The 72,089-nt window shown below is 37.8% G+C and overlaps 2 protein-coding genes and 1 long non-coding RNA gene across 3 annotated transcripts; 1 reads left to right on the plus strand and 2 right to left on the minus strand.

Moving 5' to 3' along the window:
- Nucleotides 1-3,776: 3,776 nt before the first annotated feature.
- Nucleotides 3,777-46,434, plus strand: CFAP69 (cilia and flagella associated protein 69; the record flags this gene model as incomplete). Its single annotated transcript, XM_083376837.1, has 23 exons — nucleotides 3,777-3,911; nucleotides 10,561-10,623; nucleotides 10,995-11,054; nucleotides 13,900-14,009; nucleotides 17,987-18,063; nucleotides 19,308-19,406; nucleotides 22,910-23,059; nucleotides 23,544-23,721; nucleotides 24,234-24,357; nucleotides 25,678-25,726; nucleotides 25,808-25,929; nucleotides 26,665-26,881; nucleotides 27,966-28,130; nucleotides 33,293-33,405; nucleotides 33,546-33,664; nucleotides 35,205-35,286; nucleotides 38,747-38,939; nucleotides 40,705-40,842; nucleotides 42,526-42,602; nucleotides 43,277-43,474; nucleotides 43,733-43,819; nucleotides 44,251-44,355; nucleotides 46,258-46,434. 23 exons carry the CDS (start codon nucleotides 3,777-3,779, stop codon nucleotides 46,432-46,434), a joined length of 2,838 nt encoding a protein of 945 aa, XP_083232963.1.
- Nucleotides 46,435-48,481: 2,047 nt separating this feature from the next.
- On the minus strand, nucleotides 48,482-49,828 carry LOC310648795 (uncharacterized protein). The gene is made up of 2 exons (XM_083376844.1): nucleotides 48,623-49,828; nucleotides 48,482-48,546 (listed from the first exon to the last, which is right to left on the minus strand). The coding sequence occupies exon 1, from the start codon at nucleotides 49,769-49,771 to the stop codon at nucleotides 49,127-49,129; it is 645 nt and encodes a 214-aa protein (XP_083232970.1). The 5' UTR covers nucleotides 49,772-49,828; the 3' UTR covers nucleotides 48,482-48,546; nucleotides 48,623-49,126.
- A 14,945-nt stretch (nucleotides 49,829-64,773) lies between these two features.
- On the minus strand, nucleotides 64,774-71,718 carry LOC310648595. Its single transcript, XR_014494114.1, has 3 exons — nucleotides 71,569-71,718; nucleotides 68,280-68,654; nucleotides 64,774-65,547 (listed from the first exon to the last, which is right to left on the minus strand). It is a non-coding gene; the product is annotated as an uncharacterized lncRNA (long non-coding RNA).
- Nucleotides 71,719-72,089: the final 371 nt, after the last annotated feature.

The raw sequence follows: 72,089 nt of genomic DNA on the forward strand, positions 1-72,089 counted from the left end.
GCAGGGCGACAGTATACAGCCTTGCCGGACTCCTTTCCCAATTTTGAACCAATCAGTGGTTCCGTGTCCAGTTCTCACTGTTGCTTCTTGACCCGCATATAGGTTTCTCAAGAGACCAATAAGATGGTCTGGTACTCCCATCTCTTTAAGAACTTGCCACAGTTTGTTATGATCCACACAATCAAAGGCTTTAGCATAGTCAATGAAGCAGAAGTAGATGTTTTTCTGGAACTCCCTAGCTTTCTCCATGATCCAGCGTATGTTGGCAATTTGATCTCTAGTTCCTCTGCCTCTTCGAAATCCTGCCTGCACTTCTGGTAGTTCTCGATCCACATACTGCTGAAGTCTAGCTTGTAGGATTTTAAGCATGACTTTACTAGCATGAGAAATGAGTGCAATGGTGCGATAGTTTGAACATTCTTTGGCACTGCCTTTCTTAGGAATTGGAATGTAAACTGATCTTTTCCAATCCTGTGGCCACTGTTGAGTTTTCCAAATTTGCTGGCAAATTGAGTGTAGCACTTTTACTGCATTGTCTTTTAAGATTTTGAATAGCTCAGCTGGAATACTGTCACCTCCACTAGCTTTGTTGTTGCTCAGCTTTTCTAAGGCCCACTTCACTTCACATTCTAGGATGTCTGGCTCGAGGTCAGTGACCACCTCATTGTGATTATCAGGGACGTTAAGCTCATTCTTGTATAGTTCTTCTGTGTAATTTTGCCACCTCTTCTTAATCTCTTCTGCCTCTGTTAGGTCCCTGCCATTTTGGTCCTTTATCATGCCCATTTTTGCATTAAACGTTCCCTTCATTTCTCCAATTTTCTTGAAAAGATCTCTGGTCCTCCCTATTCTATTGTTTTCTTCTATTTCTTTGCACTGTTCATTTAAGAAGGCATTCTTATCTCTTCTAGCTATTCTCTGGAATTCTGCATTCAATTGGGTGTATCTTTCTTTTTCTCCCTTGCCTTTCGCTTCCCTCCTTTCCTCAGCTATTTGCAAAGCTTCCTCAGACAGCCATTTTGCTTTCTTGCATTTCTTTTTCTTTGGGATGGTTTTGGTTGCTACCTGTTGTACAATGTCACGAACCTCTGTCCATAGTTCTTCAGGCACTCTGTCTATCAGATCTAATTCCTTAAATCTATTTGTCACCTCTACTGTATATTCAACAGGGATATGATTTAATTCATACCTGACTGGCCTAGTGCTTTTCCCTACTTTCTTCAGTTTAAGCCTAAACTTTGCAAGGAGAAGCTCATGGTCTGAGCCACAGTCAGCTCCTGGTCTTGTTTTTACTGACTGTATAGAGCTTCTCCATCTTTGGCTGCAGAGCATATAGTCAATCTGATTTCTGTGTTGACCATCTGGTGATGTCCATGTGTAGAGCCGTCTCTTGGGTTGTTGGAAAAGAGTGTTTGCTATGACCATCGTATTCTCTTGACAGAATTCTATCAGCCTGTGCCCTGCTTCATTTTGCACTCCAAGGCCAAACTTGCCTGTTATTCCAGTTATCTTTTGGCTTCCATTTTGGTAATGATCTAATAATTATTCTATTGGTCTCTACTCAAGCCTGGGCTAATGAGTTGCTGTTATCTAATACATATTCTATTTGCTGCAAGCCATCTCTATTTCTAACTTTTAGCTGAGGGCTGCAGGATGCCTAACTCTTTATCAGTTTTCTAACCACCAAGAATTGTTACAAGCTTTACACCTGCATATTCCCTGTGAATAAGCATTCTTTGTTCTTGCCAGACAAACTCCACAATTACAGGCTTCCCAATCTCCTTTCAAGTATATGCCATAACCTTGCTTTGTTTTGGCATCCTGCACACCATACCCCTTCTTTAAATCTGAAAATGATTTAATTTTCCAAGATTCACCCAACACCAAGATCTGTGTACTGAGACCCCATAGTTTCCTTACAGGTGGAAAGGCAAAGTGGAAGGCACTGTAATCACAACAGGTGATTAAGAGAACAATGACTATACCCACCTGTGTCATTACTAACCAGCTGAATTCAGGTAACCAGCCAATGCCACCAGCCTTCTCATTCTTTCATGGGGGTGTGGGGGGGGTGTGCAGCTATCTTTGCTATGTGTGCAGCTCAGTTTTGGATTTCCTCTGATTTGTCTGTAATATACACACAGCATTGTTGTCCAATTAACACACACACACCTCTTTTGGATGCCAATACCATTTCTAGAGCCAGTCCATTCTGAATTATTTGTCATGTAGCTTCTTATTGCTTTGTTTTTCATCTAGCTCATCATTCCATCTCTCTTTTTTCACTCAGATTATCAGAAAGTTTTCATGGTGCATAAGATTTGCATGACTGAATGAACATGAGATAAAATAAATATACTAAAGTTACACTTCTAAATTCACCTGGTATTGTTGAGTGATGTTCGCTTTGTTCTAGTTTTGCATTTAAAAATTTCTAACTATGTTGCAATGAGCAAACCTCGTGTAACAAAAATTTGTAGCAAGATCTTTTGGAAGACTGTTTTTATGGCACATTTTCTAGGTCCTGTAAATTCTTAGATTTAAAAGAAGGAAATTGGAGGGTGCCCTTTACTCCTAAATTGTGGTTAGGAATGGATCTCTATTCTTCTGATTATTTGTGATCCGATGGAGGCTGTTCCATAGGGATTATCTGTCAGATTCCATTTGTTTTGTTGTATCTTTAATCATTTTTGTCGGCTTATTTTTATGATTTTGCTTTTTTTCCTTTTTATTGTGTGTTTATATTGTGTACTCTACAGAGTCACACTGTTTGAGTTAGATGGTCTTATAAATTCTGAAAATAAATAAAGCCAAAATGACAAAGTATGGATTCACATTGCAAATCCCACCAATGCCACATAGAAGTGGAGGTAGAAACTGTGTTATGGCCCCCTACACAGATTTATGGCCAAAAGCAACAGGATACCTGAAGAATAACTACAGAAAGGAAATACATATGCAGCATTTCTGAATAAGCCCGATGGTGTTGCAGACATGTCATGAACTAATTCAGGAAAATGACTTAATAGCATTTAGGGCAAAATAATCACTGCCAGGGAAAATGATTCTCTTCAGGACTGAGAATCTTCAGATTACCTTAAGTCACTTTCCACAGTCAGAATCAGAGATTTTGAGACTTCTACAGAAAGTTTTGCTTTTCTTCAGCAGGGAAGAAAAAAATGGCAAATTCTTTTAAAAATTACGATGATTTCTCACGTTTGTATGCGTGTATTTCTGACCGCAGTGAGCTGGGAGAACCTTTCCTCTCCTTTAAAGTTCTCCATAACACTGCTAAAGTCGCTAAGGTCCCTAGCCAATTTCGCGGTATTATTAGTGCAGCAATGTCGTTTTGGCGCCATTCCCTTAAGGTGCCTTTCTTATGGGCAATAAGCATTCTTTGCCTCGAGGGGAGACTGGATCCTTTGGGCTTTTCCCTTCCGCAAAACACCTTAACCTAGCGGCGTCCTGGTAGGGCACATGATAAATAACCAAGCAGCTGAGGTGGCGGCAAGGACCAATAATTTCGGGGTTGCAGGCCGAGGCCTCTTTCCTGACTTTCTTGCAGTGGACCCATCGCCATAGCTGAGGGCTTTGATCGAAGGCCTTGTTCCTCCCTCCCTTCGCTGAGTTCGGTTTTCCTTCGCCTTCCGCCCGCTCCTCCCATGGGGCTGCTAGAACCAGCCGGCTTCTCTCGCTGCCATGGCAACGGCGCCCTCTTTGTGTTTTCCTCAGTGTGAAGCAGCACTGAAGCCTGAGTTGCCGAGCCTTTCGGAGCCATGGCTTCCCCGGCCCTTCCGGAGGTTTCGCCGATTCTCCCGGTTCCCTCGTTCGGCGAGAAACAAAGGCATTATTCCTCTTCCTCCAGGCTGGAGCGCCCTTCGGACAGCAAGCTCAGCAACGTAGTCGAGCAGGTGAGAGAAAGTGGCAGCCATAGAGATTGAATTCCATCTGCTTCTGCCCAGCTCTGGGACCTCTTTTTTAATTGCTTGGGCTGTTAGCCGAGGCTGCCGGGGCCCAGGCGAAACGTCCTGTCAAATGCAAAAGGTGGCAGTCAAAAGTGCTCTTTTGTGAGTTTTCTACTGCACCTATCAAAGCAGCGTTTGTTGCGTTAGAAACTGCCTGAGAGGTATTAAAATTTCCTGACAGTTGGAATAATTAATCAGTGGAACGACTTGCCTCCAGAAGTTGTGGGTGCTCCCCACACCTGGAGGTTTTTAAGAAGAGGTTGGACAGCCATTTGTCTGGAATGATATAGTTTTCTGCCTCATCGGGGTTGCACTAGAAGACCTCCAAGATCCCTTCCAACTCTGTTATTCTGTTATTAACAATGGCTACCTCTTTCTTTCTCTCTCTCCTGGGATTGGTTCTGGTGAAAATACTATCCACGTTCTTCTCTGAAGAGACCCAAAGCAGACAATAGATAGTGGGGGAAAACTTAGGCAAGGGTAAATAAAAGTGTACTTTTATTTTGTTGGGTATGATTGTACTTATGCAGGGTACAATAACACAAAGGGGGCTTTAAAAACATGAACTAAAAGTAACAAGTCAGAATGGGCAGGATGATACACAAGCAGATTGAGGAGCAATACTGATTTATTTGTGAGACAGAAACAACTACAGGTAATCCTTGATTTATAACTACAATTGAGCCCAAAATTTATGTTGCTAAGTGAAACAGTTGTTTAGTTTTAGTTCATTTTACAACTTTTCTCGCCACTGTTGTCAAGTGAATCATTGCAGTTGTTATGTTAGTAACATGGTTATTAAATGAATCTGACTTCCCCATTGATTTTGTTTATTTGAAGGTCACATGACCCCTGAATAACTGCAATTGTCATAAATATGAACCAGTTGTCAAGCATTTGAATTTTGATCATGTGAGCATCAGGATGCTGCATTGGTCATAAGTGTGAAAAACATAAGTCACTTTTTCAGTGCCATTGTAACTTTGAATGGTCACTTGTAGGTCAAGGATATATATATTCACATAGTCAGCCATATGCTTCTGAGATTCGAACCTGGGCCGACTGCATCTTAAGCAGTTGTTTTAACCCCTAGGCCACAGGCTCACTCTCTCTCTTAGTCAGCCATATAAGAACAAATAAGTTTGAGATGATCATATCTGTCTCCCTTTATTCTTTGTTAGCAAGCCAAAAAATTTACACACATATGTATATGTATATGTATATATTTACAAATCCTCACAGGACTTCATTCTAAGCAAAGAAGCTTTTTATTTTTTAAACACTGAGGCCATATCTTAAGGTATTATAGCATTAAATCTAAGAAAAACCTTTATATAATCTGAAAGTGCTACTTTCAGGGAAATGCACATGAATATAGCTGTTTAGTTATTCTGGGCCCAAGTGATGAATACCTGAACCTTAAAAATGGCTTTCCAAGTTGGGTTGGAAAAATGAATAGGAGCCAATCCAGTTAATAACAAGGTAACAGAAGGGACCTTGAAGATTTTCTAGTAGTCCAACACCCTGCTCAGTGATGAGGTGTCATTTATAACATATATTTAAACTACACATAACTGGGGTTACTTTAACATTGTACAAAACTAAGTCATTGGTTGTTCTTAATCAGTTAAGACAATTTATTTTTTTGCAAAGATAAATGTATTAGAATAGAACAGACCAGAATAGAATAGAGCTGGAAGGGAACTTAGAGTCTTCTAGACCAGCCCCCTGCTCAAGCAGGAGGGCCTATACCAGTGATGGCGAACCTTTTAGAAACCGAGTGCCCAAACTGCAACCCGAAACCCACTTATGTATCATCGGGTACCAGGTGGGCATGCCCCTTTGGGTAGGTGTGGCCCATTAGGTGGACATGGCCCATTGGGTGGGCGTGGCTGTGGTGGCAACAGCAGACTGGGTGGGACTAAAAAGTTCAATCAATCAATTCCAACTTTGCAAGATCTTTTTTTTTCCTGCGAGAAGTTGAAATTGATTGATTGATTGAACCTTTTTTTTTGCACATGGCGGCGGAGGCCTAAAGTGAAAAGGTTTTATAAAACCCAGCTGAAGGCCTAGGACTGCAGCGATGGTGTGCGTGCCCACAAAGAGGTCTTTGTGTGCCACAGGTTCGCCACCACGGACCTACACCATCTCCAACAAGTGACTGTCTAGTCTCTTCTTAAAAATCTCCAGTGATGAAGCACCCACAATTTCTGGAAGCAAGTTGTTCCACTGGTTAATTGTCCTCACTGTTAGGAAGTTTCTCCTTAATTCCAGGTTGCTTCTCTTATTTGATCAGTTTCCAACCATTGTTTTTTGTCTTGCCCTCTGGTGCTTTGGAGAATAGTTTGACACCCTCTTCTTTGTAGTAAAAATAGATTAAAATGTTTTAGTTACTAGAATTATTTACTAAGAACTTTTGAAAACCTTTATTTTTTTAAGATTAAGTACAACAGAAAAAAATCAAATTAAATTCAAGAAAGAAAGAAAATAGAAAAAGAGGTTTGAAACATATTTACTCACATTATTTTGTGCTAAAATATGGCAGAGAGATTTGCCTTTGATTACATAGAGATCAAAATATTTCAGTGTTACTATGCTAGTATAAGTCTTCTGACAGCATGAATGAAGAATTTGTTGTTGTTGTTAGTTGCGAAGTCGTGTCCGACCCATCGCGACCCTATGGACAATGTTCCTCCAGGCCTTCCTGTCTTCTACCATCTTCTGGAGTCCATTTAAGCTCACACCTACTGCTTCAGTGACTCCATCCAGCCACCTCATTCTCTGTCATCCCCTTCTTCTATTGCCCTCAATCTTTCCCAGCATTAGGCTCTTCTCCAGTGAGTCCTTCCTTCTCATTAGGTGGCCAAAGTATTTGAGTTTGAGCTTCAGGATCTGGCCTTCTAAAGAGCACTCAGGGTTGATCTCCTCTAGGACTGACCGGTTTGATCGCCTTGCAGTCCAAGGGACTCGCAGGAGTCTTCTCCAGCACCATAGTTCAAAGGCCTCAATTCTTTGGCGCTCAGTCTTTCTTATGGTCCAGCTTTCACTGCCATACATTGCAACTGGGAAGACCATAGCCTTGACTATACGCACTTTTGTTGACAGGGTGATGTCTCTGCTTTTTAGTGTGCTGTCTAGATTTGCCATGGCTTTCCTCCCCAGGAGCAAGCGTCTTTTAATTTCTTGGCTACAGTCCCCATCTGCAGTGATCTTGGAGCCCAGGAAAATAAAATCTGTCACTACCTCCATTTCTTCCCCATCTATTTGCCAGGAATTGAGAGGGCCGGATGCCATGATCTTGGTTTTCTTAATGTTAAGTTTCAACCCAACTTTTGCACTCTCCTTCTTCACTCGCAACAAGAGGCTCTTTAGTTCCTCTTCACTTTTTGCCATTAGAGTGGTATCATCTGCATATCTTAGGTTGTTGATGTTTCTTCCGGCAATCTTAATTCCAACTTTTGATTCATCTAGCCCTGCCTTTCTCATGATGTGCTCTGCATATAAATTAAATAGGCAAGGCGACAGTATACAGCCTTGCCGGACTCCTTTCCCAATTTTGAACCAATCAGTGGTTCCATGTCCAGTTCTCACTGTTGCTTCTTGGCCCGCATATAGGTTTCTCAAGAGACAAATAAGATGGTCTGGTATGCCCATCTCTTTAAGGACTTGCCACAGTTTGTTATGATCCACACAATCAAAGGCTTTAGCATAGTCAATGAAGCAGAAGTAGATGTTTTTCTGGAACTCTCTAGCTTTTTCCATGATCCAGCGTATGTTAGCAATTTGATGTCTAGTTCCTCTGCCTCTTCGAAATCCTGCCTGTACTTCTGGTAGTTCTCGATCCACATACTGCTGGAGTCTAGCTTGTAGAATTTTAAGCATAACTTTACTAGCATGAGAAATGAGTGCAATGGTGCGATAGTTTGAACATTCTTTGGCACTCCCTTTCTTTGGAATTGGAATGTAAACTGATCTTTTCCAATCCTGTGGCCACTGTTGAGTTTTCCAAATTTGCTGGCAAATTGAGTGTAGCACTTTTACTGCATCGTCTTTTAAGATTTTGAATAGCTCAGCTGGAATACTGTCACCTCCACTAGCTTTGTTGTTGCTCAGCTTTTCTAAGGCCCACTTCACTTCACATTCTAGGACGTCTGGCTCGAGGTCAGTGACCACCTCATTGTGATTGTCAGGGATGTTAAGCTCATTCCTGTATAGTTCTTCTGTGTAATTTTGCCACCTCTTCTTAATCTCTTCTGCCTCTGATAGGTCCCTGCCATTTTGGTCCTTTATCATGCCCATTTTTGCATGAAACATTCCTTTCATCTCTCCAATTTTCTTGAAAAGATCTCTGGTCCTCCCTATTCTATTGTTTTCTTCTATTTCTTTGCATTGTTCATTTAAGAAGGCATTCTTATCTCTTCTAGCTATTCTTTGGAATTCTGCATTTAATTGGGCATATCTTTCTTTTTCTCCCTTGCCTTTCGCTTCCCTCCTTTCCTCAGCTATTTGCAAAGCTTCCTCAGACAGCCATTTTGCTTTCCTGCATTTCTTTTTCTTTGGGATGGTTTTGGTTGCTACCTGTTGTACAATGTTGCGAACCTCTGTCCATAGTTCTTCAGGCACTCTGTCTATCAGATCTAATTCCTTAAATCTATTTGTCACCTCTACTGTATATTGAACAGGGATATGATTTAACTCATACCTGACTGGCCTAGCGCTTTTCCCTACTTTCTTTAATTTAAGCCTAAACTTTGCAACAAGAAGCTCATGGTCAGAGCCACAGTCAGCTCCTGGTCTTGTTTTTACTGACTGTATAGAGCTTCTCCATCTTTGGCTGCAGAGCATATAGTCAATCTGATTTCTGTGTTGACCGTCTGGTGATGTCCATGTGTAAAGCCATCTCTTGGGTTGTTGGAAAAGAGTGTTTGCTATGACCATCGTATTCTCTTGACAAAATTCTATCAGCCTGTGCCCTGCTTCATTTTGTACTCCAAGGCCAAACTTGCCTGTTATTCCGGTTATCTTTTGGCTTCCTACTTTAGCATTCCAATCCTCCATGATGATAAGGACATCATTTTTGGGTGTTAGTTCTATAAGGTGCTGTAGGGCTTCATCGAACCGGTCAATTTCATCCTCTTCAGCACCAGTGGTTGGGGCATAGACTTGGACTACTGTGATATTGAATGGTTTGCCTTGGATTCGAACTGAGATCATTCTGTCATTTTGAGGATTGTATCACAGTATTGCTTTTCCTACTTTTTTATTGACTATGAAGGCTACTCCATTTCTTCTGAGGGATTCTTGCCCGCAGTAGTATACCTGATGGTCATCTGAATTAAATTCACCCATTCCTGTCCATTTTAGTTCGCTGATACCTAAGATGTCGATGTTTAGTCTTGTCATCTCTTGTTTGACCACGTCCAGCTTTCCTTGATTCATGGATCTTACATTCCAGGTTCCTATGGAGAAAAAGTCTTTACAGCATCGGACTTTCCTTTCACCACCAGACATATCCACAGCTGAGCGTCCTTTCGGCTTTGGCCCAGTCGCTTCATTCTTTCTGTCGCTACTAGTACTAGCCCTCTGCTCTTCCCCAGTAGCATATTGGACGCCTTCCGACCTGAGGGGCTCATCTTCCAGCGTCATATCGTTTTGCCTTTTGGTACTGTCCATAGGGTTTCCATGGCAAAGATACTGGAGTGGGTTGCCATTTCCTTCTCCAGTGGATCACGTTTTGTCAGAACTCTCTGCTATGACCTTTCCGTCTTGGGTGGCCCTGCACGGCATAGCTCATAGCTTCATTGAATTACGCAAGCCCCTTCGCCACGACAAGGCAGTAATCCATGAAGGGGATGAAGAATTTAACCATACGTAAACAATATAGTTTGGTCATTCTCATTGAAGTACAAAATCCAGCTGTTAGAGATGACATCAGTCTTGCTCAAGTACAGGTAGTCTTTGAGTTATGTCTGAAATTTGGACCAGGATTGCTTTTGCTAAGAAGTGCATTCATAAAGTGCAATGTCTTGTGACCACATCATTTTGGTGTATGAACAGTCTGGGTATATGCAAGCATGGGAAGGCCAAAGAAAAGTGCATGCTATTGCAAGAGGGCTGTAGAAAGAGGTTGGAGGGGGGCATGCTTGTGTGCACAAGAACACTAGATACATCTGTAGTTATATCACGGGCTTTTTATAGTTTTACCTCAAAATAAATTCTGATATAATTCTTGATAAATGAAAAAAATACAGTTCAATTTATAGAATATTAAAATCAGTTTCTGCCATTAATAATAAAGAGCAATTCAATATTTTAGCCCCATGCTTGGATTATTGTAGATCTTCAAGTGTTTACTTTCTCAGCTTAACTTCTAAGATTTTACCTAGAATTGCTTCACAATTATCTCTAAAAGCAAAAACCATTTTCTTTGAATTTTGCACTGAAACAATATGTAAAATTTACAAATACAATTTATTGAAAGTAAAAGAAACAACTTTCTTTTCAGAATTTATAGGTAAACAGGCTAGGAATGGAAGAGTTGTTACATTCAACAAAGTTACTAACCGTTACAATCTTATTTAAATTAATGTTTAAGGGAAATCACTTCATATATGTGGATCTTAATCACGTGATCAAATTGCTTGAAGAAACCGACTCAGTAAGTATATTAGACATTATAATAAGCATAAATCTTATTTCTATTTATTCAAATAGAATTTAGAGCTAATAATATATTCTGTATATATTATACAGAGTGCTTAAAGAAATCCAGAGACTCTTATTAGTGTAGCATGATTGCAAATGCATATAGCAAATGCTGTAGTTATAGGATTATGCTGGCATGGTACCTTTGTCTTTCTTACTGCTTAAAGCTGGTTGACATATTTTCCTCACAGCTAAACAGAAAGCCACAACACATACAAAGCAATGCCAGTAACACATTAAATCTTCTGTCTCTTTGAAGAGCAAAGTGTTTGCAAATATTAAATTCTGAACATGTTATTCTCATTCACTCTACTTTTTTTTAAGATTATAGAAGAACAAATCCAAGCATGTCAGAAGGTTGCAAAGCACTATGAATATGGAATTGTATCCTTTTTGCTTGTTTTGTTACATGCAAAATTAGAAGCCAAAAACACTTCTATTCCATGAACAGAAAAAGACAAAATAATATTTTGCTATTTTACATTAATACAGTGTGCTTATTTACTAAATTACATTGTAATATAATCTCAATAATTATATTAATTAATATTACACTATAATCATTATATAAAATAAAGAATATATGAATGAAAATTGGACTACTATTTTCAATTTTTTTATCTATACTACACCGATCTGGCTGGAAAGGGTCCAAGCTAGTAGGATGTGTTAAATCTTCAAACCAAAGCTGATCCATACAGTTCATAATCTTAGTACTCTCAATATTAATGTATAGGCCACAAAAGAGCATCAGCTTTCTAAGCTAATGTTCTTTATGAATGTTTCAATGGGCTCCATGTCAACAATGCTCCCAGTATCTTGTACAGTACACAAATCTTCCTCAGAGATCTATTTCAGGAATTTCTCATATGCAATCTCATATGAAGAATTTCATTTAAATTCAAACTCTCCATTCTTTGCCTAAATGTCCAGCATTCAGTAGAAAGTCACTGAAATTAAATTTCTTCCACTGACAATATTGTAATTGTATCAATTCACTTGTAATATAATATTGCATATTCTCTCTTGTTTGAGTACATTTCTGTGAAGTGGAAAGATTACTGATAAAGCCAAGTTTTTCAACTTCCTTGCTACATCTTAAAAATCCGTTGTGATATGACTATAACATTATTTGCCATTTTACTTGTCCTGATCTATATTAGCAATAAAGCAATAAAGGATTGTGGACTGGATACATCTGGACAGTTGCTATGTCACATTTCTAACCTATATTTCTAAGCAGCAAATTTCACAGGCTGGTAAGTCCAGTCAGCAGATGTTTATTTCAGTTCTTCATTCTAATGAATTTGTCAAGTACTGCAAATCTTTTTATATGTTGAAGGACACAGCTGCGTCTTCTCTGCTCTTCAGGGTTTCTCCTTCCTATCTTCTGTTCTGCAGTTGTGTTTGTGAATATATATATATATATATATATATATATATATATATATTTGTTTTCTGAGGTTTTCGCGGGTGTTTGTATGTGGATCTTTGGTTATTCGGGTTTTTCCCCACGTAGAATTGAAGGTGTAAAAGCAACGTTTCGACGGAATCCCATCCGTCATCCTCAGGCTGGTGGCTTTAGCTTCCTTCTTCTGGGAGAAGCATGTGGTAGAGGAACAAACAGCCACTACAACATGCTTCTCCCAGAAGAAGGAAGCTGAAGCCACCAGCCTGAGGATGACGGATGGGATTCTGTCAAAACGTTGCTTTTACACCTTCAATTCTACGTGGGGAAAAACCTGAATGACCAAAGATCCATATCCATGCTAAAATAATTTGGCAGTGCATGATAGGAACTGATAAAGAAAACAATTGTCCATGAAAAAAGGAATCATACAAAGAAAAATGCTCAGTGGATAAAGGTCACAAAAAATAAGATATATAAAATATTCTAGGGCCAAAATGAAACAGACTCAAAGCCGAAGGCTAGAATATTTTATATATCTTATTTTTTGTAACCTTTAACCACTGAGCTTTTTTCTTTGTATGATTGTTTTTTCATGGGCAATTGTTTTCTTTATCAGTTCCTATCATGCACTGCCAAATTATTTTAGCATGCTCCTGTTGTCTTACTTACTATCTTTATGTAGGCTGTAAATCACTCTGATCCACAGTTGGCGTTTTCAGGTACACCACTGCAATTAGCAGTTGCTATGGATGTTACCTTTTCAGCTCTCATTGTGAAGCTTAACACCAGACCATGATAGTCATAGCTCTCCATACATTTAACTCTTCTAATTGACCTAACCTGGCAGAAGATTACCAGATATGAATAGTTTAATTTTTTTTATTGCTGTCAAGAAAGAATTCTTATATACAAGAAATGATCTGCCCTGCATAGTGCAGTCAGTGCTTTATGGTTCAGGGTTCTTATCCAAATTAACAGTTATCTGGTCATAACCATGAGAGGCAGCTGAATTATTTTATAAAACTCTTCTTATGAATCTGAGTGATGTTGCTTACTGACTCCCCAGATTTATCCTTTATATTCAGCTGAACACACAGTTTCATAAAACTTCCAGTTCTGTGATCATTTCCTTCTTTTCATTGTGTTACTCCTGTTTATTGGCAAACTCCTACTTGCTTTCTCTGTTCAGCTGCTTGCATTATCTGTTAGATTGTGATATAGTTTTGATATATAATAGTAATTTTAAATTCTTATGTGTTATAAAATCTACTTCTATATATTGTGTATGTATAGTGCAGAATAGAATAGGATCTACTTCTGCATATTTTATGTAGGACACACACTCATATATGTATTGGCATATTGGCAATGGGGGAACATCTTACAATCTAAGTTTATTTTGCTATTATATAACCAATATGACTAGTTTGAATGGCTGATATAACCATTAGAGCTATCTTTTGCAATCTGGCACACCCCAAATATATTACGGTTTGTGCAATTCTCAGTGAGTTTAATAGGCTGTTGTCTGGGAGTGATGAGAATTGTTCCTAAATTATTTGGAAAGCACTAAAGATATTTTAGAGTTCAGATTCTGCTCAGCTATTTCCATTATTTTCTAAAATATTATTTGGAGAAAAGGAATCGGAAATTACCGGTAAGTAACTATTACTATTAGAATTCTGCCACAATTGCCAAAATGAAAATTGTTAATTTTACAACTAAAGTTTTGAGTTTGAGTTTCTTTGTTTTTTAATTTAAAAGGTTATGCAAAATTTTGCTTTCTGTAACCATTTTCCTTGATTGTTACATTATAAGCCTTTGAACGATTTAGCACACATCTCTAAAATTCTAAACTTATGTGTGGAGAAAATTCAGCTGGACAATGTTTTTATAGAAACTACATGTGAAATTCTTAAATTATATGGGTAAGTACTTAATTAATGCTTCTGTTTTATTCTAATATTAACCAGTCTTCTATTTTTAGTGGCCAGAAATAATATGCACTTATTTTCATTTTAGCAAAAGCATAAGCCTCTAAGATTTAGAATGTTGTAATTATAACTTAGATATCGGGAAACATATATCCCACAAATCTATGATTGTGTTAAATAAACTGAGCAAAGATTATAATGTTACATTTCATTCAAAATTAATTTGAAAAAGAAAACCCTCAGTGATTTTAATATTTCAATTACAAAATTAAGATTTATATATATAAAACCTTTATCTAAATTTGTGGGTACAACCTTCATATAAAATTAATTAAAATATAAGTAACATATAAATCAATAGAAAATGTTTCTCTTATATTAGACCCCATACTTTTATTAACAGTTGCAAGTATTTTAATAGGTTAAATAAATTCAATTAGCCCAACATCAAATATCTAGGAACTAAGTCAGTTATTTCTGTTTGTGGTCCTACATATCCCACTTAAACAATTGTGTGTTGGTTTTCCTGGAACATATCCAATCATTCTTAGTAAATATTATGGATCTTAGTATATCCACTTATTAAAAGTGCTAAAGGCATTCTCAGTCTTGAATTTTTCAGATGTATTACGATTTTCCTTAAGTACATTTAAGATTATGTCTATGCTTTCTCCTCCACTTATATTTTTTAACTTTGCTGCCACATAGTGGGCATATACACATTCACTTTTATAATAATGTGATTGCAAAATCTAAATATTTCATTGCTATTTCCTGAAGAGGAATGAACCAAAGCTTATTACTGTATGTTTGAAACATTTTAGTAACATCAAAATATCTTTTGATATTTTTCTTTAATGCTTTTCATTCAGATTGTCCTCAGAAGAAGAGGTCTGTACTATTTTAGAACATTAGGCTAAGATTGGAAAAGCTCAGGGTCAAATTTATACTTCTCTAAATCTCAAGCTACTCAATAATATTGGGCAGTTGCAATTGGTCAGCCTAGTCTATTTTATAAGATGGTTGCAAAAGATGAAGAGAAAGCAGACAGTGGAGTTCTTTGTATGTTGCCTCACCTTAGGGAGGACAAACAATATATATATGAAATAAACAAGCAAATATATAGACAATGCTAATTGCATTACTTTCCAGATGGACAACCCCTTATCCTGTAAAATGATTACTGAGAACCTGCTGCCGGCGTCAACTTCCCTCCATCCAGTGCGCTCCCACAGAGTGGGCTTCCTCAGGGTGCCTCCGATCAGAGGAGGCCCACTCGATTGGTGGCCCCCAAGGGGGAGGGCGTTCTCTGTGGGCGCGCCAGACCTATGGAACCGCTTGCCGGTTGAGCTCCGGATCGCCCCCGACCTTTGCTCCTTCTGACGCGATCTAAAACCTATCTATTTGAACAATCCGGCCTGGTCTGATGGGGTTTGGGTTTGGGTTTTGGTTTTAGCATAGTTTTAATTACTGTATTATATTGGGCATATTTATTTAATCTTTTTTAACTTTTGTATTTTGTATTTCGATATTTATTGCCCTGTACACCGCCCTGAGTCCTTCGGGAGAAGGGCGGTATAAAAATTTAATAAATAAATAAATAAATAGATTATCTCTAGACTTCTCCATTGGCAGAGTTACTTCATATTGGGATCTTTCTATAGGATCTGGTCAGCAGAGTCATTGCTGGCATACAAGACCATCTTGGGCAGAATTGTGCTTAGTATCCCACAAACACAATCTTTTTAATATTAAAAATTATTAAATGTAATTATGATTATGCAAGGGCCTCCTTGATCATCGATTTTGGTGGACAGTATAAATAAAGTTGGTGAGTCTGTTCTTGACACTGTATTTCCTCTTTTTTAACTTGCCATTGACGTATCCCTCTTATGTTGCATTCTTCTATGGCACACAGTTTGTACACCAGATGATCTTGCTGATAGGCTTAATTTCCACTTATTTCAGTGTATGGAATAGCTAATTTTCATTGTTAGAAAAAGTAATGATATGAAGTTCATTTGAGAAAATGATATTTATTTCTTAAAGGAAAACTTGACAATACTTCAAACCTTAATTTTGTTTGCTCTAGGATTTCTGAAAATTAGTATTCAGCAGTTTTATAGATAGTCCTCAATTTACAATCATTTAATATTTAAAAACCATTTGAAATTGCAGTTGGTTTGAAAAAAATGATTTACAGCCATTTCTCGCACTTATAACCATTGTAGCACCAAAATGGGCATGTGATCAAAATTCAGACACTTAGCAACCAGTGTGTATTTACAACAGTTGCGCTGTTGTGAGATTACATGATTATCAACTACTGCCTTCCCAGTAGGATTGAAAAGGAAAAGCAGTATGTTGAGGGGGGTGTCTGTATTTGTTTAATGACCACATAATTTGTTTAACAATTGTGGCAAAAATATTGTAAAAACAGGTGTGCCTCACTTAATGACCATATTGCTTAGCAGTGTAAGTTCTGGTCCCAATTGTAGTCACAAATTGAAAATTATATAATGATTCCATACGTGTGGTGCTTCTGATGTTATAAAATTTCAACTTGCAGAAGCTTAAACCAATGTGACCAATAATGAGAAATGCTGAAAATTGTTTTGCCCATCTCTTTCCCAATTCCCTTCAATCAGATCATTTATGATAGAGAAAAAGAACTGTTGCATTTCAGTTGATTTTGTTGGCATTGTTTATTCTCAATAATAATTCAACTTTATTGACATTACTGTTGCTTTTTAATATTGAAACAACAAAAAAGAAACAGTAGCAAAAAAGAACTGAAAGGACAATGGACTTTCAAGTAACAAATCAAAATATCTTTGTCACTCAAAGTCATCAGAAATTAGAACTGTCTAGAATAGCATATAAGCTCAGTAAAAAATGAATATTATTCATGTGAGTATATAAACAATTGTTTTTGTTAGATTAAGATCACAGAAATGAAAGTTGAATATATAATGCATTGTAATTTGCTGTATATTACTTTCAATGGGGCTTACTATATAGCATAGACCAGAGGTAGGCAACCTCGGCTCTTTTATGACTCATGGACTTCAACTCCCAGAATTCCTGAGCCAGCCAAGAGCCAAGGTTGCCTACCCCTGGCATAGACAGTCTAAGCCAGGCTTGTAAATGTATTGAGGGGAGAGGGGCACATTAATACATTAAAAATCAGCTGTTTCTTGCCCTCATCTTTTGGAGCAATCACGGTAGTGAATTTTCTTTTTGATAAATGCCAACAGCTGCACAAGGGTGCTTTACAGACTGGATGCATCCACAATCTATATGCTGTATGTATATTTCTAGATTTTGCTGTACTTGCAGAATCAGATTCATTTCCCTTTTATATTAATTATTGAATATTGTGAATAGCACTTCTTTCAATAGTAAATAGAATGGCAAATAGTCACTATTTATTGGCAAACACCCAGTGAGGCAGTAGGAAGATTGCAAGTGCAGTCTTTGCACAATTGTAAGAAGTCCAGAAGTGACCCTCTCCCCACATTAAGCTCTATATAACCTTAGGTATACGTTCCCAGATTCAGGTTGGCAATCTGGGATGATTTCTGTGTAATAGGCAAAATAGTGAGTGTGAACCTTACACATATAGGTCTGGTTACTTGAGCCTGATCCTATTTAAAGTATCCATCTGTTACATCTCAGGTATTAATAACAATGCACAATCTAGACTGGTACATTATTTAAGTTTATTTGTTTAGACAAAATAATTTATTTCTATTTTACTTTTCTATTTAATACACATTAATAGGATATTCAAGTTTGTAATATATAGTTGGAAGATCTACAAAATGTTAAAGTAAAATCAGTAATCAGAAATAACATGCTTTTTTTACCTTTTCATGAAAATTGTATTTATCATTATTCAAGTATTTATCATTATTTCTCTCATGCTTTTTAAAATGCATCTGTAATAATTGATACATTTAATTCTGCAGGTTACCATTTTACAAAAAGAAGTTATCTGATGAAGGAAAGTATGCTAAAGAAGTTCAAGAATCAATTGCACAATTGGGTAATATTAGATGTAGACATACTTTCTTTATATAGCTTATGACCACAATTTGAAACAGTTATAACTCATTGCATTTATAAATTGAGGCCATGGGGTGATTGGACCCAATTTTATGAGATTTTTTTGAAGGAATCATGAGTGAATCATTGCAATGTTAAGCAAATCCATATTCATTAAAAAAATGCAGTGGTTTTAGTACAAATCCATTCTTCTGAATTATGCTTTTCACCAGAAACTGACAAAATATGCTAGAAACTGGCAAAAAAACCCATCATAAATTGTGTTCATGAGGTGAGCTAGTTGTCATTCACCTGAACGGAGAGGCAGGTGATGGCATTTTACAATAGCCATAAATGCTTTAAAGGAGGTACTGCACCTATTTGGGACCCATCATATTTGGAATGATGTTAAGTGATCATAAATTGAGGATTGTACATCTTTCTGTACAAGAACTCTCTTGATATATTGCATAATTGACTAATTATTTTGAACTTACAGCACATTGTATTACAGCACATTGTAATAGAAGGAAATTTGTTGAGACATGCATTTCAAAGAAGATTGCCCAAAGGAAATAAACTGCATCCCACAAATTATTAAGTAAGGCTGTGAGCTATGCTAACTGGGTATCAAGGAAGCAGTAATCCAGCTCATCTAGGAAGCACCAAATTGGAAATGCCAGTTGTAAGAGAATTTGCTTCTATTTAGGATTTTCCTAAATATTTTCCAATATTTTCCTATCAGTACTGATGATAAAAAGTGCCCTATTTTATGACCTTTTTGCCATGGTTATTAAACAGATCATAACAGTTGTAATTTAATAATGCAGTTGTTAAGCATATCTGACTTCCCCCATTAACTTTGCTTGTCAGAAATTCCCTAGGGAGATTGCAAATGACAATCCCAGAACATGGGATGCTGCAATCCTTGTAAATACATACCAGTTGCCAAGCACCTGAATTTTGATCATATGACTGTGGGGAATGCTATAATGGTCATACATGTGAGAAATGGCCATATGTTACTTGTTTAGTGCCATTGTAATAACCCAGTGATTGTAATTTGAGGAAGGGAAGAAGGCGGGGGGGGGAGAGAAAGAATAATATAATTTCTTCCTCCTTAGAGCTGGAAACAAAACATTGTAACAAAATACTGAAGAAATGAATATAACATTCATATAATAAATAAAATTCGTGCAACAGAATCAGTCATAAAAGTGTATTACAGTTTGCCTGTTGTTTCAGGTTACTTGATCAGAGTGCCATGTTCTCAAATAAGAATACAAATATGTAAGTGTATTATTAGCTTTTACCATGCTGATCTATCAGTAAAAGAATTTGAAGGTAAGAGTTGTTTTATATTTTGATATAAAATTGATATAAAATTAATCAGTTTATACAATGTTAAAAATATGAACAGTCTATACAGTGAATAAGAGAGCAACAAGCTGATTGAGGGAAATCTGTAACATCATGTATAATACAGATGTTTCATATGAAATCTTATATGGTTGTCCCATTCTGAAAATGCAAGTAGATAAATAGATACCACTTTGGTGGGAAGGTAGCAGCTTTCCATGCATCTTAGCATATAGTCATGCTGGCCAATGACTACAGAAATTGTCTTCGGATAACACTAGCTCCCTCGTCTAATAAATGGAGATGAGCTAGCCCCCTAGAATCGGACATGACTGGACAGAGGAAATATTTATCTCTACAATATATTTCAATCATTAGGCTTCAGATGGTTGAATGAAATGTCATACAATATACTGGATGTGTGATGAAGAAAGATAAATGCAACCACTATTTCTTTGCTATGGAGAAATAGCTTATTTTGAATAAAACTCTGAATTAGATCAGAAATACGTTTACTTTTGTTTATAATAAAGTAATAAATTTAGTTTTACTTTATTGCACTACTTATCTTTCTCATATCTTGTTAAATCTAATTATTTTTAAAGAAATTATTGTGTGCATTTTAAATGTAATAGATCAGCCCCATTGAAAATCCATGTATTTCCAGCATTGATGCATTGTTGTTGTTGTTGTTAGCTGTGAAGTTGTGTCTGACCCATCGCAATCCCATGGACAATGTTCCTCCAGGCCTTCCTGTCCTCTACCATCTTCTGGACTCCATTTAAGCTCATGCCTACTGCTTCAGTGACTCCATCCAGCCACCTCATTCTCTGCCGTCCCATTCTTCTCTTGCCCTCAAACTTTCCCAGCATTAGGCTCTTCTCCAGTGAGTCCTTCCTTCTCATTAGGTGGCCAAAGTATTTCAACTTCAGGATCTGGCCTTCTAAAGAGCAGTCAGCATTGATCTCCTCTAGGACTGACCGGTTTGATTGTCTTGCAGTCCAGGGGACTTGCAGGAGTCTTCTCCAGCACCATAATTCAAAGGCCTCAATTCTTTGGTGCTCAGCCTTTCTCATGGTCCAACTTTCACTGCCATACATTGCAACTGGGAAGACCATAGCCTTGACTATACGCACTTTTGTTGACAGGGTGATGTCTCTGCTTTTTAGTGTGCTGTCTAGATTTGCCATTGCTTTCCTTCCCAGGAGCAAACATCTTTTAATTTCTTGGCTACAGTCACCATCTGCAATGATCTTGGAGCCCAGGAAAATAAAATCTGTCACTACCTCCATTTCTCTTTAGTTCTTCTTCACTTTCTGCCATTAGAGTGGTATCATCTCCATATCTTAGCTTGTTGATATTTCTCCCAGCAATCTTAATTCCAACTTTTGATTCATCTAGTCCTGCCTTTCTCATGATGTGCTCTGCATATAAGTTAAATAGGCAGGGTGACAGTATATCTTTTGGCTTCCTACTTTAACATTCCAATCCCCCATGATGATAAGGACATCATTTTTGGGTGTTAGTTCTATAAGGTGCTGTAGGGCTTCATAGAACTGGTCAATTTCATCCTCTTCAGCACCGGTGGTTGGGGCATAGACGTGGACTATTGTGATATTGAATGGTTTGCCTTGGATTCGAACTGAGATCATTCTGTCATTTTGGGGATTGTATCCCAGTATTGCTTTTCCTACTCTTTTATTGACTATGAAGGCTACTCCATTTCTTCTGAGGGCTTCTTGACCGCAGTAGTATACCTGATGGTCATCTGAATTAAATTCACCCATTCCTGTCCATTTTAGTTCGCTGATTCCTAAGATGTTGATGTTCAGTCTTGTCATCTCTTGTTTGACCACGTCCAGCTTTCCTTGATTCATGGATCTTACATTCCATATTCCTATGGAGAAAAAATCTTTACAGCATTGGACTTTCCTTTCACCACCAGACATATCCACAGCTGAGCCTCCTTTCGGCTTTGGCCCAGTTGCTTCATTCTTTCTGGCACTACTAGTACTAGCCCGCTGCTCTTCCCCAGTAGCATATTGGACACCTTCCAACCTGAGGGGCTCATCTTCCAGCGTCATAACTTTTTGCCTTTTGGTACTGTCCATGGGGTTTTCATGGCAAAGATACTGGAATGGGTTGCCATTTCCTTCTCCAGTGGATCAGATTTTGTCAGAACTCTCTGCTATGACCTGTCTTGGGTGGCCCTGCACAGCATAGCTCATAGCTTCATTGAATTACGCAAGCCCCTTCACCACGACAAGGCAGTAATCCATGAAGGGGATTGATGCATTGGATATTCATAAATATTTATAATTTTATCCTTCTGCAAATATGCAGCTCATCTACAAAATGGCACTCCTTGATTTCTAGTATCACTAATGTTTTTGATTATTAGTTCTAATATAAAACAATTAATTGTCATGCTGCTTAATCTTAATAATAAGGTTTCTCCTATGGCTACTATTTCTGCATAGAAAACAATTATCTGCACATTATTTGTACATAGGAGGGCTACATTCTTGTAGTAGCACTGTGCCCTCTTTCTGGGGTTAAATCCAGAAAGCTGAAAGAAATCCAATTTTTCATAAATTGGATTTCATATAATTTAAACATTTAGTGGTGTATGTGTCTGGAATAACAACTCTTATCCCTAAGCATTAGTTATTCTCTCTCAGTATAAAAAATCTGAGTATCATAGAAGCATAACTCCATATTTAGTGCTAATCTAACAAATCATGGAATATGGTATTCATGGAGAAGGAATTTTAATAACTGTTCCATAAATGCCAGTTTAGCCTTGAAAGGGAAGAAGGAATAAGAAATAACATTGCCTTGCCTTCACTCTCATTTGTATAAGAGGAAATAGAGAGAATATCAGGCTTTCAAGGTTGTGTTATATCTTTCAATGATAAAATAGAGTTCTAATAATTTCTCTCTGAAAGGGCTAATAGCTGTATAAATGAATCATATATATAGGACTGCTGAATTAACCATGGTTTACTTTCAGCATTATGTTTACATATATCCCCCTGTCGATTAGTATCCTTCATTCTATAGGAATAAACAAGCTTAATATACTACTTCATGTTTAATCAAAACTAGTAATACAATCAGAAATAATAGCCTAATTAAGTAAAATACACATTTGTTTATTCTGACAATATTTAATTATCAATTCTAAAATTCTATAAAATATTTATAAATTTGTTTATTTGAAAACTAAGTTAATTGTTATTGTCAGTGATGTTGATGCTTGGGAGTGCAATATGGTAGTTAAGGTGTTAAACTATGTGTAGTCCTCGACTTACAACAGTTCATTTAGTGACTGTTCAAGGTTACAACGGCACTTTAAAAAACGGCTTAGTTTACCATAAATTCTAGGAGGACAGCAGGATATAAATGTAATGAATAAATAAAATCAGAAACATTTTAGTTTGCCTTAAAGTAATTTGATGGACTTCTTCCCATTTTTCTTAATACAGGTTATCAACCTACAACTGTAAATTATAAAAAGCAGATTGTAGAATTTGGAGGTTTAGCAGAGACTTTGGTTTTATCACTAACACTTGTTGAAAATCAACTTTCTGAGAAATTATGGATCATTAAAACTTTACAACATCTTTCTATTTCTGGTTAGTATGATTTATATTTTTAAAATATTGTAGCTAATCCTTGTCCATTTTACTCTCTTTTTCAGTAAGGTAAGGTAAAAGTAAAGGTTCCCCCGCACATGCGTGCTAGTCGTTTCCGACTCTAGGGGCCGGTGCTCATCTCCATTTCAAAGCCGAAGAGCCAGCGCTTGTCCAAGGATGTCTCCGTGGTCATGTGGCCGGCATGACTAGACGCCAAAGGTGCACGGAACGCTGTTACCTTCCCACTGTAGTGGTCCCTATTTTTCTACCTGCATTTTTACGTGCTTTCGAACTGCTAGGTTGGCAGAAGCTGGGACGAGTAACAGGCGCTCACTCTGTTATGCGGCACTCGGGATTCGACCCGCCAAACTGCCGGCCGTCTGATCGACAAGCCCAGCGTCCTAACCCACTGAGCCACCCTGCCTTTTTCAGTAAAATACTGGCAATTCAAAGGGAGCTAATTATGAGTATTTTTGTATTTCAGAAGCAAATTGTAAACTTATGATGAAAGCTCAAGCACCAAGAATACTATGTTCTCATCTGAATGACACTGACCCCTCTGGGCAATTATTATTCCGTTCCTCAGAAATCCTTTGGAATTTATTAGAAAAAACCTCCAAGGACCAAATTATTGACCAGCTCAGTAACTTGGAATGTGTACAGTTAAGCATATATATAAAATACTATATATAAACCTAGATTTTTACATGCTAGTTTATAAATTAGAAGCTGACATTTTTATCTTGTATTTTTCAATACTTTAAAAATAAAGTAGAAGAAGCATGTTTGTAGAAGAAGCATGTTTCATTCTATTTGAATTATTGATGTAAAATAAATTATTTTATTATTAAAATAATGAAATCAATAGATTATGGACTAACTGCTACCTGCCTTCTAAACCTTTGCTGTGTAACATTTATTGGTTTGGTGTGTATTAAACCAAAGAACAAAAAAAAAACCATGACATGACATGGAGATGCTGCAGTGACCACAAGTTAGAGGACCAGCTGTAGCTGCCATTCATCCAACACTGTCTTAACTTTGAACAGACACTGAATAAATATCTTTAAGTGAGGACTTAAGTGTTTAGAATTTTAATATCTAGGAATTATATTATATTTTCAATTAGAAAAAGCATAGATATTAAAATATAGAATTATGTTGTTTTCCTTAGTGCTCTGAAGGAAGCATTTACTAATCTACTTATACATGGTTTCCGCCATTATGATCGTCAGTTAAGAAATGACATTTTGGTGATAGCTACCCTTGTTGCTCAGAATCCAGGAGCTCCAATGATCGTATGTATTCTTGGTTTTGAATTTTGGACACTTAAAAGTAAATATTGAGAATTAGATACATCTGTTAACATCATAGTGCCAGCTGTTTTAGTATAGCATAGCCTTTCTTCCCTAAAACACATTTATGTTAACTTGATGTTTTTCTAAATAATTATTTCTTGTCTTGCAATTCTATACTATAAAGAAAAACATGCATTATATTTTCACTGATGGCAGTAAAATATGGCAGGCATAATAAAGTTATAAAAAAGGTTTATTAAATGATAGTGTTTCAGAAGTTGTGACACAGAAGTAAGAAATTAACTGCTGTGAAAACAGAATCAATACTGAAAAACTTATAGAAGAGATAGGAATCTTCTAATCTTGACTTTTCCTCTTACGTTAAAGTGAGTTTCAAATTTTATACCTGATAGATGTTGCAAAATATTATTGGATCAAATATAATGTTTTTCTTTTTTTCCCTTTTGTCTGTGTGTGCTTTTACCTTAGTACTTTTATCCTGTATTAAAAATATACTTTCCTGTATCATATTATCATATTTCCGCTACTGTGCATTAGTTTACGTATTAATATTATAGATCTGTTATCCAGCTGTTAAAAGGTGAGATGAATTTGCTGTATACAAAATGGCTAAGAAAGTGTGAATAATAAAAGCCTGAACATGCATAATTTTTACTTTTCAGTGACTTATGAACTAAAGATTACTACATCTGTATGTTTCTTCTTTTTCTCCTTTGTTATTCAACTGTCATTTTGTATTGTCACATTTTGCCTTGGGCAAACTCTGACTTCAAGGTTATATCTTCTGGCCTAATATAATTCTTTTGATGAAGAGTTAACTCCTTAATAGATGGTCCATTTCTCACTGATCATAAGAAAGCTTTATTGTAAGTCTGTCTTTCCAACCAAGAGAAATAAAATGCCTGGGTTTTGTTTTGTTTTTTTCTAATTAGTTTTGTATATAAAATTGTCTTTATGAAGACATTATCCATTTTTAAAGGATTCAGAAAATTATATTTCATCTTCAGAATTGGATCTACTCTTTGTTTCTTATCCCAGAGCTTTGCAATATCACTAAAATTAATAATTCTGTTACTTTTTAAGACCTGAACAAAGAATAATCCTAAATTGGTCCATTTCAAATATCTGTTAACATTGATTTTCAAATGCCATTTTATATTTTCTATAAAGTAATTTCTATTCATCCATCCATTCCACTGTTAAAAATATATCCATGTGTTTTAGTCCATTATAAATTTTAAAAATATCACAAGTACAAGTTTTTGTACATATCTTAACTTTATATGTATGTGTGTTTAGGAAACTGGATTTGCCAAGCAATTAATACTATTTGCCACTTTTGATGAAGGTTAGTATTTTTTAACCATTAACACTGTCATATAAATGTGAACTATGGATTTTTATTTATAAATTTATAATTCATCCACAGTGAAAAGTCATAATCCTTTGGTAAAAGGTCTTAAGTTTACTTCCTGCTATGAAGACTTTGAGCTGAAAAAGCTGCTGCTTAACATGCTTACTGTACTAGCAAAAGATTTATGTTCTGTTCAGGTAAGTCATAACATAATTGGATGGAATCATAATTATCAAGACTTTTAATACTACTGTACATGTTTTCAGAGAGTTCTACTAATACGTCTGTAAATACATATTTATGTTGAAATTGACAATACTGTTATATGTTCAGCTACTACAACTAAAAAGCTTTGTGCCAGTTATGTTGCTTCTAGATGTCAAATTACATAGACAAATATTTTACCTCAGAAGAATGTTATTCTAAAATAATTTTATTCAGTGAGAAATAAATTAACAGTCCAATAATTGTATAAGTTCATAGAGTCAAGTGGGAACACATTACTGTCAAGTACCAAGCATAGAATAACAGTTTTAAACAGATTATATCCTGCATATCCACTTCCCTAAAAAAATAATCAGAGGAATACAATAGCAGTATCCAGTGTGTGTGTGTGTGTGTGAGAGAGAGAGAGACAGACAGACAGACAGACAGACAGAGAGAATGAGAATGAGAATATGGGTGTTGGTTGTAGTTGTGAATGACTGGTATCAGCAGATATACACTTTACATTCATTGTGACTATCAAAAGTGGCAAACCAACAGTATACAAGGAGCATTACATTTCAAATTTTACACAAAATATAACTTAAAAACAAGCTTTCTGCATATACTAGCTAAAGAAGGTCAAAAATATATTGTTATTGTTACACCATTACTATTCAAACTGATTTTTCTTTTCAGTTTATATTTTATCTCCTTTCCCTGTTTAGCTGTTGCATGAGGGTAAGGTTATACTGGCTTTGTTTCATTATTTAAAACCAAATGAAAAGGGAGGAGCACTTGATATGTCTGCAGCACAGTATGAAGAATTACAGCTTCTTGCTATTGCTACATTAGCAACAATGGCTCCCTTATTGATTGAAGACTATATGCTGTGCCAAGGAAATACTCGCCTTCTGCTGTTTCTAGAATGGTGTGTGAGCAATGGTGAGTCAATAAGGCAAATTACTTTTAGCCGTGATAGCGCAGTGGTTAGAATGCAGTATTGCAGTCTAACTCACTGCTCGTTGCCAGGAGTTTGATCCTGACTTGCTCAAGGTTGACTCAGGCTTCCATCCTTCCAAGGTTGGTAAAATGGGGATCCAGATTGTTGGGGACCATATGCTTACTCTGTAAACCGCTTAGAGGGGGCTGTTAAGCACTATGAAGCGGTATATAAGTCTTAGTGCTATTGCCGTTGATAATGAAATGCTGTGATTTTTGATATAGAGCTAAATTTGCTTTTAGGCTAAGAACTGCTTGGTTTCATCCTGCTTGGTTTTCTCCATAATTTCTATCCTTATAAGAGAGCAAGAGATCTCACACTGCAGCATCCCCTCAGTCACAGGATCAAAATTTGGATACTGGGCAACTGGCATGTATTTATGAGAGTTGAAGTGTCCTGGGTCATGTGCTTTTGCGACTTGACAAGCAAAGTCAATGGGGAAGACAGACTCACGTAACAATCATGAACTAGTTTAGCAACTGCAGGATTTTACTGGACAACTGTGGGAAGAAAGATCATAAAATGGAGCAAAATCTCATTTAACAGCTTAGCAGTGAAAATTTTGGGCTCAGTTGTGGTCACAAGTTGAGGATTACTATATGGAAAATCTTGAAATGAAAAACTTACTAAATTAAACTACTACTGTTAAGTGCAATACATAGCAACATTTTATGGGAACAAACTCAGCAAAAATATTTTTTTTAAAATTATTATATAGATAGCAAGGAATTTCTGCACTTCTCTGCCACCATGTAGATTTGGAGATTGAAGCCAGATGTACAGCATATTTTTTGCCAGTATTTCAAAGAGCCATGATAAAGTCTTCCTTTTTCCTAGGGAGAATATATGTTCAATTAAACTTTAGAATTATAGAATTAGATACTTGATTAAATATTGTGGAAATATCTATACTATAGTGATATAGTAGAGTGCTTATATTTACAATAATGTAATTGTAATTAATAAATTATTCAATGAAAGGCCTTATAATCTACTTTGAAATAAAACGTATAATTTTCTTTGCAGATCCCTTCTTTACTCAAGGTAATAGTTTCCATGGAACAGGTGGTCGTGGCACCAAACTTGCACAGATGCGCTTCTGCTTGAGAGTCCTGAATCCAATTGTATCTCTCGGTGATGATACTGTGAATCTTGACCTTTGTGATCAAGGGGCAATTCATCAACTGTTGGGTAACATATATCTGAAATTAACTTTGTTTCATTAACTTAAAGTTGTCTGAATAAAAATAAAATTCAGTTTTATTTTTACTATACTTTAAAACAACATCATTTTTCCTCATTTTTTTTCAAATGACTGTATTTGTAAGCCCTTTCTAATATACAAGACATTTAATAGCAGGGCAATCTTAAACAGGGCATGTCTGGAATCATCTTGGGGTTGTGTTTGTTTTATCTGTTTGTTTTATTAGTAAAACCATATGCAGCAAGTTGGTTCAAAAATAGCATGAATTTACAGTAGACATAAGGGATATAATTAGAATGGAAAATATTAATTCTGTAATGTTAGCACTCTATATATTTTATCTAAAGGTATGAATGCTATTTTTCATATTTGGAGAGCATGATTATAACTTTATATTTCTTTCCCAGTATGTTTCATAGTATTCCATTCAAAGGAACGTTTGCAGTTGGATTAAATTCCTTTCTCTAGTCTCATAGCTTTGAGGATGAGAATTTGTATTCTTCAATATGAAGAATCTTGACTGAAATGCCCCTACTCCTGCCAATTAACTATTTTGTTCCCTACAATGGAATAGGTTTTTTTTTAATTTGGAGCTTTAGGCTTTGTGATCTTCCTTCATGCCCTCTACAGAGAAATAAGAATCCTCAGAGAATTGATATATTGGGAGATCTGAATTAGAGAGTGGGCAATTCACAGGTTCTTTGCTCAAGGAGCTTCTGGCTTGTAACATTAGAATATATATATACATATACATACGTATACATATACAGGCTGCATTAACAGAGGGATAGAATCAAGATCAAGTGAAGTACTAATACCACTTTACAATGCTTTGGTAAGGCCACACCTGGAATACTGCATCCAGTTTTGGTCACCACGATGTAAAAAAGATGTCGAGACTCTAGAAAGGGTACAGAGAAGAGCAACAAAGATGATTGGGGGACTGGAGGCTAAAACATATAGGGAATGGTTGCTGGAATTGGGTATGTGTAGTTTAACGAAGAGAAGGGTGAGGGGTGACATGATAGCAGTGTTCCAATATCTCAGGGGCTACCACAAAGAAGAGGGAGTCAGGCTATTCTCCAAAGCACCTGAAAGCAGGACAAGAAGCAATGGATGGAAACTAGTCAAGGAGGGAAGCAACCTAGAACTAAGGAGAAACTTCCTGACAGTTAGAACAATTAACCAGTGGAACAACCTGCCTCCAGAAGTGGTGAATGCTCCAACACTGGAAGTTTTTAAGAAGAGACTGGCCAGCCATTTGCCTGAAATGGTATAGGGTTTCCTGCCTGAGCAGGGGGTTGGACTAGATGACCTCCAAGGTCCCTTCCAACTTCTTCTTATTCTTATTCTTCTTATTATTATTAATATTATTATTATTATTTACATATACACATATATACATACATATATACATATATACATATACATATATATATACATGTACACCCCCTTCATGGATTACTGCCTTGTCGTGGCGAAGGGGCTTGCATAATTCAATGAAGCTATGAGCTATGCCGTGCAGGGCCACCCAAGACGAACAGGTCATAGCAGAGAGTTCTGACAAAACGTGATCCACTGGAGAAGGAAATGGCAACCCACTCCAGTATCTTTGCCATGAAAACCCTATGGACAGTTCCAAAAGTCAAAACGATATGACGCTGGAAGATGAGCCCCTCAGGTCGGAAGGCGTCCAATATGCTGCTGGGGAAGAGCAGAGGGCTAGTACTACTAGCGCCAGAAAGAATGAAGCGACTGGGCCAAAGCCGAAAGGACGCTCAGCTGTGGATGTGTCTGGTGGTGAAAGGAAAGTCCGATGCTGTAAAGATTTTTTCTCCATAGGAACCTGGAATGTAAGATCCATGAATCAAGGAAAGCTGGACGTGGTCAAACAAGAGATGACAAGACTAAACATCGACATCTTAGGTATCAGCGAACTAAAATGGACAGGAATGGGTGAATTTAATTCAGATGACCATCAGGTATACTACTGCGGGCAAGAATCCCTCAGAAGAAATGGAGTAGCCTTCATAGTCAATAAAAAAGTAGGAAAAGCAATACTGGGATACAATCCTCAAAATGACAGAATGATCTCAGTTCGAATCCAAGGCAAACCATTCAATATCACAGTAGTCCAAGTCTATGCCCCAACCACCGGTGCTGAAGAGGATGAAATTGACCGGTTCGATGAAGCCCTACAGCACCTTATAGAACTAACACCCAAAAATGATGTCCTTATCATCATGGAGGATTGGAATGCTAAAGTAGGAAGCCAAAAGATAACCGGAATAACAGGCAAGTTTGGCCTTGGAGTACAAAATGAAGCAGGGCACAGGCTGATAGAATTTTGTCAAGAGAATACGATGGTCATAGCAAACACTCTTTTCCAATAACCCAAGAGACGGCTTTACACATGGACATCACCAGACGGTCAACACAGAAATCAGATTGACTATATGCTCTGCAGCCAAAGGTGGAGAAGCTCTATACAGTCAGTAAAAACAAGACCAGGAGCTGACTGTGGCTCAGACCATGAGCTTCTTGTTGCAAAGTTTAGGCTTAAATTAAAGAAAGTAGGGAAAAGCGCTAGGCCAGTCAGGTATGAATTAAATCATATCCCTGTTGAATATACAGTAGAGGTGACAAATAGATTTAAGGAATTAGATCTGATAGAGAGAGTGCCTGAAGAACTATGGACAGAGGTTCGCAACATTGTACAAGAGGTAGCAACCAAAACCATCCCAAAGAAAAAGAAATGCAAGAAAGCAAAATGGCTGTCTGAGGAAGCTTTGCAAATAGCTGAGAAAAGGAGGGAAGCGAAAGGCAAGGGAGAAAAAGAAAGATACGCCCAATTAAATGCAGAATTCCAAAGAATCGCTAGAAGAGATAAGAATGCCTTCTTAAATGAACAATGCAAAGAAATAGAAGAAAACAATAGAATAGGGAGGACTAGAGATCTTTTCAAGAAAATTGGAGAGATGAAAGGAACGTTTCATGCAAAAATGGGCATGATAAAGGACCAAAATGGCAGGGACCTAACAGAGGCAGAAGAGATTAAGAAGAGGTGGCAAAATTACACAGAAGAACTATACAAGAATGAGCTTAACATCCCTGACAATCACAATGAGGTGGTCACTGACCTCGAGCCAGACATCCTAGAATGTGAAGTGAAGTGGGCCTTAGAAAAGCTGAGCAACAACAAAGCTAATGGAGGTGACAGTATTCCAGCTGAGCTATTCAAAATCTTAAAAGACGATTCAGTAAAAGTGCTACACTCAATTTGCCAGCAAATTTGGAAAACTCAACAGTGGCCACAGGATTGGAAAAGATCAGTTTACATTCCAATTCCAAAGAAAGGCAGTGTCAAAGAATGTTCAAATTATCCCACCATTGCACTCATTTCTCATGGTAGTAAAGTTATGCTTAAAATCCTGCAAGCTAGACTCCAGCAGTATGTGGATCGAGAACTACCAGATGTACAGGCAGGATTTCGAAGAGGCAGAGGAACTAGAGATCAAATTGCTAACATACGCTGGATCATGGAGAAAGCTAGAGAGTTCCAGAAAAACATCTACTTCTGCTTCATTGACTATGCTAAAGCCTTTGATTGTGTGGATGACAACAAACTGTGGCAAGTTCTTAAAGAGATGGTAGTACCAGACCATCTTATTTGTCTCTTGAGAAACCTATATGCGGGCCAAGAAGCAACAGTGAGAACTGGACACGGAACCACTGATTGGTTCAAAATTGGGAAAGGAGTCCGGCAAGGCTGTATACTGTCGCCTTGCCTATTTAACTTATATGCAGAGCACATCATGAGAAAGGCAGGGCTAGATGAATCAAAAGTTGGAATGAAGATTGCCGGAAGAAACATCAACAACCTAAGATATGCAGATGATACCACTCTAATGGCAGAAAGTGAAGAGGAACTAAAGAGCCTCTTGTTGCGAGTGAAGAAGGAGAGTGCAAACGTTGGGTTGAAACTTAACATTAAGAAAACCAAGATCATGGCATCCGGCCCTCTCAATTCCTGGCAAATAGATGGGGAAGAAATGGAGGTAGTGACAGATTTTATTTTCCTGGGCTCCAAGATCACTGCAGATGGGGACTGTAGCCAAGAAATTAAAAGACGCTTGCTCCTCGGGAGGAAAGCCATGGCAAATCTAGACAGCACACTAAAAAGCAGAGACATCACCCTGTCAACAAAAGTGCGTATAGTCAAGGCTATGGTCTTCCCAGTTGCAATGTATGGCAGTGAAAGCTGGACCATAAGAAAGGCTGAGCGCCAAAGAATTGAGGCCTTTGAACTATGGTGCTGGAGAAGACTCCTGCGAGTCCCTTGGACTGCAAGTTGATCAAACCGGTCAGTCCTAGAGGAGATCAACCCTGACTGCTCTTTAGAAGGCCAGATCCTGAAGCTCAAACTCAAATACTTTGGCCACCTAATGAGAAGGAAGGACTCACTGGAGAAGAGCCTAATGCTGGGAAAGATCGAGGGCAATAGAAGAAGGGGACGACAGAGAATGAGGTGGCTGGATGGAGTCACTGAAGCAGTAGGCGTGAGCTTAAATGGACTCCAGAAGATGGTAGAGAACAGGAAGGCCTGGAGGAACGTTGTCCATAGGGTCGCGATGGGTCGGACACGACTTCGCAACTAACAACAACAACAACAAATACATGTACACAATTTATACAGGTCAATATACAGTACATGGCAAGAACTATCAATGCTATAATTCTGTAAGATTGAGAACATAGCAAAAGATAAAAATCTACATTGCAAAAAGTAAAATGTTTGCTTTTTCTCAGAGTCTGAATAAAGAATTAATGTGCATGGTTCTTGTTAAAATTTGTGTGTTCAAAAAACATATTGAAGGAAGGGTATCAGACTGACATCAGTCTCTTAAATCACATGACTGATTTCTCCAATAGATTGGACAAGAAAAGATAATCACCATTTAGATTTTTGCTTCTAATAAAAATGCTGTATCCTAATAAAAACCCTAACTTCCAGTAAGTTTCCCTTTTTACATTAAAAGATAATATGCATAAGTTTTAGATGTATTAAATTTGCAAAATAAAGTATTCTACTGATATAATAATTTCTAGTGCAACAGTCATTACCATCCTTATTGTTGTTTTCCACTAGGTATCTTAAAAACTACCACAACTAATCATAAAGATTCCGCCCTTGTGATGGAGATTCAAAGTGATGTCTTACTTATTTTGTCAACTCTTTGTGAAAGTAATCTCCATAGAAAGGTTTGTATATCCTCATTGATTTCAAAAGTTCATTGTGTGAAATGGACACAATATTGTAGATCCAGTCTGAGCAAAGTAGAACAGACAGGAACAATTATTTATAGTTCTTACAGAATAATGTAAGTTTCATTATTAAACAGGAACTCTTTGGATGGGAAGGAGTGGATACCCTTATTCCATTTATGAAGATAGATGCCAAAAATTTCTATAGTGGACTGGGTCATAATCGTCTTCTTTTCTGTGCTCTGGACTGCTTATGGTAAATATAGCAATTTCAAAAACAATAATCTTTGAAAGAAGGGAGACAGACATGCAAATTAGTTAAATTAATTCAATGGATCATAAAGAATCAAAAGCATTTTCTTAGTTTAGATATTTAAATATTAATTAAATATTTAAATATTAAATAATATTAATTATTTAAATATTAATTAAATATTTAAATATTTAATTTTAAATGGTTGTGATATTTAATTACTGATATTTTTTTAAAATTTTAGTTTTGTTACTATTAGGAATGGACATAAATTTGTCTGCTTTAAAATTCTACCCAACTTTAATCTCCCTGTTTACTCCCCTAGTATAAATATTAAATTCAAACTAGTGCTTTGTACAAGTAGGGGCAATATTTTGAAGATCCTTAATGAATGATCTTTCAATATACAGCTTACCGTATATCATTCATACTAATAATTTGACTTATGGGAGAATTGCCATAAATCAAGTGGAGCATGTACTTTGCATGCAGGAAGTCTCAAATCCTGGGCAAAAAATTCATGTATGAAACTGGAGTGTTTTAAAAACACTCCAGTTTCATACATGAATTTTTTGCCCAGGATGTGGGAATATAGATGGAAGTATAGACAGGGCCAGGATCTCAGGAGAAAAAGAAACACATTCAGGGACATAAGCTGATATTAGACATTTCTTCACATTTATATTCATATATGTACGGAACATACATACACATGTATAAGTTTAAACCAATACTGAAAACTTCAGGGAGCATAGCAGAAAAATAAGGAAGCAAACGATTTGGATAGGAAAAACACAGGGGAGTACATAGGGATGACATGAGACATAATCAAGGGGGAGGTTGGAATAAGCATTTAGGAGAAAGTTGAAATGGTGGAACTCAGTGAGAAGTGATGAGGAAGGAAATGCAGAAGAGAGCAAAGGGGAGGCTGGGAGCATTGCAGGATAGTAGAGTCCGCCAGGAAGAAGAGGGACAGATCAGAAAATACAAATAGTCCTTTTTTAATGACCCTAACTGGGACTGGAATTTCCATTGTTAAGCAATGCAGTCATTAGGACAGGACCTCATGCTTCTGCCCTGCTGGGCTCACCTGAACTTCAACAAGTCCCACTCTCCTTATTTCTGCCTTTTTAACTGCCCTGCATATGAAAAAATGTGGGAGGGAGGGAGGGAGATGAAGCATACGGATCAGAAAATATATGATCCATATACTTTTTGCATTCTTGCCTTCAATCCTAGGTTGGAACCATAGTGCCAATAGCACTGGATTAGCTAAACCATTGATGTTTTTGAAACTAAATTAAATTTTTGAGATTAAATGTTTGCCAAATCAGGCTGTAGTAATTTAATGACAGCCACAGCAATTCTTAATTAAACATTATTAAATCAAATGTGAAAATACCTTTTCTTTAGTTTGAACTTTGTATATGACTAATTATATTAGAATTCTCTCCCTTTGCAGCTTGTTAGTGAAAATCATTCACTGAAAGTATAACGTTTAAATTGAAAGCATATCCTACAAACTGAAAATATTTTTTTTAAGGTGCTGTGTCATGGGTTGCACTATTTTAGAAGACTATTTTCTTGAAAAAGAAGGTCTCTTCACTCTATTAGATTTGCTTTTAGTAAGTAGTATTATTTATATAAGAGTAGACAAAAATATTGATTGTATTTTACTGAATCTTCTCAAACTATCATACAGTCATCAAAATATTATTTTAATAAATTAATATTTCTTAATACTACAGTTAACACATTTAACGTGTGCATATATATATGACATCTACATTAATATAGTATAAAATACTATGTATTTTAAAGAAAATTGTTGACTATATAAAAAAATTACATAAAGTACCCTATAGCAAACTACATAGGAAAAAAAGGGGAAATAAAGGCAAAACCAGAACAGGAACGTAAAACCTCTTATAAAAGAGCAAAACTAAACTAAACAGTCAGAAAAAGCCTGCAAGTAATTTATACCTAATTCTAAAATAAAAAGAAAAAGATAGATGGGTAACTCATCAAATTTGCAGATGTCACCAAAGTGGCAAGAATAGCCAACACTCCCAAAGATAGGCTTAAGATACAGGAGGATAGTATAGGTGGTACCTTGCTCAATAGTAGCAACTGTGAGAGGGATCTTGGAGTCCTAGTGGACAATCACTTAAATTTGCAGCTGCCAAAAAAGCCAACAAAGTGCTAGGCTGCATTAACAGAGGGATAGAATCAAGATCACGTGAAGTACTAATACCACTTTACAATGCCTGGGTAAGGCCATACCTGGAATACTGCATCCAGTTTTGGTCACCACAATGTAAAAAGATGTTAAGATTCTAGAAAGAGTACACAGAAGAGCAACAAAGATAATTAGGGGACTGGAGGCTAAAACATATAAGGAACGGTTGGTGGAATTGGGCATCTCTAGTTTAATGAAGAGAAGGGTGAGGGGTGACATGATAGCAGCGTTCCAATATCTCAGGGGCTGCCACAAAGAAGAGGGAGTCAAGCTAGTGTCCAAAGCACCTGAAGGCAGGACAAGAAGCAACGGATGGAAACTAATCAAGATGAGAAGCAACCTAAAACTAAGGAGAAATTTCCTGACAGTTAGAACAATTAATCAGTAGCATGACTTGCCTTCAGACGTTGTGAATGGTCGAACACCAGAAGTTTTTAAGAAGACCATTTGTCTGAAATGGTATAGGGTTTCCTGCCTGAGCAGAGGTTTGGATTAGAAGACCCAGAGTGGGCCCTTCCCACTCTGTTATTCTGTTAAATTCTTTACATATTGAAATATGCTAGAGTTTGTAGATATAGTTCAGGCATGTCAAACTGCCAGCCCGCAGGCCGGATCCATCACAACGAAACCACGCCCTCCCCATTGCCAGCAATGGGGAAAAAGTCACGATACATTGCGCAATGTCACATGACATCACGAGTTTGACATGCCTGATATAGTTTAACAAAAAATTAATTAGGCTTTTTTTCTAAAAACACAATTAACCACAGTTATCTAAATAATGGCATTATAAGAAATACAGGTAGTCCTCAACTTACAATCACAATTGAGCCCAAAAATTTTGTTTTGGGCTCAATTGTTAAGACATTTGTTAAGTGAGTTTTGCCACATTTTACGATTTTTCTTGCCACAGTTGTTAAATGAATTCCTGCAATTGTTAAGTTAGTAACCATAGTTGTTAAGTGAATTCAACTTCCCCATTGCGTGTCATAAATTTACAAAAGGTAATCATATGACCTGGGGACACTGCAACTGTCCTTAAATATGAGTCAGTTGCCAAATGTCTGAATTTTGATCACATAACCACATGGTCATAAGTGTGAAAAAAGGTTATGTCACTTTTTTCAATGTTATTGTAACTTTGAATAGTCAGTAAATGAACTGTTGTAAATCAAGGACTACCTGTATATAAGTCAGGTAAAATAAATAATGAAGTCAACACAGTCATAGCATTTACCAAAGTTGCTTAAAATTGACTTCATCTCTAGCATATAAGGCTAACATTTAGTAAGAGCTCATCTTTTTAAAACATCTTAGGGAGTCTAAGAGAATATTTTGCTGAAATGACTTGAATTTTTAGTCATAAGAAATATACATAACATTGCTTTAAAGCCTAAAGCCATTTATTGGGAAATACAGAATACTCTTGTATATTGTCTAAATTGAAATTTGTTTTTTTAAATCAGTAACAAATTGTCTGTTACCTTACTAAAGACCTTTTCAAATATTTTCAATGACTCTGATGTTTCAGAGAATGCAAGTAATTGAGTTCAAACAATGTATTTTTACGTTGTTTGAACTCAAAGCTTTACAGAATTTTAACTCTATTACTTTTTCAACTATTTTAAATAAATTCTCAGTTCAGAAAATGTTTTTATTCAGATACTCTAGGAGCATTTTATGTTAATCAGTAAAATAGTTTTTATAGTGATTACTTAGATGTAAAACTACCTTGTTTCAATTCTAATTCTGTCACACTAGGACAGTAAAAAGGGATGAAAATTATAGTCAGATCTATTTCTATTCTGTGCCAAAGTAATGCTGTGTTATAGAAATTATAAATATAGGAGTGCCAGCGTGGTGTAATTGTTGAGTTTTTGGACAAAAATTAGGGATATCTAAGTTCAAGTCCACCCTCAGCCACTGAAGGTGCCTGGATAATTTGGGGCTACATTTTTGCTGTGGGGAAAATAGAAGGGATTCCTGTCTATACTGCCTTGAATTCCTGTGCAAAAAGTGGGATATAAATTAAACAGATTAATTTCTTTCAAGAAAATATGTCTTGAAAGCATGCAAGCTTGTTAAACTTATTAAAATAATACTTTGCAGAAACAGTTGTACATTCTATCTGTGTGCTTTATTCAAAACCATATAGCTGGGTTTCAGAAAACTTAAAATTCTTAAAAAAACATTATTCCCTAAAAATGGAGTAAAGGATCTAACTAAAAATTTTGCTAGGACTTAAATTATGTATCTTCTATTATTGTCAGAAAAAATAAGATTACATACAGGATTGAAGAAAAAGCAAAAATGTCAAATATCAAATCAGCATTGAACTGATTTTTCATAGCATTACTTTCACAGTTAGAACATACTTGTAAAACAGTGAAAGTTAGAAACTTGCAATTAACTTATCTAAAACTGGAACAAATATTCTTTAGAGTTACAATTTTCCAGATATTATGCATAATGCAATGCCCTTAAAATTAAAAAAAAATAAAAGTTTTGTATGTAATTTTGATATTTATTGTTCATTTTTCTTTGCATGGTAATAAGGATTTCAAGAAATATTTGTTTCATATATCCTCAATATAATAGTTTCATACATCCCCAAATAAACACTGTTATACATTTCAACATGAATTTAAAATTCCATGGTCTCATAATTCCAGGTTACAAAGAGCTTCTCATTCACTCCATTATTATGGAATACCTTTATGTTAAAATCTTCTATATATTTGAATTCCTGTAGTTAATATTGGTTAAATGGTAATAATTATTTTTTAAAATATTTTAGGTCTATTTCATTCATAGCTTCCCTTCTTTCCTGTTTTTTTTCTGTAAAGTTAAATCAGAAGAATGTATGTAACCTAATTCTCGGAATATTAGTTGAATTTTGTGATAATCCTAAAACTGTATCTCACATCAATGTTTGGCGTGGGAAAAAAGACCAAACAGCAGCTAATTTGTTAATAAACTTATGGAGACAAGAAGAAGAAGAGATGGGAGTAAAACATGATAAAGCTGGAAGAATTGTTGGTAAGTATTGGTCCATGGTATTTTACCTCATGAACAACCATAGTGTGAAGCAGTGGTGGGATTCAAATATGTGAACAACTTGTTCTCTGTGTTGATGCCATTTCCGGAAGTCCATTCTGGGCCTGGGCAGCAAAAAATTAGCTACCAGTTGTACTGAACTGGTGCGAACTGGCTGAATCCCACCACTCGTCTGAAGGCAATCTTAATTTTTCAGTTTTTCTTAATCCTATATAGATACTTCTACTATGACTAAAATTGTTTTTAATGTTTTGACGTAATGTGGGTAAGTCAGTCAATAGAAAAGTTGGTCAGGAGAAGGCTTGATCTGCAGTTAACCACTGGGAAAAATCAAATTATGACAGCAGTTCCAATGTCATTATTAGGCAAATTACACACAGTCATTAAAAGCATTGTCACATGACCATGACTTCTGATTTCTTCCTGGGTTCCCCATTGAATTTGTTTGTGGGAAGCTGGCAGTGAAGATTGCAAAAGGTGATCACTTGACTGTGGGATACTGCAACTACAATAATTGTGCACCAGTTGCAAAGTGCCCAAATTATAATTGTGATTGCAGGGGTATGTGACAGCTGCAATTTTGAGGGCCAGTCCTCATTTGGTGCTGTCGTACCTTCAAATGGTTGCTTCAGTGAGCAGTAGCTAAACAAGGACTACTTGTACCAGAATCTGATTCATTTATCATACTTTTATGGCCATTTCATGAAAAAGTCACCAGGTAGCATATTAAAAACACAAAACAGTAATATAAAAAACAATCACCAAATCCATAAAATTTAAAAATTCTGATTAAAAAGCAAAGAGCAGGCAGCAGGAATTAACAGAATGGAGGCACCTCAGCAACTCAATTATGTTTTCCACTATAAACCTCTGTAGACATCTGGATTATTATTAAAAGTCATAGTTCATATCTAAGGAATATGGACAGCTATAAAATATAAATAAATAATACATAAATGCATACATACTTTATCTATCTATGGCTGAACTTGAGAATTGTGTTGTGCTTTAACTACAGTTAGTGAAATCAGAAACAAGATGAACTTCGTGAAAATGTACCAATATATTATTTAAAAATATAAGAACATGCTTTTTCCCATTATTTGTTTACCATGAAATAGCATTTGAAACTGAGATTGTTTTTCATAAACATCATCAGTTTCCTAGAAAATAATGATTCGTACCAGTGAAGATAATATAGAGATCAAAATGTAATACAATAAATATGATTTCCTAACAAATGTTGTTTTCTTTTTCTGCAACCAAATTACATAGGTTGAATTTATATTTGGACATTAAAATCATATATTACCTCACATTAAAATACAGACAACATTGTTACAAATATGATGTTTTTTTAAAAAAACTGGAAAGTTTTTGAATAATATGAAATCTGCTATTAGAAGCATTGATGTTAAATAACTTTATGAAATTTACATAAATATATACTACTGCTGTAGTAATGGCCAAAAATGTTTGATTGCAAACATGTATAGTTCTTTGGCTATATACTAATAAGAAATGTGGACAGTTGTGAGAATTTTACTGCTTTTGCAGATCCTTCCATACTGATATGTCTTACAGAGGTTCATAAGTAAAGCAATTCCAATTTTCATCATATTATATCTGCATTAAGAAATTATTTCTAAAATCTTTATTTTTAAAAAAAATACAGGATGCAATTATATTTCACTAAAAATATTACTGTTGTTGTACAGCTTTTAATGAGTGTTTTTTAATGCCATAGATACAAAGAAGCCACTAGTTGGCCAGTTCCAAAAAACACAAGAAGTAATTCCAATGCCTGCTAGCTGTCCCACTATTGCTGTCATGGATGTTGCTGAAAATATGAGGGCAAAAATTTATTGTCTAATATGTAAATTAGGTAAGGGCCATGAGCTTTGTTTCCAACAAATTGCTTTTCCATGTATTATAGATGATGAATAAAAATAACAGAAAAACAATTTGACACAAGCCAATATAAAATATAACAAGCCAGAATTGTAAGGAATATACAAAACATTAGTAATAGAATTGTCAGTAATTGGTCTTGAAGATGCTTCTGTATATTTAATATGTAAAAAAGAGGTTCTGCAAATACAGGTAGGCCTCAAGTAACAATAGTGAACTGCAACTGGAATTTACATTGCTAAATGATGTAGTTGTAAAATGTGGTGTCATGTGACTGTGTCACTTAGTGATAGCAATCCCTATTCTAATGTTATCTGAATCCCACCGGTCATTGGGTAAAGTTCCATCCCAACCCATGACATTCCCAGCTTGGTTCCTCTCAATCCCAAATCTCAGAAAGTAACGGACTGCCACCTCTTCAACTTCCTCACCCATCTTTATGTCTTATTTTTTGGTTACCCTACAGAGTGGCATGCAGCAATGACAGTGCTGATAGGGCTGAGGCTGAAGTAGATGCCCAGAGCTTCAGCAGTCTTAGCTGGACACTGTTGCCTTTAGATCTCAACTTCAGCCACAGTCACTGCTTGCTGGCTCAGTAGAAACGTTAGTATGGAAATTTGGAAGGCCTCAGAAGTATTGTGAGAAGTATTGCAAGAAGGCAGCACTGAATCTGGAGAACAGTACACAAGCTTTGGAGACGAGCATGCACAGCCTTGCAAAGAAGGCCTGCCATGGCCTGCAGCTGCTCACACAGGGCCAGGATAGGCATAACTTGTTAAGGACAGGAGAAAGAAAATGGCAGGATGCATTGGGGGCAGCTGTTACTTTGTGCTCTGGCATTGGAGTGGCTGACCACAGTGTAGGCAACACTCCTTGGTGGTGGCACTCCTTTCATGTTGACTTGTGCTGGCAGTACTGAGGCTGGCCTAAGGTGGTGGTAGCTGGCTGAGATTGCTGAAGGCCCTGGGTCTCTACTTCAGCCCTAGTGCTGCCGTGATTACCAAGAAGTCCACTGTGCAGTGCAGTCAAAAGAGCAGAGAGGTAAAGATAAGGGGTAGGGAATGTTAAAAGGCCTTTGTCATTGTAAATACAGGAGGGCTGCTCAGCACCTGAGTTCTGATCACATAACTGCAGGTGCTGCAGCAGCCATAACTTCAAAGATCAGCCATTAAGTAGTGTTGCTTGGTGAGAATAATTTCATTTTGCTAATGTGTGCATTATACATAAATATAAGGCTCAGTGGGTTAGGACGCTGAGCTTGTCGATCAGAAGGTCGGCAGTTTGGCGGGTTGAATCCCGAGTGCCACGTAACAGAGTGAGCGCCTGTTACTCGTCCCAGCTAGCAGTTCAAAAGCACGTCCCAACCTAGCAGTTCAAAAGCACATAAAAATGCAAGTAGAAAAATAGGGACCACTACAGTGGGAAGGTAACAGCGTTCCGTGCACCTTTGGCGTCTAGTCATGCCGGCCACATGACCACAGAGACGTCCTCGGACAAGCGCTGGCTCTTCGGCTTTGAAACGGAGATGAGCACCGGCCCGTAGAGTCAGAAACGACTAGCACGCATGTGCGGGGGAACCTTTACCTTTACCTTAAGACAATGTTAATCTTTAAAATATAATGATGCTTTAAAAATAACAATTGATACATTACTTCAGGTTTTGAAAACTTGCCTGGGCTCTGTGCAAGGGATTTTGTTACACTTGCTATTATACGCAGGTACCTAGACTTCAAGGTAAGTACCATAGCTTTTCATCTATTGTTTCATTGGTGCAATTCGTAGATGTGGAGAAATGTATCTTTATTTCATCATTTTAAAATTCCCAAAACTATTTTAACTTTAAAAAAATAAGTATTTGCTTCGTATGTTTATTAATATACAGTAGCTTTCTCAGTGAATTAACCTGACATATATTGTTTGAAAGTAGGATCATAATATCATTATTGGTAAAAACTAGACGGTATTTTAATAAAAAAATTTCACAAACATTTCTAATTCTTGATATTAGACAACTGAGTCTGTTAATTTCATATTTGATATAGTTTTTAGGTGACATGTAACAACAAAAATAAAAAAACAAATGTAGATTGATGCAAAGTAAAAATCTACTGATCTAAGTAACCTTCAGAAACTTGATCAGTTAAAGGAACTGCCTACTTCAGTGCATCTGTCAGTGTAGAGCAAGGGAGCATCATTGTTTTATTCATCTTTCATACCATAGTCTTAAAAGCTCGAGTTACAGTGGCACATAGGTTTTTAAAGAACTGCTGAGTTTTGCTTTCCAAAATTTCTTGAAAATTATTCCTTGACAAATTTGTCCAATGCTACTTGGATAATATTGGGGTGGGAAGGGAAATTAATACGATACTGATATTTTAAAACATCTCATTTGTTTATAATATATAAAGGTTGGTGAGATCTGGGATGAAGTATGTGCAGAACTTAAAAAAGAAAAATTTAGACCAGTGACACCTGATCAGGAAGCATTACAACTTATTACTGAAGCTCTTGAAAACGTTGGAAAGATTGTAGTCTCTCTCCAAACTGAAATGCTAGAAAGCCAGCAGTTTCAGGAACTTCAGGAGGAGGAAAAATGTTATGGGAGGGTAAGTTTGTGGCACAATAATTCATTTAGAAATAACTGCTATAACTAGTTAGAATGTTAGTTCTTTAATGCGGTGACAGTTTCATGGGATATATATGTAATATACTACATGAACTTTAGAATAGAGACTATTTGCAGAAATACAGTGACTTGAACTGTATGCTTTGCTAAACAATAAGCTAGGATTTTCTTTAAATCCTTTTTCCATTAAAAAGATTTCTAAAGAATTGAGAATGTGTCCTCCTGTTTTCCATTCTAGATTCATTCTCTCCATAAACAAAAGGAAATGGTCAGTAAATCTTGGGAAAATTTCTTAGCTCGCACATCAAATTATGAGGCTTTGAAGGTAAGAAAGCTATTCAGTAGACTTCACTAGGGATGATAATATATTTCAAATTCATATTTCTGTAAGTAACTGAATTAATAGTTTACTGATGAAGCCATTACACTATTAATTATTATTTTTAAAAATAGATTTAATATTAAGAATATGAAAAAGCATGTTAAGAATAGACAGTGAATAAATAAGAATTTCTATAATATGGACATAAGAATTCCTTTGATTTTTGTTATAGTTGTTGACAGCGTGCATTTATTTTATGTAGCATGCTTTACACGTAGCATAACTATTTACATAATCACATCACTTTTGTACAGTATTGATACTTTAAAAAGCATGGCTTGAAATATTCTCCCATGTATCATTCTGACATTAAATTTCTCATTAACAAAAGCTAATTTGCCTATGAACTTAAATTTTTCAATTTTTTTTCCTAGAAAGCAAAAAGACTTCGAGAAAAATCTATAGAAAACTCTAGACCAAAGATAAAATACTATAATGCAACTTTCCATTCAACTGACATTAAAAGCCTAAATACAACAGTGAGTAAAATTTTTAATTGTTCATTTCTAATCCAAATTAAAGCAATTACTTTTTATTTTATTATTTATTTATTTATATCCTACTTTTATTATTTTTTCCATATAACTGAAGTCAGCAAACATATCCATCACACCTTCCTCCTATTTTCCCTATGACAACAAACCTCTGAGGTGAATGACTATGGAAATTTTCAGTCATCCAGGTCAGGGTTGTCCCAAAGGTGCTTTTTTTGTTTTTCTTTGAAGATGTTTCACTTCTCCTACAAGAAGCTTCTTCAGAGCTGAAGTGAAATGTCTTCTAAGAAAAACAAGAAAGTTCAGCTGCCTCTTGAAAAAGCTCCTTTGGGACACCTGTGTGGTGCGTTGAGCTGACAGAGAATGACTGACCCATTCATCTAGCTTTTGTGGCTAAGGAAGGTCTCCCGATTTCTAGACTCGTGTCAACCACTAGGCCAAATTGCTTCAATCAAATATTTAAGATTTAAATTCCTGTAAAACGTTTTGTATTACATTACCATAAATCAGAATAACTCTGCAAATAAAATATTCAAACTTATATTGGAATTATTTTTTCCAGATAAACCATAAAAGTGCCAAAATATTAACTGTATTATTCTATTATGCTCATGGCCCTATGGAAATTTAAGGAAAGCCTATTTCCATTTTATCAATGACTTTTCTGAATCTACAGTAGTATGAACCTTTTTTTCAGCAAGGCATTTCCAATATACATTTAGTATGTTAAAATAAGAGTATTGAAATTGAATTTTTATTGGATGGTTTAAAAGTATTAAATAATTGGCTTTAGTGCAAATGACCTCTAATATTTTTCTGTCTATGATTGTTGTAAAAGATTTTGATTTGAACATTAAATATCAATCAGGATATAGATGTGATTAGATACATATGTAGTGGTATTTTTGATTCTTTCTAATGTACATAGATACACACAAAAAATACAATCTATTGTATTACATACTGCGAAAGTAAGCAGAATTTATGAAAATTTCCTTTATTAGAGTGAGGAAATAAATGCTGATAGGTGACTTAATAAAGATACTACTAGAGTGAGGAGAAGCAGTTTTTAGAAGTCCAGAAAAGACATTGGGAGAAATACATGTAACATAGGGAGAAACACGGGTAACAACAAAATCTTACTAGTCTTCTGAATTTTAGCAAATGGAATACACAAATGAAGAGTTAGCTATCCTATCTCTTATCTATTGGTCTATATCAGACATGTCAAACACAAGGCCCGGGGGCCGGATCCGGCCCGCGAAGTGGTTTCATGTGGCCCGCGAAGCCATCCTGGAAACAGTGAGGGAACGGCCCCCACTGCCTTGGCCCTGGCCCAGAGACCCTCCTTCTGCCAGAGACCCTCAGATCTGTCCCACTCCTGCCCAGGCCCCCATAGGCACCCTTGATGCGAATGATGTAGAGCTGGCCACGCCCACCCAGTAGGCCATACACACTCTAGCCACGCCCACCCAGTAGGCCACGCCCACCCAGGCCACACCCACCCGGCCCCCTGAGGGCAACCGCAATGCTGATGCGGCCCTCAATGAAATTGAGTTTGACACCCCTGGTCTATATAATAACAGTTTAATTTTCAGTCACTATTAACTTTATAAATTATGTTTATATAAATAATATACTTTTAATCTGAATACTCAAACCTGAACTATAAAATAAGGATATGTTTTTGAAATAAAAATGTAATTTTTATAAAGAAAGTAGAATGATGAACAACAAAAATATTTTTAAAGCCAATTTAATCAAACTTTGCCTTTCAGAATATATTTCATTAAAAGCTTCTCTGTTTCTCAGATTGGAAAATAGAAATGAAGTTGAACTGTTGTGTTTGTTTTTTTAGGATATTGAGCAACATTTTTATTTTTGCAGGTTGCATCTGGTCGCTTAGTAGCCGTGGAAAGTACACCTTCTGAATTAACTGGAGGGCCTCTAGCTGATACAGATCTTGCACTGAAAAAGCTTCCAATTCGTGGAGGAGCCTTAAAAAAAATTGAAGGAGTTAAAGTAATAGATTCATTCAAGAAAAGTTCAGTAACTGTGAAATAAATGTCCAATACTGATATTGACAGTTCTGCATAGCTCTGTGTATAGAGTTTATTTAATTTATATGTACATCTTAACGGTCTCTTTGGATCATCTGGAAGATTAGTAAAATGTTCTCTTTAGATAGTATATACACGTATCTAGGGGTGCACATATACGTATTCAAGTATAATATTTTGAAATAATGTGGACATCATACTAACCAATAAATCTAGTACATTATGAAGATCAGTTATGTCTAATCTTTGCCAAATTAACTCAATGTGCAATCTGTGACTGAGTACTAACTAAGATGCATTTAACTCTGTATTATGCTATTGATGCTAACAAACATCTGAATCATAAAAAAGGAAAAAAGACAGTTAAGGAATAAAATGAAAGTGCCATTGGTAATCTCTGTTATAACTCAGTAAATGCTTCCTAATAAGATGAATGAGAGAAATCTGGAATGTGACATGTTACAGAGATATGAGAGGGTTTTTTTTTAACTTTCATTAACAAAGTGGGTGGCCATTGATTACCCTTATATACATCTTAGTTCACTTTCAGATGTACATATTCAGATCAAAGTAATCAAGAATAATATCTTTTTTTGAGGGAAAACTGTGATGAGCCAGGGCAAGGTACAGAGGCAACACTGTCAGCTTGACAGTTCAGTCCACCCCTTTATTGCTCCAAATGTTTTCCAAAGGGTCATTCCGCCCTTTTCCTCCCCATTTCCAAGCCATCCCAATCCTGAAAGGCCTCAGCCCTTCCACATATTCCTCTAACGCTCCTCAATCTCCATCTGCTCCAGCTCCGGTTCATCTTCATCCACAGATTCAAGCTCCAATGGGGGCATGATAGAAAACCATCATCAAAATAACCTCAAATACTGAGAACTGCCTTTTCATGGAACTTGTTTCTTGCAGAAATTCTGAGTCATAATTCAGTGGCAAACATTTCATTATTTCTCACTCTTGAACAAGTCATAGAAGAAAGTATAAATTATTATGTTTGTTGGTGAACTATAGTATAAGAACACAATGAAGTTAAGAAAGTTAAAATGTGGATAATGCATCCTCTCTGCTAGCAAGGGATTTAATTTTCTAGCACAGCAGACCCCAACCTTTCCAGATTGGCGGCCTGGCATGAGTGGGTGAGCGTGTGAGTAGCAGGCATACGCAGATGTGCACAGTTCTGTTTGTGCAAGTGGGCACTCACACCCTCCACTCACACAGTATTCTGCTTGTGAGTGGACAGTGCCTGCTCTCGTGCGAAGCTCAACTCGTGAACAGCAGACATTTGGGCTCATGTGAAGCTCCTGAGCAGAGGGCGCTCCCATGCAAAGCTCCATTCAAGTGAAGTGCAAGCGCCTTCTGCTCGTGCAAGTGGACCTTCTTATGGAAGCACTTGCCCATCTTTTCCACACCTGGATTTGGAACCACGCCACAGCACGGTAGTGGGCTGCGGCCTGGGGATAGAGGATCCCTGTATTAGTACACATCCTTTTCTAGATGCAGACATGAATTTAGAGGTATATCTTATGAACTTTGAGATATAAAAAGCATGATGATAATACAAGAATTTTGACATTGAATTTGGAAAAATAAATTGAATATTCACAATTAAAACAACATTTCTGGAAAGAAAAAAAATGTTAGAAGTTTTAAAAGACATCCATAAAAACAATAATTCATAATGTGGGCATATGCCTTTCAAAAGAAAGAAAACTGAAACAACCGTATTTCCTTCCCGCTGGTTGCAGTAATTTCAAACTGCTGAGTTTATTACGCTTGAGAAATGGGCAGAGTCGTGACAGAATCTTGTGTTTAAAAAACACAATAGTCTGGCTAAATCAGGCAGAGGCCTGGACACATTCTTTTTTTTTTTTTATTGAAAAGTTTTAAAATACAATTTTCCTTTAAAAAACCCCCCTTCCCCCTCCCTCCTCCCCCCCTACCTCCCCCCCTCCTCCCCCCCCTGCCTCCCCCCCTCCCCCCCCGACTTCCCAGAGCTGAATACAAGGTATATATATATAAAGAAAAAAAAGAAAGGCAAACATAAGCAACCATGTACTAACAACTATAAATTCTAAAATCCATCACTCTCTAGCTTATATAGGATAAAACAAACCTTGGCAATATTAAATATATATAAAAAACTAAAATAAAAAAGAAACACTTTCTAGCTTATATAGAATAAAACAAACCTTAATAATATTAAATATACATTAAAAACAAGAAAAAAACCCCAAAATAGAAAGAGGAAAAAAAACAGAAAAAAAGGAAAAAAGAATTATTCAAATACTATATAATACTTCTCAACCTATACTTGTCCTAAATAGACTCCATCCATTTTGTCCATTCCATGATATAACGTTCTTACAAATAATCTTTCAAATTAACCAAAATCTTCGCCACCTCAACCAAATCAGAAAACTTTAAAGTCCACTCTTCTGTAATCGGCCGTTCCTCTTCCAGCACATCTATAATTATTCCAAACAATAAAAAAGATTGCGAACAAAACTTTAACCTCCATTTGGAAATCTTCTATATATTCCACCAAACTTTAATCCAAAAAAAAAAACAACTCACCCTTTCCACAAAACCACCACATATAAAAAATATATTGCGTCTACACCCAAATCTTTTCCCACCTCCCATACTTGACTATGAATACGTCGTAGAAATTCCATAGACTTCTGCAAATCCTGCTATTTTCTCTTAGATCGTTTTGCAGCAGCACACGTCACCCTCTGTTCTATAGAATCATCTGACGAAGTTGTATCTTGATCTCCTCCAACACCGTTGTCTTCTATCTGACCACCTTCGACCTCTTGATGCACTCCTTCTCCAGATCCCTTTTCAGCTTCCAGAAGTGTTAATGGCGTTGCAGTTAAAACATTATTATAGAAATCACGCGCTTGCATCACAGTAACCAGACGGTACCTTTTACCTTCGTGCGTCACCATCAACCCAGCTGGGATCTCCCATCTAAACCTTATATCTCGGTGCTTGAGCTCTTGCACAAGAAATGTAAAATCCTTCCTTCTCCTTAAAATCTTTGGAGGAATTTCTTTTAAGACCAAAACTTCTTGATTAGCAATCACAACTTTAGTATCATAAGCAGCTCGTATAACTTCATCTCTAGTTTCCCTTTTTGCAAAATATACCACCACATCTCTAGGCAACTTTCTCTGTCTAGCAATCCATGAATTCACACGAAACACTTTATCCATGCCTCCTTTTATTTCAGATGCTGGCTGTTTCAACACTACTTCAAAAGCCTCAGAAACCAGCTGCTTTAGATCTTCCTTGGTATTCTCCTTTAAGCCTCTAACTCTAATGGCAAACTGCATCTGGTAATATTGAGCAAGACTCAGTTCCTTTTCCACTTTATCTTCATTCTCCAATACTTTTGCCTCTAATATAGCATTCTTTTGAGTCAAATCTTCTAGCTTTTCCTCCAATTCTTCCACACAGCGAGCCACTTTACACACTGAAGACAAGATGTCTGCCTTCATCACTCTGAACTTCTGTTCCATCCTCTCCTCCATTCTCTCCTCCAATTTCTCCAATTTCTCCTCCATCTGTACAAATCTATCATTAATTGATACCTGGACACATTCTTGTGTTTCCTACTAGAACTAACAAGTCTAAGAGACTGACTAAAGCGTTGAGATAAATTATTCCCAGATTTGGACTGCCTATTTTGAGTATTGGCTCAGGCAATGGAAGTTACTTCACTTCAAAGATTGTTCAGCAAATTACGGAAATTCCATGCCATTTATCACACAGAATTCAACAAGAGGGTAGAAAAGACTATGGTTTAATTAAAAGACATTTATATGTTACTGTCCAAATGTCTTCTTGCACTTATATACAGTCTAGATTGAACATATTCCTATCTTTTATTATAGAAAATGTCATGGTTGCTCACATAAATTGGTAGCAAATGCCACTAGTGGAAGAAAATTTTACATTTCACCCTCCTCAGAACTGGGACACAAATTATTGACTTTTATTTTTAGATTTTATCCTAAGAAGTTCCCTAAAAATCCGTATGATCCTGTTGTTCTGCTCCAGGATCCGTGTAAGACTTCTTTACCGACTGCACGAATGCAAGGAGTATCTCCTTTGTCATTCACAAACTGAATGGAATTTTTTCCCCCACCATGATCATCAACCAACTTGAAAGGATAATTTTCTTACTAATATGTCTTCCAACCTTACTGTAAATTTGAAGCTGAAAAAACCTTACTGTAAATTTGAAGCTGTAAATTTGAAGCTGAAAGATTGTTGGTATGCACTAAAATGCCACCTAAAATGACAGCGGAGAGTGTTCCTTTGTTAGAAGCCCCTTTATCATTTATTAATGGTGCTTTTCTTGATGCATATTATTTTTCAGGGAGTAGAATAATTCATAAAAATATAGAAGTATGGAAGTTTATATCTTTTCTTGATATTGTATGTATTGAAAATCTCATCTCATAAAAGCAATTTTTGTGGGAAATATGACAAACTGTAATTGGAGTTTTAATATCTCTGCTGCATTAAAAACTAGGTAAACTTCAAGAATGGTTGGTTTTGGAGTGTGGGACCTCTGCTCATAAAGTATCACCTCCTACATGGTATGGTATTTATATTTTGGGAGTTTTGATTCCAGTGATCCATTTACGTTCTTCTCAGTTTTTAGGAGGGAATCACAACTTCACTTCTCTTATTAAGCAAATATATACAACCCTGTCCAAATTCATGCAGAACCTAACCTTAACCCTAAGTGGTTTCGCCCCCAATGAGATTTTCCCATGTATTTCATTTGGAAACATTAACAGGGCAGGATCAAATAGTCTGCACCCACCTAAACATAGTGTTGTGCTGAATGGAAATCCCCTTTCCAGTCTGTATTGCATTGATTTTTTGCCAGGTTTAGGAGTGCTGAATTAAATAGGTCTATCTGAATATTTCAGAATCACTTGAAATTTATGCCAAGTTTATAATATACCATTAGGAGACTGCAAATGTAGGAGACTTCTCTATGTCTCAAAATGCTATTCAGAACCACATGGCTGTGGATTTTTTTATTAGCAGATCAAGGACCAGTCTGTTTTCTATTCTGCACTAATTGTATTCACTTGGTATCCCACCATCTCATTCTAAAGAGGAGAGATATGTCGAACTTCAGTGGCGCATGCTGCCTGCTCATGTTTCTTCTCCCCATTAACAACCAAAAATCCATCATATGATGCATATCAGCCTGCTGTGCAGTTCGGGTAGCATCAGACGGCGGGGGGAGGGGGGGTGGATTTTAAAATGTTTTTTTAATTTTTAACTCCACTTTTAATTTATTCTATTGGGGCTGTTAATTCACCGCCCTGAGTCCTTAGGGAGAAGGGCGGTATACAAATCAAATAAATAAATAAATAAATTTAATTCTTTTTAACTTTTGTATTGTTGTATTTTATTGTTGTTAGCCGCCCTGAGTCCTTCGGGAGATATTGCAGCATATAAGTCCCAATAATTAATAAATAAATAAATAAATAAATAAATAAATAATGAGGCCCACACAACATAAAACTTTATAGTATTTTATTTTTATCTCTTTACCCATATTTTTCGGACCATAAGACACACTTTTTTCCCCCAAAAAGTGGGGAAAACGAGGGTGCGTCTTATGGTCCGAAGCTGATCCGTATGGCCAGCCCCAACCTCTGCAAGTGGAAAGCAAGGGAGATTACCAGGAGCACGAATTGGCACGTGTTGAGAAACGCCGATCTCGCACTCCTGCAATCTCCCTTGCTCGGTTTCAGCTTCCCTTGCTACAAGAGAAAGCAGGCTGAAATGGAGCAAGGGAGATTGCGAGTAACGCGAATTGGCCAATCTCGCACTGCTGCAATCTCCCTCGCTCCATTTCAGCCTGCTTTCTCTTGTAGCAAGGGAAGCTGAAACCGAGCAAGGGAGATTGCAGGAGCGCGAGATCGGCCAATTCGCGTTCCTGGCAATCTCCCTCGCTCCATTTTAGCTTGCTTTCTGCAAGAGAAAGCAGAGCCGCCTCCGCAGGTACTGCTCTAACGCGGAGAGGGAAGGACAAAGAGAGGGAAGGAAGAAAGGAAGGAAGGGACAATGGGAGAGAGAGAGAAAGAGAAAGAGGGAGAAAGAAATAGGGAGAGAAAAAGAGAGAGAAGGAGAAAGAAAGGGAGAGGGAAAGGGAGAGAAAGGGAGAGAGACAAGGAGAAAGAAAGAGGGAGGGAAATAGAGGGGGAGAGAGAAAGGGAGAAATAGAGGGAAAGAAAAAAATAGGGGGGAGAGAGAAGGAGAAAGAAAGGGAGGGAAATAGAGGGAGAAAGAGAAAGGGAGAAATAGAGGGAAAGAGAAAAATAGGTAGAGGGAGAGAGAGAAAGGGAGAGAGAGGAGAGAGAAAAAAGGGAGGGGGAGAGAGGGAGAGAAAGAAAAGGAGAGAGAGAAATTAAATTAGTAACATGATTGTTAAGTGAATCTGGTTTCCCCACTAACTTTGCTTGTCAGAAGGTTGCAAAAGGCAATCACATGACCCTGGAACAATGTGACCATCATAAATATGAATTGATTGCCAAGCATCCGAATGTAAATCACATGACCCTGGGGATGCTGCAATGGTCATAAGTGTGAAAAAATGGTCATAAGTCACTTTTTTCAGTGCTGTCATAACTTTGAACAGTCACTAAGTGAATCGTTGTAAGTTGAGGACTACCTGTACTTTATCATTTTTTTCCTTTTTTTGGGGGGTCAAGTTTTTGACACCTTGCTGGGCGACTGGTGGTACTCGGACATTGCCTTGTCCTAAAAGTGGTACAATGGATGAAAAGGTTGAAAAGCCCTGTTTTAATATACTGGTACTATTTGGTTCAGAATATTTTTTTTCTTGTTTTCCTGCTCTGAAAACTGGGTGCGTCTTATGGTCAGGTGCGTCTTATGGTCCGAAAAATACGGTAAATGATATTTTCAAGCCATTGCAGACTAGAATATTGATCGTATTGCTGTATGGATTAATTGATAGCTTTTAACATTCCTAAACTGAAAAGATAAAAACAGGTTTGACTAAATGAAGCTGACTTACTATTGAAAGGAGAGATTATTATTGTTCTGTCCAACCATGTCCTCTTGCATTTTCTTTGAGGTGTTAACTCCAAAACAGAGTGTAAGCTAAGAATCTGGGTTCCCTCTTTGATGGTGCACAAACCTAGATTAAATTTCCATACTATTTTTGTATAGAAAGTTAAAATTAGGTTGTTCCTCTTTGACTATATGGCTTTAAAAATTAATGAGAGATAGAATTAATCTATCACTTCTTCTAACTTGCTGAAAATTTCTATCTGTAGTTATCTATTCATTTGATTATTATATTGCTGAATTTTGCCTGAAAGAATTACTTTTGCAAAACAGCGTCTTGGGTGCATGCTACAGTAATTACAGCCAGCATTCCTCAAATAAAATGAAATATTATTTCTTAATCATGTAATATTTAATAATAAGGCTCCCTCTACTAGTTCCAAACTCCATATAGAAACTTCACTATTACATTTTGTGAGCAACATGCTGTATTACAAGTAGTCCTTGATTTATAATTGCAATTGGAACCAAAATTTCTGTTATAATTCTCTGCAGTTGCCAGTCAAGTGAAATCCTATTTTACGGCAGTGGTTGTTATATCAATTCCACAGTCATAATTGTAAACTTTTTCTTCTGAATAGGCAATTTTTGCTGGAAATTGGCAAATAAGGTCACATGATCACAGAACACTATAATAGTTGTAAATAGGACCAGGTTGCCAAATGCCTGATTTCAGTGGCGGGATTCAAATATGTGAACAACCAGTTCTCTGTGTGGATGCCACTTCTGGAAGTCCATTCTGGGCCTGGACAACAAAAAATTAGCTACCGGTTCTGCCGAAGTGGTGCGAACCAGCTGAATCCCACCACTGCAGTCACATAATAAAAGTTAATGTCGAGTTTGCATTCCAAATTTGCAATGAACTCCTCTGCATTATCTTGGTAGTTTGATAACTTTCTGCACATGTTTGCATCTCTAGAATAACTTTTTTTAATCATCTTTGGAGCACAGCTGATCAACAAATTGGTGGATTTTATTTAGACACCTTTCAAATATCTCTAATAATTTGCTCCTAAATCTTGACTCCCTCTTTGATCAGGATTAGAAAATTTTAGCCACCCACAGCAAAGAAGACCAAGCTACAAGTTACTATGATAATAAACTAAAATCACAGTTTTCAAACTTTATGTTTCTTCCTTTTTATATACAAAGTATTTTATTGATTTTCCAGTTTTACATATAAGTATTTAGAAGGCAGTGTGGTAATTGGGTTAAACAATAGTTCAGGAGTAAAATCTTTAGTAGGTATCTCAGGTTACATCATCAAATATTTGTTCTCTGTTTCCCTTAACATTTGTTGTTTCATATTTAAGCTAATAAATTTCTAATTATATCGAAATTCAGTATATACTTCATTATCGCATTTATAAATACATTTTTTGCTTATACATATCTTAATAAATGTCAATAAGCAATCAATATCCTGTTATTAAATTTTGCCTAATTTTAATTTTTAATTACAGTGTTCCAGTTTGACCTTTATTATCCATAGTATTTAACTTTCAGGCAACCCAAATTTCCTTTATCTTATTTCATAAAAATTATAATGTCTAAAATACACATATTAGATACTTAAATATATTCTTATTCTATTCCATAAACCTTTTCTACTTTCCATCCTAATACATCACCATCTTAGTAATAGTGTCCCTTATTAGTTCAAATCCGTCATCTATATTCTCTGGGCTTTGTATCAAAACTCAATATAAACTTCATTATCACATTTATAAATACATTTTTTGCTTATGCATATATTTATAAATCTTGATAGACAATCAATGTCCTATTATTAAATTTTATTTAATTTTTATTTTTATTTATGGTATTCCAGTTTAATCTTTAATATCCATGGTATTTAACTTTCAGGCAATCCAAATTTCCTTTATCTCACTTCATAAAAATTATAATATCTAAGATACAATATTAGTAACTTAACTATATTCTTATTCTACTCCATAAACATACATCACCACCTTAATAATAGTGTTCTTTATTAGTTCAGATCAATCATCTATATTCTCTAGTCTAGTCAATAATTCAAACCTATTTCCTAATAGTTAGTTTAGATTTCCTTTGTAAATCTAAATCTTCAATATTAAGCAGATTAATCCTTTATTTTTTACTATTTTCTAACTATTTTAAATCTAGTAGTCAAATTTCTCTTTGTCTCAAAATCTCCCTTTAGCCCACTAGCTGACAAAGGACCCCAGTTTTTCAACCTAATTCTAGTTTTCTTCTTCTGCCAACCAGGCTTCCATGCCAATGCTTTTAAATCATCAAATAGATCTCTTTTCATTCTTGTATATATTAATTGAATTAAAAGAGGCCATCTAATTGCCATTTTTCTGGAAGATCTGGCCCATTTGTAGTCATTGGGTTGTCGCCCTGGTATCCCAGATCCCCATATTTGTTCTGGTGTAGTTATTTTCAGTTCGATTTTCAGTTCGATTTCTCCAGTTTCTTCTGGTTTACATAGAAGGTCATTTCTAATTTTGAAGTCATTGTATCATTGTCTGGATTTTCAGTAAAAAGTGCTTGTTGTTCTGTAAAGACCTCTGCCTTGGTGTTCATTTGTTCCAGTCCTATTATTTTTGGGGTTAATAATTTTCTGGCTAAAATCAGGGTTTCACTTTCTGGCAGTAAGCTGGCATTTTTGTCTTTCAGATTAGCTTTGAGTTTCTCGGCATTTGCAAGGATACTTTCAAGTAAAGATTTTAACATATCCAAGGTCTTTTGCTGATATTCCTCCATTTCTGACATAGTTAAAAACAGTCTTTCCAGTGAAGGCTATCTATCAAACAAGAGTCAGTAAATGTTCACCTCCACCGTTCCTAGCAGCCAATTTCACAGCCCAGTTGCTCTCTCAAAGATAAGTCTCTCATAGATAATGTCAAGGTCAGATTGGGGCCATGAGCAAATCTCTTTGTCAGAGGTAATAAAACTGCTGTACCAAGCTTTGCCACAAGATGTTCCCAGTGGCATTTAGAGTCTTTTTCAGATCCCGGGCTAAGTTCTTATCCGATTTAAGATCTTTTTTGTAAATAAAATTGTGTTATATATGTAAACAGCTCATATACTTCATTTAACAGATTGTATAAAGTAAGGAAAACAGTCTGACAGGAAAACACGCGGGAACTTTGACAGCTGTCAAAGTTCCCCGCACAGCGCAGGCGCAGCCACTGACAGCTCGCGGCTGTCAAAACACCGGACCATGCGGAAGCCTGAGCTGTCAACAGAAGACGACGCGGATTGGTCCCGGTTAGACACGGCGCCAAAATGAACACCCCTGATTGGCTCTCGCTAACAGCTGCCGGCTATAAAAGCTGGACAAGTTATTCTATGTTTGCCTTGTTCTAAATAAACCCTGTTGTTAACTAGCCTGTCGTCCCGAGTGCTCCTTAGGCTACTTCACTGGCGACGAAGGTGGGATCGCTCCGGAGCTGAAGTCACGGCCGAGGAAGAGAGTTCCCGGCAAGAGCTGTCACGGGAAGTTTTAACTTCCATAGGAGCAACCCAGGACCGGACGACATGGCAAACTTCGGGCGTGTGAGGGAATTTGATACCCACCATCCCGAGAGATGGCAATCACACCTAGGCCAGGTCGAGGGATTCCTCCTCGTCAGTAAAATCACTGACGACAGAGCAAAGGCCGCCGCTCTACTATACATCAGCAGACCTCCAGTGTATGATGCAGCCGTTGGCCTGTTCAGCCCGGTGCCCATCACAGAAGTCTCCTACACGGACCTGGTGGACCAGCTGAACAAGTACTATATGCCGGCTCGCTCAGAACTGTACTGGCGGGTCCAATTCGCCCAAAAGAAACAGCGGCCGGACGAGCCCGCCAACGAGTTCATCGCCGGGGTCAGACACGCCGCACGGAACTGCTGCTTCCCCGACCTGGAGGACCGCATCAGAGACCAGGTGGTGATCGGTCTGAGGGACGAGAAGCTGCAGAAGAAGCTAACATCCAAAACCGACATGAGCCTGGCAGAGCTGACCAGAGAAATCATGGCCTACGAGCACAGCCACAAGAAGAAGCCGACGACCTCGACCCCAGAGAGCCCAGCGACCGTCTTCCAAGAGAGCGCAACCTTCAGCGACAGCGAAGAGTCGGTGGATTTCACCGACGGAGAAGCCCTGCAGTGCAGAATGGAACGCAGGCAACCAAGGAGAGGCGACACTTCAGACCGCCGTAGGTCCAGGAACCCCCCTCCGCCGCCGCCACGTTATGAGCAACGGGCCGCCTGTGCCAGCTGCGGGGGCAACCATGCCCGAGGAAGCTGCCGATTCAGAAACGCTAAGTGCCACAATTGCGGAAAGACCGGCCACATCAAACCGGTGTGCCGCAGCAAGGGCCGTGACAACATCCATGATCTGGAGGCAAACTCCCCAGGTAGGCCAGCTACCCAGGCCAGCAGAGAAAAACCGCCAGGGCCCCTGGTAGAGACAATTGACAGGGTAAACAGCCTAAGCGCAAAGGTTAAGATCTGGGTAAAAATTCAGGGGGTGCCCTGCCACATGGAAGTGGATTCAGGGTCAGCAGTCTCCTTAATTTCATTAAAAACATATCAGGAGATCTGTCGGCAAGGCAAGGGACAAATTCCCCTGAGGCAAACCCAGGTACACCTAGCTGACTTCCAGAAAACCCCTATTCCTCTGGAAGGGAGGGCTAAGGTCGTAGTGCAGTACAAGGGGTTCAAGGGCCCCTTAGAGGTCTTAGTTACACCAGGGAACCGCACCAACTTGATAGGGTTAAACTGGTTCGGGCCGCTAGGGATCGCCATAACGGGGGTAAACACAATTCAATCACCCAGCCTAGAAGCCGTTTGCAATAAATATGCAGACGTCTTCGATGGCACTTTAGGAAAATACACTGGACCCCCCATCTCCTTACAGTTAAACCCAGCAATCCAACCAATTAAGATAAGAGCTAGGAGAGTACCCTTTGCCCTAAAAGAAAAAATAGAAAACGAACTTGATCGCCTCATAGGTCTCGGGGTGCTTGAACCAACGGAGGGGGGGACCTGGGAGACCCCTATTGTCACCCCAATTAAACCTAATGGAGAAGTGAGAGTGTGCGCAGACTATAAAGCAACAGTCAACCTAGCCCTCAGCCCCCACGCTTACCCGGTGCCAGCGGTAAGGGACGTATTTGCTTCCATCCGTTCTGGTGCCATTTTCGCCAAACTCGATCTCACGCAGGCGTATTTACAACTGCCTGTCACTGATGACACCGCGGAAGCCCAGACAATTGTCACCCACCGCGGTGCCTTTAAAGTAAAGAGATTCCAATTCGGCATATCGGCGGCCCCGGGTATATTTCAGGGTATCATGGAGAAGACCCTGAAAGGAATACCCGGGGTCTGCCCCTATTTCGACGATGTCCTCATCGCCGGAGAAAACGAAGCAAACTTAGCTGACAGGCTGTCAGCTGTGCTGAGCCGGCTCAGAGAAGCCGGCCTCAAACTTAAGCGAGAAAAGTGCTCTATTGGAGTCACATCCACTGAATTCCTAGGGTACAAAATAGATGGCCAGGGCATCCACCCCACCACAGAAAAACTAAGGGCTATTCAAACTGCACCAAGCCCAAGGAATAAACAAGAGCTTCAAGCTTTTTTAGGATTATTAAACTTTTACCATGCCTTCATCCCCCATAAAGCCACTATCGCTGAGCCCCTGCATAGGCTCCTGGACAAGGGTACTGTTTGGTCCTGGACCAAGATACATGAGAATAGTTTCCAATCATTAAAAAAGATTATCTGTCACAGCTCAACTATCACCCTTTTCAGAGAAGACACCCCAATATGCATTGCTTGCGATGCCTCTCCCTATGGAATCGGGGCTGTGTTAAGTCATCTATTCAAGGATGGTACACAAAGACCCATAGCCTTCTATTCACGCACTCTGACCAAAGCAGAAAGAAATTACGCACAAATAGACAGGGAAGCCCTAGCAATAGTTGCAGGGTCAAAAAATTTCATGACTACCTTTATGGGAGGCCATTTACTATATTTACTGATCACAAACCCCTGCTGGGCATATTCACTTGGAATAAAACTACACCACAAATTCTCTCTCCGAGAATATTACGGTGGTCCACATTCTTAGCAGCCTATTCCTATCAACTAATACATAAACCAGGAAAAGAATTAGGACACGCAGACTGCCTCAGCAGACTGCCCATGCAAAACAAGGACTCAGACCCAGACCCAGCTGGTCTGATTTTAGCAATCTCCCAACTTCCAGATTGCCCCCTGACTGCAAACATTATAGCCAACAATTCAGCTAAAGACAAAATACTTAGCAGAATCCTCAAATGGGCCACAACAGGGTGGCCAGCTCAAAACCCACAACCCCAATTCCAACCATATTTTAACAGGAAAAATGAGATTTCCACCCATAGGGGATGCCTTCTGTGGGGAAATAGGGTCATCATACCAGAGAAAAACATAGACCAAACATTACACATTTTACATGAAGGACACCCAGGCATTGTAAAGATGAAAGCGATGGCTAGAAGTTATGTATGGTGGCCAGGCATAGATAAACAAATAGAAAAATATGTGGGAGGGTGCTACACCTGTCAGGCGACCCGAAACGAGCCACCCCAAGCACCAATCCACAAATGGGAAACTACAAGGAACCCTTGGTCACGTATACATTTAGATTTTGCAGGACCAATCCAGGGCCAAAGTTTCTTAATTGTAGTGGACAGCTATTCTAAATGGCTAGAAGTCACTCCCCTTAGAAAAACAACGTCTGGAGCCACTATTCAAGCCTTAAGAAAAATATTCGCCACACATGGCCTTCCTGACACCATAGTTTCAGACAACGGACCTCAATTCACCTCTCGTGAATTTCAGATGTTCGCTATGAAGAATTGTATTAGGCTGGTCACGTCTGCACCGTTCCACCCATCGTCGAACGGGATGGCTGAAATTATGGTACGGTCCACAAAAGAAGCTTTGAAAAAATTCGCTAAAGGGAACTGGCAGAGGCGTCTCAGCCAGTTCCTCATGTCACAACACACAACTCCATGCACAACAACGGGCAAATCACCAGCAGAACTGAGATGGGGGAGGAGGCTAATAACACGACTCGACAGACTGCACCCTGACACATATCCGGAAGAGAAAGAGCACCCCTACCCAACCCACACACTTAACCCAGGACAGCTGATATGGGCACGGTCATACACGGATAAAAACAAGTGGGTCCAGGGGACAGTACTAAAACAAACCGGACCCATTTCATATCTTATAGCCACACAAACCCATGGTAACATACGCCGCCATATAGATCAACTCAGACCCAGACAACCGCCACACAACTCAGAGCAACCAATGGAACTCGAGCTACAACCACCCCCAGAAATACTTCCTATACCAAACCAGGAAGAAGAACAGCAGGGGAACGAACTACCAGAACCAGACAATCCCCCACCCCCCCGCCGCTCCAACAGGAACCGAAGAGCCCCCGCCTACCTAAAAGACTATCAGTGGGCAGGCTCCAACGCCCAAGGGGGAGGAAACGCGCCAGGGGAGGGGTAAGGGGTGTGTTATATATGTAAACAGCTCATATACTTCATTTAACAGATTGTATAAAGTAAGGAAAACAGTCTGACAGGAAAACACGTGGGAACTTTGACAGCTGTCAAAGTTCCCCGCACAGCGCAGGCGCAGCCACTGACAGCTCGCGGCTGTCAAAACACCGGACCATGCGGAAGCCTGAGCTGTCAACAGAAGATGACGCGGATTGGTCCCGGTTAGACGTGGTGCCAAAATGAACACCCCTGATTGGCTCTCGCTAACAGCTGCCGGCTATAAAAGCCGGACAAGTTATTCTATGTTTGCCTTGTTCTAAATAAACCCTGTTGTTAACTAGCCTGTCGTCCCGAGTGGTCCTTAGGCTACTTTAAAATAGCGGATTCCAGTAAGAATAGGAACAGTTTAGGTCCCCAAATTCCAAAACAAAAATAAATATCCAATTGTATTAAGTTAATATTTTCAAAGCTTTGTTTCCCCTGAGTAAGCAGATGTCACCATTTTAGAGGGTGGGGGGAAAAAGTTCCTTCCCTTTCTCCTCAGAATGGGATAAATTTTCAAAAAGCTTTTAACAGGAAAAATACTTCGGGTACAGAAAAGGTAAAGTCTCACCCAATTTCTCCATGTTGCTTTCAAAGTGCTTGTTAATAAGTTTGGCCTCAGATAAATATACAATATCCATTTTGTCTCCCTCCTCTGAGTACCAGTCTCTTTAATTAGCTTTATCAAACCAGCCCATCTTAAAATCCAAGCGACCAAATCTTATGTAGTTCTTATCTTTATGTATGGTTTTTGTAATCCAATACATTTCCAATTATCAAAGCACCACTGAAAACAGTATCTTGTAATAGTTCTTCTTTTCAGGGGTCTTATAATGTAGCACCTTGATCCTGGGGAAACGTTGTTTCGTTTCACTGTGTACTGTACTGTACTGTACTGTATATTGCTGAAATGACAATAAAGTCTACTACTACTATAACTACTACTATGATTATCAGCCAGCCAAGATTTCAGGTTTAATCACCTGAAAGCTTTCCAGTAACTTACCCTTTTCAAGATTAGCCAAAAGCCAAGGTTTTCTTTCTCTGCAAACAGTTCTTAAACTTAAAAATGGAGCTCAGTCATTATATAATCCCAGGTCAGCAGTTTCACTCTGTAATAGATAGCCCAATGCTTTGTTCCAAGATGTTTTTTGCTATTTCTGAGCTTCTTGCCAAATTCTGAGTCAATGCAGCTATAGTTTTCTGTAATCCTCCACTAGATGTCAGTAGCTGTTCATTTTCCAACTTTTAAAGCAAAGAGTTGTTAACAACAACAACAACAACAACAACAACAACAATAACAATAACAATAATAATAATAATAATAATAATAATAATAATAATAATAATAATAATAAATTTTATCAATACTTTTTTCGGTTTTCTTAGTTTTCAAATTTATCCAGACTGTACTATTTTGAATCTTATTTCAATATATTTTTGTTCCCCATATGAGTTTAATTCACCACCTCTGTCAATGGGCAGGGGTGTAATCCCCTCCCTTCTCACTTTGGGAGGATTTTTGCTTCTTGGAAATATTTTCCAGGAATTCAGATACAAAATAGGAGAGAGAAGATTGAATTACTCATCCAGTTTCAAACAAGCTGTTCACCCTTGTTCTGGTTAGTGTGTTTGGATTTCAGCTGCATGTAGCTTTGGCTGGTCACCGAGGTGTGGCCAGACTTTCCCCTGTCGGACTAGAGGTTTTCCCCAGAATTATTGGGGTAATCACCATTGTTCTGTGATCATCGGGTGCCCCTCTTTCTTGGTTGCCTATTCGGGGCAACTTCACACCTATTTAGGGTTCCCTGGCAGAACAAAATTAGCCGTGTGGTGTGAATCTCTGCAATCCCTTGGCCGAGCACTATGGTGCAAAACTGGAAGTCTCTCAATTTCTGATCCACACCAAGTTGCAAATAATATTGGTCAGGCTTATGATAAACAATTGTCTGCCATAATTTCTTCTCTTGTTAAATATTTGTAGAAAATTATACCTGTTCAATTGGACCAACCAGTTCATCTTTTGGTCCCTGGATCCTGGGTGTAAACCAAGTTTGAAGAAAGGAAAGTCCACTGGCAACCAAGTAGAAGGGGAATTTTTAAATATTGTTGACAACATACACCTGTGTTAAAGTCTAGGCAACCAAGCCTTCGATTCATCATACCAGATTGAAGGCTGCAGATCCACTGGACCCTACTTGGACTGTTGAACTAGTGCCAAACAACCTGGGCCTGAAGCTGCTGTTTAAAATGATTAAGTGACTGAATAGAAATTAGTACGTTGGGTGCAGAGCTCTGCAATCCCTTGGCCGAGCGCTACAGCGCAAAACCGGACGTCTCTCAATTTCTGATCCACACCAAGTTGCAAAAGCTTATGATAAACATTTGTCTGCCTGAAGCTGCTGTTTAAAAGGATTAAGTGACTGAATAGAAATTAGTATAGTATTACAAACTTTCTGCCTCCCCCCCTTTTTTTAGGGAATTGTGTGTTATAGACAACTATAACTCCTAACTGTACACTGTGGGAAGTCTTGGACTAACATCTATATCACATGGCAACAGCCATAACTTCTTCATATCTAGTGTCTTCTTGGATACTATGTTTTTATTTTTTTTAGTGTCTTTTGTTGCCTGTGATAAACCATATCCCTTGCAATATCCTATATCTTTTTTGTCCAAATTCCTGTCATGATGCAATGTCTTCTTGCACCTATATACAGTCTAGAACAGGCATGTCAAACTGCCGGCCCATGGGCCGGATGCATCACACCAAAACTGCACCCACCCTGTTATGTACTGGGCTTTTGGTACCACACCACGTGCTTTGCTGGAGAGCTAATGGCTCTCCAGCAACCCAGACAGGCCGTCTCCAGTCCTGCAATTAGTCAACCTTGGGCAGCAAGCACGGGTTCAATCTGATTGGTTGCTACCAGAGGGTTTGGCTATATATTGTGGCGGGATGCACCCCATGTCTAGTACAGTTCCAGCTTGAATAAAAGAATGAGTTTCTCTGTACTCAGCTGTGTGTCTTCATTCCTGCTCAGCACAGCCCACGACTTAACACACCCCATTGCCAACATGGGGAAAAATTGTGATATGTTACGTAAGGTCACATGACGTTGCAAGTTTGACATACCTGGTCTAGAACATATTCCTATCTTTATTATAGATAATGTCCAGTTGCTCACATAAATTGGTAGCAAATGCCAGTAGCTGAAGTGCTACATTCCAGGGAAAACCCTTTCAGGGACCCCTCCCTGAAGGTATCTTCTGTCAGCCATATTCACAGAAGTGAAGTGAAATCCTATTTCATGGCTCTTTTTGCAATGGTTGTTATATGAATTCCACAGTCATAAGTGCAAATCCTTTTTTCTGAAGGGGCATTTTTTTGCTGGAAATTGGCAAATAAGGTCACATGACTGTAGAACACTACAACAGTTATAAATGGGACCTGGTTGCCAAATGTCTCAATTGTAATTACATGACTATATGGTAGTATGAGTGTCATAAGTGGAAGCAACAGACATAAGTGTGAGGACCAGGCATTTTTCAGAAAGATAGACTACTAGAAGCCAATAAATTACATTTAAAATAATAACAACACTACTTCAATCTTCACTGCAGAGAAGCATATTTTAATTTGCAATAATCAACATGAACCATAACATTAATAATTATAGACTGCACAGAAAATCACATCAACCATTATTGCTTTCCTTGGCTTTAGATAGACATTCCCTCCTCATATATCTTAAAATGAAATGTATCACATTTATAAGATACATTATAAAATATATTTATTAATATTGCACCATCATTTATTAGTTTATAAAAATATATAGGATTTCCACTGAATTTAGCACTTTTACCCAAAAGGAATGAGTAAGAATTTTACAAACATGCGCTAATTTTAAAGATATTATTCCTAAGAGAATGTAAGTCAGACATGTCAAACACAAGGCCCAGGGGCTGGATCCGGCCCATGAAGTGGTTTCATGTGGCCCGCGAAGCCATCCAGGAAACAGTGAGGGAACGGCCCCCACTGCCTTGGCCTGAACAATGTAGAGCTGGCCATGCCCACCCAGTAGGCCACACCCACTCAGGCCACACCCACCCGGCCCCCTGAGGGCAACCGCAATGCTGATGCAGCCCTCAATTAAATTGAGTTTCACACCCCTGATGTAAGTACTCAACATTTATAAAGCATTGAAATTGGCAAATGGAAATTTTGGAACTGTGTTAAAAGATCATTTTTGTAATTATTATATACAACATATTTTGCAAATCAGAAAAAGGTAATAAGAAATAGTATTCAGAATCATCTATGGTAATGCAAGCTTCTTTTTTTTTTGGCCTTAGTTTATGATATGCTTCCTGCTTTGTGCTTCCAATTCAAGGAGTCTGCAAAGGAAAAGAAGAAAAATAATAATAATAAACCTTTATTGTCAAAGTACAACATGTGTACATTGAGATTAGCTGAACCTCTCCCCGTGCTCCCTCCCCCCAACACACAGTGACAACAAACCCTCCATCCTACCACACCATGTGAACCAACTACACCACACACCGGCCTCCCAAAGAGCCTTGGTGGAGCAGTGGGCTAATGCCTCCTTAAGTAACACCAGCTGCCTGCAATTAGTGCAGGTTCGAGTCCCACCAGGCTCAAGGTTGACTCAGCCTTCTATCCTTCCGAGGTAGGTAAAATGAGGACCCAGACTGTTGGAGGCAATAAGCTGACTGTGTAATAATGCCGCTTGGGGGGGGCGGGGCAAAAGCCCTAATAAGCAGGCACATACATAGAATGAAGGCTATTGCTAAGCACATTGGTTTGTGGTTAAATTGTAAGCTGCCCTGAGTCTTCGGAGAAGGACGGGATATAAATGGGATTAAAATTAAAAAAATAAAAATAAAAGTCAATTCTGCATAAGTTCACAGAGATTATATCCCATTCAAAAGCCTAACAGCCCACCGATAAAAGCTGTTTTTCAGCCTGTTGGTACAGCTGGCTATACTCCTATATCTCCTACCCGATGGTAGGAAAGTAAAGAGATACCGTCCAGGGTGTGAGTCATCCCTGAGAATTTTCCTCACTCTTCCAAGGCAACGAGCCCTGGCGATGTCATCCAGTGGTGTCAGGGGACAGCCTACAATGTCTTGTGCTGTGCTCACTACCCTCTGTAATACTTTCCTGTCTGCGGCTGTCAAACCAGCATACCAAACCACAATACCATACGAGAGGATGCTCTCTATAGTAGACCGGTAAAAGAGGGTCATTAGCTGTTGTTCTACCCTGTTCTTCCGCAAGACCCTAAGAAAGTGAAGCCTCTGTTGGGCCTTTCTAGCCACCTGGGTTGTGTTAACTTGCCAGGTCAGATCTTCACTGAGGTAGACTCCCAGAAATTTAAAGGAGGAAACTCTCTCTACACAGTCCTCCCCGATGTAAAGTGGGGCAGGTTTCTCCTTTTTTCTCTGGAAGTCTAACACCATCTCTTTCGTCCTGCCGATGTGTAGGTGCAAGTTGTTGTTACTACACAATATGGATAGTTTTTGTACCTCCACCCTGTACGCTGTCTCATCCCCACCTGTAATAAGACCCACCACAGTTGTATCATCTGCGAACTTGATTATCGCAGTGGATGGGTCAGATGATACACAATCATATGTGTATAAAGAGTACAGGTAGGGGCTAAGCACACAGCCCTGTGGCGTGCCAGTGCAAAAAACAGTAAGAAATATTAGAATTCTTTAAATTGTTCATAACTGGTAAAGCTTTTAAAAAAAATAGTAATAGCATAATGGTACAAATGAAAATGCAAATTAAAAATTCCCAATTTCAGATTCATAATGTGCTTTAATGATTAACACTGTTATTATAAAATATTTTAAAATATGAAATTAAAAGCCCTTGTCAGTTTTTCCAATTTATTAATGTTTATGAATAAATATAAATTAAATTACCATGAAAGAAATTGTTATTATAACAAGTACCAATACCATTGTTGTCTTGTTGTTATACTTGCATGCTTCCTAATTCCCAGCAGTTCTGGGCAGTCTACTTATTGTATAAAACATGGGGTTGGAGTGGGGGGAAACCCAGGAACAAGCTAAGGGTGAAAATGACAAAACCAGATGGTCACAAAGAAAAACAGCCTGGGCTTGATGAAGGCTTCATTCACTCCCATCAAAGGCCAGTCAGATCTCAGGAACAACCCCATTCCATGGGAAGGGGCTAAAGCAGAGAACGTGAGCTTTCAGGGTTGCAGGAGATCGCATTACTTAATTGAAGGAACCAGAGTATGGCAACCCTGCCAGATTGAGTCAGTCAGTCAGATGCTAAGGGAGATGGTTGGTCCTTCAAGTAACTAGGCTGGACTTTATAGGTATAATCAACAGCTTGAATCACAGCCAGAAGCATTCTGGCAACCAGTGCAGTTTGTAGAACAGAGTGTTACTAGGGCACCTAGAAACATGCCCGACCCTGCTTCTGATATTGCATTCTGGATAAGTTGAAGTTCTGGGTGGTCTTCAAAGGGAGCGCCACATACAAGACATTGTAGTAGTCAAGCTGTGACGTGATTAGAGTGGCCCTCAAGGGTCCTCCAATCTATGAAAGTGTGCAGTTAGAACACCAGATGAAGCTGTGCAAAAGCCTTTTGAGCCATAACTGCCACCTGCTGATTAAGCAGGGGTTGTGAATCCAGGAAGACCTCCCCAAAGTTAATTTAAAAAATTAAACAATGTTTACTTCTAAAACTCTGTAGGACATTGGTGTAACAAAAATAAACTGTAGAGCATTAACTGATCAGCAGTAATATATGAAAGAAATGCAGAAGAGAAATTCGCAGGGGATCCATTTGGCCGTAATCCTATGGCCCCTGAGACTGGAATCCTCGCTCCCTCATCCAAGAGAATTCATTTTTCCCTATCAAAAATTGGAAAGGAGGGAAGATTCCCTCCATTATGCCTCTAATCCCTTGTATTGCTTGCAATGTGAGAATAATTGTTTGTAAAGTAAAAATTGACTAAAATAATCCTGGAAAAGAGAAAAATTTGGAGCTTTAACATCAAAGTCCTAACCATTAATATGAAACCAAATAGAAATGTGGGGAGGGGGGAAATCATGTTATTTTTACCTTGTGAGGTTTTCTGTCCGCATATAAAATTCATCTCTTGCCCATTCCAAGCTCCCTTCCGACTAGACAATCAACATACATTTTTTGCCAATCTTCAAAATAACGATAGTAGGCATCATCATATTGGGGGATCACACTCCCATGACTTAGGTGTTCCATGAGGTCCCAGAGCTCATCAACGGTCCTTACTTTAAGACGCCTGAACTGAATCAGCTGCCTAGAAGCCTGCCCAAAGCAGTTCATATTAGTATGTCTCATATAACGAAGGACTCTGTCTTGAAATTGTTGACTGCCCAAAACTAAATTCACCAACAAGAGGCAGCACAGCTGAAGATAAAACCATCTGCACAAGGACCCCATGTTGCTCAGAGATCTCTGAAAGCATAAAGAAGAGGAAAAAAGTGGTGTGACTTGGTGATGTTGGTGACTGGCTGGACTCCATCACTGCGGCCCCACTGTCTGTCTTTGCTTGCCCGTAGCTGTCGTGACTGGGATGGGACAGGCAACTGTGCTTTTGCCTCTGCCTGCTGATTGGAGAGCTGGGGTGGCAGTCACAGTGTTTGGAGCCATCTGCCTCTTGCAGATGGGGGTTCCCCACCCTTTCCATTCACCAGGGCCATCACAGTGGAGCTGGAGTGCGAGGTTGGATGGCAGCAGCTGAGCATGCAGCGGCCATAGCATGGCACCACCCCCTCCTCACACCTGCCCTGTTCCAGTCTGTAAAACAAATTAAGCCACTAAATAAAGATTAAATGCTTATAGTACCTTTTATTTTTAATTACAAGAAATACATCTCATTTTAGAAAGGGATTTAGAAAACTGAAATGCCAAGATAATTATTTCAGTCTCTCAAAGTTATGTAAACACTTTTCAGAAATTGAGAAATTACTTATTGAAGAGAGATAATTAGTAAAATTAGCTAATTTGCCAGTATGGTAGAGATATTAGGCTGGAGCCAGAATCTTTAAAAAAGAATGATTTGCCATGCTCTGGAAGCAGTACTGGAAATTACCATGGCCTTAAATTGAAAAATCTATTGGATTTGCCCAAACTGGACTGGACTATAAGAGCATACTTCCTGGGTGAGAACCAGGGAGGGCTGAAGAATGATCTTCTGGAGCCTGGAGAAACCTTACAAACTAAACATTAATACCGGGTTTTGCAAGTTCCTTGGGAAAGATGAAGGTCTGTAGAATATAGGATTTGAAAGATGAGGGGCTTTATGGAGAATTACAGTATGGCTTTTAGGTGGTGGGGTGATGTAAGATCAGTGGGTGGGTAGTGACAATGTGTACAGGTAGTCTTTGACTTATGACCACAATTGAGGCCAAAATTTCTGTTGCTAAGTGAGACAGTTGTCAAATGAGCCTTGTCTCTTTTTAGGTTAGTAGAACAGTTGTTAAATGAATCTGGTTTCCCCATTGACTTTGCTTGTCAGAAAGTCACAAAATGTGGTCACATGATCCCAGAAAACTGCAACCGTCATAAATAGGCATGGGTCCAGATTACCTTAGGGAGCACCTGCTGCCAGCATCAGCTTCCCATCGTCCTGTGTGCGCCCACAGGGAGGGCCTCCTTAGGGTTCCGCCGGTTAGAGATTGCCGGTGGGTGATTCCCAGGGGGAGGGCGTTCTCTGTGAGTGCGCCCGCCCTTTGGAACGAACTGCCGATGGAGCTTCGGACTGCCCCCGACCTTCGCTCGTTTCGCCGGGACTTAAAAACCTGGTTGTTTGAATTGTCTGGCCTGGACTGAGGGATTTTAAATTTTAAATTATATTAATTAAATCAAATTAAATTAAATTAAATTAATTTTAAAATTTTAATTTTTACTGTTATTATTAATTGTGGGCTTGTACTAATTTAATTTCATTTTATTCTCTTTTTTGTACTGTTTTAACTACCCTGTGAACCTCCCTGAGTCCTTCGGGAATAGGGCAGTATATAAATTCAACTAATAAATAAGTAAATAAATAAATAAATAAAATAACTGGTAAGACATTGGTACATTAAGAGAACAGCCTAGAAATGTAGGATGGCTTTAGATATCATACCGGAGAGCCAGTATTGAATTAGGACTGCAAAAGTAAAGAAGGAACAAAAGAAAAGGAAATAAGCACAGGTTCCTTTATTACCTAGGTTTATGAATTTAGGTAGTAAAAATCTCAACTGACATAATTGATTTTATATTAAAGAAAAGCCTATTATTATTAATTTTTATTATTATTATTATTATTATTATTATTATTATTATTATTATTATTATTATTATTATTATTATTATTAATTTCCAGGGCTTTTTTTCTCATTGAACACTCAGAATGGAGTTCTGGCACCTTTTTTGGATGGAACCTTGTAGGGTAGGCAAGGCGGGTTGTATGACATGTGTGAGTTCTGGCACCTTTTTCTTTTACAAAAAAAGCACTGATTATTTCAACAAATTTGGGATAAGGGTTTTCTGCATTATGTTCTGTATACTGTATTCCCATTCACTGTTGTTTCTCTCAGTATCAATCTACCTCAACTGTGAAAATGTATTTTTGTCAAAAAGATAAGATATAAATCTAAAATGTTAGGCTCCCAACTAAACATGAATTACCGTATGAAAAAGCAGCCAGAAATAGTTAGAAATTCTATTATCCTTCTTTTGCTTTTGAAATTCAGAATAGCTTTGCTACTATTCAACCTGCATTAAAATTATTAATAGAGCCTCTATTATTGACCCAAGGATTTAGCAGACATTGATTCAATGCTGTTTTGAGCTGTTAAAACTGTATTTCAAATATACTTAGCCCAAATACATATAATTTTGTTCATATGTGCATGGTTCAGAAGCTTTTTCATCAAATTTCCAACAGTTCTGAAAAACTAGTTCATGTTATCTCCATACAGGTAATGCTAAAAAATATCTTTCAGGTCTTCACTGAGAAGATAAGAATGAATTCTCTGAACTTTTTGATTTTTACTAGTGGATTTCTCTGAAAAATAAAAGGTTGAGAAGACACTGGATTAAAAAAAATGTACAATGCAATGCTTTTGCATGGAATTGTTGATACACTAATATAGCAGCCCAGACTTGTCAGCCCAACAAAATTATCAACATATATATCACTGAAAAGAATTATAGCTCAGATCCTTGATACATTTATTGAATACTCTCCTAACTCTCTCAAACAATATACATAGCAGTGCACAGAAAGTTCTGAAATCTAAGTCTCTCTCTTAATGAAAGTCTTTTTAAACATCTCTTTCATGCAAGCAGGTGATAGTTGTGGTGAAGAAATCTTACTTACTGAGAGATACAGTCCTGAGTGCAACTGTGCTGTCTCTGGTAAAGGGTTCTGTTAACTGGAGTAACTGGAGTGAAGTCTTCAGTTGGCTGTCCCAGAACAGAGGGCTGAAGCTGCTATATATATGTATCAGCAGCTACAGGAATCACTAATGGAAGGGCTATAAAGCCATAACCCCGCCTCTCTCCACCTTATCTTTCCAAAGTCAATATGCTACATACCTTTCCGTTCTACTGACAATGTGGGCACTGTAGATTTTTGAAATGATAACAAAGTTCATAAAAGTAGATCTGTAAGCCTAGGCATTTAACTCAGGAATAAAGTCCCACTTAATCCATTTGGTTTGTTAACTAGACTGACATAACAAATCTGTGGATCATACTAAAAATGTGTAGGAAAATTGGTTTATCAGATGTTAAAATAAAAGTTATTTAAAAGATTGATATGTCACCTTTCTGCCAAATAACATTTAAGGTGGCCTGACAATATATTATCAGTGTATGTCTAGAATCATTGAAAAGCTT

The sequence above is a fragment of the Vipera ursinii genome (assembly GCF_947247035.1).
Source record: "Vipera ursinii genome assembly, chromosome: Z".
Taxonomy (NCBI): Eukaryota; Metazoa; Chordata; class Lepidosauria; order Squamata; family Viperidae; genus Vipera; species Vipera ursinii.

Bases quoted from the DNA above. Each gene is read 5' to 3' on its own strand.
- LOC310648795 (XM_083376844.1), bottom strand. From the start codon at position 49,771: ATGCAGTTTGCCATTAGAGTTAGAGGCTTAAAGGAGAATACCAAGGAA.